The sequence below is a fragment of the Magallana gigas genome, chromosome 10, assembly GCF_963853765.1.
Source record: "Magallana gigas chromosome 10, xbMagGiga1.1, whole genome shotgun sequence".
In the NCBI taxonomy this organism is placed as follows: domain Eukaryota; kingdom Metazoa; phylum Mollusca; class Bivalvia; order Ostreida; family Ostreidae; genus Magallana; species Magallana gigas.
The window spans coordinates 29645064-29703149 of record NC_088862.1 but is presented as its reverse complement, the minus strand read 5'-3'; the positions used below and the strand labels follow the sequence as shown (position 1 = coordinate 29703149).

At 33.9% G+C, this 58086-nt stretch overlaps 1 protein-coding gene and 3 long non-coding RNA genes across 8 annotated transcripts in view; 2 read left to right on the top strand and 2 right to left on the bottom strand.

Annotated features, from left to right (window-relative positions):
• LOC105337292 (uncharacterized) overlaps positions 1 to 9790 on the bottom strand; it is an 11081-nt gene extending 1291 nt beyond the window's left edge. The window contains exons 1-3 of one of the 5 annotated variants that reach the window (XM_011441967.4): positions 4403 to 4668; positions 3901 to 3983; positions 1 to 1117 (exon numbers count right to left, since the gene is read on the bottom strand). The exon at positions 1 to 1117 is cut by the window's left edge and continues 1291 nt beyond it. In XM_011441967.4, coding sequence (XP_011440269.3) covers positions 1 to 1058 — 1058 coding nt within the window. In that variant the 5' untranslated portion in view covers positions 1059 to 1117; positions 3901 to 3983; positions 4403 to 4668. Of the gene's footprint in view, positions 1118 to 1989; positions 2086 to 3900; positions 4342 to 4402; positions 4669 to 9467 lie in introns of those variants that run through there. The other 4 variants (XM_066073028.1, XM_034461743.2, XM_011441959.4 and 1 more) reach the window with 4 other exon arrangements.
• Positions 9791 to 18784: 8994 nt separating this feature from the next.
• Positions 18785 to 21670, bottom strand: LOC117686461 (uncharacterized). The gene is made up of 2 exons (XR_010710474.1): positions 21531 to 21670; positions 18785 to 21258 (listed from the first exon to the last, which is right to left on the bottom strand). It is a non-coding gene; the product is annotated as an uncharacterized lncRNA (long non-coding RNA).
• Positions 21671 to 25221: 3551 nt separating this feature from the next.
• On the top strand, positions 25222 to 28989 carry LOC136272407 (uncharacterized). The gene is made up of 2 exons (XR_010710406.1): positions 25222 to 26444; positions 28693 to 28989. It is a non-coding gene; the product is annotated as an uncharacterized lncRNA (long non-coding RNA).
• A 3841-nt stretch (positions 28990 to 32830) lies between these two features.
• Positions 32831 to 36655, top strand: LOC136272349 (uncharacterized). Its single transcript, XR_010710333.1, has 2 exons — positions 32831 to 34154; positions 36359 to 36655. It is a non-coding gene; the product is annotated as an uncharacterized lncRNA (long non-coding RNA).
• Positions 36656 to 58086: the final 21431 nt, after the last annotated feature.

Sequence of the window (58086 nt, the reverse complement as noted above, 5' to 3'; positions counted from 1 at the left end):
AACTTCTCTCCATAACGTTCAATAAATTGTTTATAGTAATCAATGATAATTTTAAACTTTGGCTTGTTACCGAAACATAAACCCCCGTGACTGTTGATTCGAATGCCCTTGTCGGCTAGAAACATGTGAGCTTGGTCTAATTTATTCTTATAAAACGACACTTTGTCAAAAGACAAAAACAAGGGTCTGATGTAATGGTCCACGGGTTGTTCCGAAAAGCCTTTAAGGTTAGAGTTAAATGTGGAAATTTCCGGCCAATCCTCGCCATGGAAAGTCGCGTAGCCAAGGTTTGAAAAGTTTTTCCAAAGAAATGGAAAGTCGTCCAAAAAACCATCTGTTTTGGGTAACTCTCTAATAGCCTTCCCGGTCAGAAGTGGGGCTATATTAGGAAAAGTGTTCCCTCCAATTTTTGTATACCCCTCAAACACATAGGCACCGATTTCACTCTTTAGATACTCCATTGTTTTCTGCAATTTTCTCTCAGCATGTAATCGCGAAACAGCGTCAATTCCGTAAATGAAAACGTTAAAATGGTCACCTTCAGCTTCCTTTAGTTTCCCACTTTCTAAAACTTTCTTGTTATTAATACTATGATGCATATTGTTGTATATTTCTTTACCATCAGCAGTTTCACACACAACGTGAAAAAAATCGGACGGAACTAAAACCCCGGATGTGAACGTCACTCTTGGTCCTAACGAAACCTCCATATCCCCCTTTTTGCGAATCACAGTTTGATACGTACACGTTAAATTACTGGTTTCTGCGTAATGTAACATGGCAGTTTTATTTTTCTGCAACAATCCCTGAGAATCGACGTAGACGAGCGAGGGCCAATCCGCGCATTTGATCGGCGGGACGCTCCATATAAACTTCATGGCAGCGGTGTCGAATGGATTAAGTCCTTCCGGTAAAGTACACGCGAGATGAGATTTGGTGTTGTGGAACGTGATTTCGACGTTATCGTTGTAATATTTCATAACAATGTAGCATGATAATCCAATGGAAAAACACAGTAGATAAAAGAGACGTTTGATTTTCGGTGTGTAGAATGCCATCGAGTTTTTTCCCTTTTTTCTTCTTTTCCTTCTTCAATTCTCACAAGGTTATTCTGTAACTAAAATATAGTGAGGAATTGTTACACGATTTGACATCTTTAAAGTTTGTGATGTTAATCTAGTGTTCTTTAAATTTTCTTTCAATAAAATTTTAGCAAGGTCGTGTGCACGTGTCAATTGTATTGTGATATATATTATTTACACATCACCGACTTTTGCGCCAAAAATACAGTACTGTAAGTCTTGTGTTTTAAAGGAATTGACATATTTGAGTGAAAATCAAACACAATACAATGATTTGTATGTGTTAGTACATAGACCAACTCCCCCCCCCCCCTCCCCATCTCCCCCCGATCCGCGCGTGACGGGAGACCCATGCAGGTACATGCATGACATAAGTGAAAAAAAATAAAAATAAAAAATTTAATCACAGGTGTTACTTCTTAACCTCATGAATTATGTAAAACAGAGAGAGAGAGAGAGAGAGAGAGAGAGAGAGAGGGAGAGAGAGAGAGAGAGAGAGAATACAACAATTGACATTATCATGGAGTACATGTCTTTAAGAAATAAACTAGTAATTTTAATTGTTTAAAGAATATAGAATAGTTCCCTGTGCTTGTTTTTTTTTTTGTTTACTCTCACAACATCTTTGCGTGATGTCCTGCTTTTACAATCTTATCCTTACGCATATAACTATTTTTTGAAAGATCCGGAACTATACAGGGATATGGTGAGAAGTAGCTTCTACATGTGTCTGTGGTTCTTTCTGAACAAGTGAAAGTCAACCAAAACGATCAAGGAAAGGAAGAGTGTAAAAAAAGGAAAAAATTATACAAAAAAGGGCAATAAAAAATAGAAAAACCGGTACTAAACTCTACCGTAAGATATTTATGCAACACATTTTCTTAAATTATTCCATAGTTTTAAATACCTCAGGGTTCAAATTATGTTCATTCAATAGTATGAAATAAGCCAAAGATTTCTTTCTTGAAATGCCCTCACTAGCTTGTCAGATTTCAATACATGGCTACAAATAAAACAACTATGAGAATTTTGCATTGCAATAGGCATGAAAGTACCCGGATGGTAACGTTGAACAATTATGTGAAGTATTCCGAGCGACTTCAGAATGAGAAAAGATGTCAACATTTCCCATCATAAACGTCCAAAGGAAATCTGTTTTCTTTCCTGTGAACTTTTACAAGTGAAAAATGAATATGTGTTTTTCAATTGCAATTCTTTCAGGGGTGCATTTTTTTTTTAAATTAAAAGTAGATATCTCTTGGGACAGACTATAGTTCAGTGGGAAGGGTTGGGGGTTAAAATTTTATTCCTTTTTCTTCAGATATAGAAATTAATATTCATAATCGTTTTCAATGATTTTAGCAAATATCTGACGAGAATGACATCGACGTGAATTTGAATGACGCCCTCTGGCGATCCCTAGGTGTGAAGAGAAGATAATTCTGCGAGCGTGAATGCGTCCGCTTTGGTGACTCTATGTGTGTGTGAAAAGTCAAATGATAGTTTTGTAATTACAAAAAAGCAATATATATATATATATATATATATATATATATATATATATATATATATATATATATATATATATATATATATATATATATATATATACTTGTGTGGATTAAATTTACTCATTTTTGGATTTTTTATATACATGTATATATATATATATATATATATTGCCCTAGATATTTGACTGATTTATACTTTGCGTGCAAACGTATCGACACAGTGTCAACTATTTCTTAACAATTTGGTAATATTGATCACTGTTCAAACAAACGTGCTTTTATTCTTATTTTCGTTTTCTTGCATAAAAAAGAACCAAAGAACAAAGTTAGACCAGCGCGGTGTGCAAAGACCAGACTGGAATTCATAAGTGTAGTGAAATATCGAATTGATGTGTACCTTTGCGCAATAACAATGGTTTATTGGTTTCTGAATTTGCCTTTCAAACTGTGTTCCTGGTAAAGCAAATATACGTTATCTTTAGACGTTAGGTTTCTGTTGTTACTGTGGGGTTAGAAACATGCTGAGGTGTACCAAAGAAAGCAGTCCCAAAGCACTGCGTGGCGTGTTTAGCATAAAACTACTGCTAGCAAATAACTACAGTAGTCGCCACCAAAAACAGCAGTTAGGGGGAAAATGATCTTATAAATTAAAAAAAAAAACCCCAAAACCCACAGATTTTATCAAGGACATGCTATACTTTGTAATTTTGAATTTCCGCATTCGTTAATGATTTTATCGTTTTTTATGTTTTGGTGTTTAACGAGTAAAGTGTTGCGGAAGAATTTTTTATTTCTCAAAGTGGTGAAAATCATAATGATATACAATTAGTATAGGATTTGCAATTGCGTGTACATGTGTTGCCATGAGTCGGGGATTGACACGCGTATTGTTTTACATGTGCCGAGATCGAATGGCTTAGAGTGATTATATATAGCAACACCATCCGCATGGCTAATATTTGTCAAAATGTAAACATTATAAGAGTTACAATTCAGTATGTGCTGTTATGAAGATCTTTAGGTCACAGCACACATATAGTCAACGATAGTCTGTATTGTATTTAATCTTATCTTCAGGTTAAAGTGGAACATATAAGATAAAGGCCAGCTAAACCTCTGCCTAAATTAAAAGTCTACACATTTCTTGTACAGTTTTTCTATATACATTTACATGGTAATCTATCGTCATATGCGTGCGTCTGTGGAGAGAGAGAGAGAGAGAGAGAGAGAGAGAGAGAGAGAGAGAGAGAGAGAGAGAGAGAGGCGGCGGCAGCGGAAACGAATGAAATAAACTAATGAGGACTTACATCTTAAGGTTCCATACAGGAAAAGAAACATTCAAACTGTACCGCTGACGACGGGCGCAATTTAAGTTGGTTGGATTTGCTGGCTTTTACATGAAATATATAATTAATAGGGCCAAGTACTCCAAGTTCAACTCACGTGACCCTTATTTTGGACTTTGGATGTAGTGGTTGGCCAACACCGTTCATTAAAAAAATAGAAATAAATATTTCGAACCAAAAAGAATTGCATAAAAGTTGATCTTTTCTTAAGCATACCGCTTCACTACGCGTGTAGCTAGGGATGTGCAGCTGCATGTATACACACATACATTACACGGTGTGCACGTGTATGCATTTTCACCAAGAAACCGGTACAATGATAGCGGTAGTGCCGACACCTTAATATTACAAAGCTTGCAACTTGAAAGATATAAAAGTAGAAAAAATAAAGTAAATCGAATATAATATGTAACTTTAATTAAAATAAAGAGAAAACGAGAATAAAAGGCAAATCTGAACTTACATCGCATTTTCTCTAGACATTTGTATCATGCGGGGATGCCATTCCAAACGTAATTAAAAACCAATGTAAAAGAAGGACGTACTGTACATAACTTTTCCCCTTAGAAACTATGGTTCAAATCATTGTCCTTTCCACCTGTTGCTAGTGAAAAAAACTTGTCACCATGTATCGATTATCTTTATCGAATTTCCTCGACTAAACAAACGTCTGGCGATAACGCTACTACACATGTATACGGGATCTTTCCTTGTTTGTCAATCGAGCGACTCCAAAACATTTTTTTGTCGTTAGGTCAAGTGGGGTCATTAAGATACCGTTATAGATCATATTTTATTTCCCTTCTTTGCGCACGCGCGCTCTTATGCTTTATATTGTACATCAAAGGTAATCAAAATAAGGCAATAATTCATATTACTTTTCTCTTTTTTTTCCAGTGCGCGTTAGTGTTCATCAAGAGTAAAGAAAATAAGGTAATAGTTCATATTTAATTTTTTTTTTGCTCACGCACGCACGCTCGTTTGCTTTACATTCCCCTGAATTTTGAAAAATCAGCTATGATATTACACGTCCGTATATATACGGGTTTTTTCACAATGGCAATGTGACCCTAGCTGTTAAAACCAACTTTAAGCTTAAGGCTGGGAACTTTATGAAATTACGCTATCATATTTGAATATGTAAATTATGAAACTTATATTGCAGTTTTATACCCGCCAGGTACTCAAGAAAATAAAACCCAACAATTTTGCCCTTTATGGGGATAAGACAGTTTAGTTTACAACACGGCAGTTACTCCAAACTTCCAAAAAAAGAAAGGATTCTTTTACCAATAAATAGACATTTAAAAACACATTTCACAAACTCAAAAGTGTTCTTCAATAAATTTATTCCATGTCTTGTTGACTAATTTGCACTAATGGCAGTTTGGTGCGTTGAAGCCTTCAAGGGCTTTGGGGCAGAGAATGATGAAAGGTTTATTTTGAATATTTAGTATGTTCCTTTAAAGGGGATGTGCGGCCATCTTTTAAATGTAAACATTTCTTGAACTGGCTTGTTTCTGTCCAAAGTTTACTAAAACTGTTGTCAAAAGATACAAAAGCAATAAATAAGAAGTTCAACGTGTTGTGTTGTATGTAAATTACGCATACAAGGGCAGAACAATGCATTTTTAAATCACTTTGAACTGCGCAGGTACAGACTTATTTTTTTTATATTTAGAAATCTGAAAAAATATGAAAGGAGGACATTAGTGTCTACTTTACAACCATTTGTTGAGAAAAACGTCAAAGCTTGCTTATTTAAGCTGTAACTTTGTCTCGAAAGAGGGTACCCTATTCTTAAATTAAGTCTCAAAAACCATCAATTTGCATCTAACAGTGGAATACTTCACAATACTTAAAGCAATATGAGCTGCATTTTTCATGTTGATTTTTTTTTTTACTAAAATGTTCTTTTCTACTAAAATGACAAAAATATCATTGTTTTTAAAACTTCTGTTAGCCATATTTTTCAAGAAAAGGCCGTTAAGAAGCCATATTTGGAGCAAAATTGAATTATTGTCGTCCTGAACAAAATTGATTTGCTATTTATTTCTTAGAAGAGAAATATTTCCTTTGACAAAAATTAATGAATTTTTCAAATCTTATTTATCATAAAAGTTTAAGTTATATGCAGAATTATCATTCTAGCATGGTTTTGCAGCAAAATAAAATTCTAAAAAATACAGCTCATATTGCTTTAACTAACCCATGCATATTTTTAATCTAAATATTCCTACTTTGTTCTCACCACCACCCCGTCTTATCCCTTCATTTCTCACTTCTCTTTTTTTCACTACTGTAACTTATACACATTGTCCTACCATTGAGAATAATTGATAAATGTAAAATTTACTGACGTATTACCCGTCAATGTTGGAGGGGGTAGTAACAAGTTAAAAAGATTGGGGGGGGGGCGGTCATGGGTGATGATTTATCAAAGCTGGGGGTGGGGGGAGTAACAAGCCAACAAGAGTGGGGGAGGGGTTTCCGAGTGTTGATTCGTCTACGTTGGGGGGGGGGGGGGGTAGTAAAAAGCTAACAACGGGGGGGGGGGTCCAAGTGATGTTTCCTCAGTGTTGGGGTGGGGTAATAACAAGCCAACAAGAATGGGGGAGGGGTTCAAAGTGATGATTCGTCAACGTTGGGGGGGGGGGGGGGTTAGTAACAAGCTAACAAGTGGGGGGGGGGGGGGGTCCGAGTGATGATTCGTCAACGTTGGAGTGGGGGGGGGGGGGGGGAAATGTAGATACCAAGAGGAGGAGGTTCTAAATGATGATTCGTCAACATTTGGGAAGGTTGGGGTTAGTAACAAGATAACAATGAGGGTCAAAATGATGATTCTTCAAAGTGGGGGGGGGGGGGGTTGTAACAAGTTAACAAGGGGAGGAGTCCGGGTGATGAATCGTCAACGTCGGTTGGAGGGGGTAGTAACAAGTTAACAAGGGGGGGGGGCGAGAGTAATGATTTGTCAAAGTTTGTAGGGGGGATGTTAGTAACAAGCCAATGTGCACACTAAAAAAATCCACTACATCCTTAAAAATCCTTAAATTTTATTATCTATTATTATGTTAATTTTGTAATGTTTGACATAAGTTTTCACATGCACCCCCCCCCAAAAAAAAAAAATAGGGGGGGGGGAGGGGCAGGGGGGGCTACATCTGATGATTAATTTGTTAACCACCTACTCCCTTATAAGTTCTTTAATCTTCAATCTTCACAAATTATATCAATGAATTATACTTTTGATTGCGCATGTTTTGGGACAGTCTAGTTAAATACAGCGTATTTCTACCTTTAAAGAAATGTTTATCGATATCATTTAATTACGAAATTTAATATAATAAACACAATCCAGATAAAAATATTTAGATATTTAAAGAAAAAAATACTTTGGAGGGAGTTTTCCGTTGTAGGGGTATTTTCCGTTGTGCTTTTATGATAAAATGAAACTTTTTAGGAGTACGTTTTAAAAAATAGCATAAAAAGAAAAAGAAAAAATTGCACGCCGTTGAAATTTTACACACAGAACTATGCTTTTCTCGTGGTTATTTTTCATTTGATTTTTAAATGAATCCGCTGTACAAATCTTTAGAATCTATTAGCTGTTTTCTTTTTTGTTCTGTATTGTTTTTTTGTAATGTACAGGTTACATTTTGTACATTCACAAGCAGGAGACCATGCATTTATCAATTCATAAATAAAAGTGTGGACTTTATCATACGTATATCCTTGAGGGATCAAACTGCAACTTAGTTTTACTTGAATAGAAACCTCATAGTTATATTATTCTTTTCATTATTAATGTGTTTTCCCCATAGTTTTCAAAGAATTATATGCGCCCCTCTCACTTCCCATTGTATCTTAGCTTTTATCATTGGATTGATTATTTCTTAAAGTTTGTCGATGGTTTAGAAAATGCCTATTATATTTTTCATTTTCTTTTTTTACTGCAAATTCTATTCCATCCTTTCAAGGGATAGGCGGCTCCGAATGAGCTTTGGAAAGACCTGACAGCGCCATTTAAAAAGTATATGAATGCATAAAACCAGCTGTATCTAGTCTCGATTTTTCACACGTTATACATTTCTAAAAAAAAAATACAGATACCTCCCTGTTAAACTTGATAGAACGAAAGTCAACAAAATTATTTAAAAAAACAAACCTCAAACAATGTTTTGTCCAGTGAATGTTATATGAAGAACTCTGATGCTTGAATTGGGCCGAGGAATTGTGTTTGAAACAGCTATAAAAATCGTTTAATTGCTTGGATATAATAGATACTGTGTGTTTTTGAACAGCAGCACCAAAGACATATTTTCAATGACAACAGTTTGATTTGAAAATAATAAAAGAAGATATTCATCAACCACCCCCCTTCCTCCCCCCAAAGAAAAATAATTATATATTAAATAAAGGAATTTACAGAAGATCAAATGCTTTGCTTATAAAAAGATGATTCTCCGGAAAAAGGGATAACATACGGGATTTGTGATTTTTCAATATAAATTTTCCAGTACGTGGTTAGCATATCTGTTTGTAGAACTTTGAATAAGTCTTGCATGGCGTGTCTTTGGCTTGTTTTAACAAAAATATATTTTGTTTCTGTATGATTAATTAAAATTGCTAATTAAAAAAAACAACCTTATAACGCACTAATGTTTGTAATAGCACCCACCTAAAAAAATCAAAATAGACAAGAAAAAAAAGAGCATGCATAGTTTACAGGTAATTTGTACTTATATTAAGTGTACTTTTCTGAAATGCACTGTGCGCCGCCTATACATATTTAACTGACGATCCTGTTGATTCTTTCATATAAACAAGGTTAAAATAGAATACAAAACACGAGGATAAAAGTACAAATTACGAGTGCAAACAGTCTCCTTAATTTAATTCATTTTAACAAATATTTTTCTCAAACTCTAAATGATATTTTTAATATAATAGTATATACCAATTTTTTTTTTTTTTTTTACATTCAGTTATCGTCATTGACCAACTCAAAAACGAAGGTTGTGCTTTCCTAATATAAACCCTACAATATATGCATTGTTATGATTCTGCACAAATAATATCAGTTGGACAGGTGCTTGTGTAAATTTATAGGGGGTCTGTGTGCATCCAGCCATGCGTGTCAAGCCCGACTGCCTCTGGCAAGAGAGAAAAAAAAATAATGCCAGAAACAAGCTTAAAATGGAACGAGTTGCCACGTGTGAAACACAATAATAAATACTATCAAACAGGTACAGTCTGTTTTGGTTTTTTGTTTTTGTTTTTGGTATATTGGGACTTTAAAAAAAACCTGTCGTACATATATATATATAATTATATATTTTCACTTTTGTAACCTGCTGTAGTGTGCACGGAATGTGGTGCTCTGTATAATTATACCTGGTTGTGATTAAATAACAAAACAGATTGTTTAACTCTAAAGCAGCACCTACAATTCTATATAGTGATAGAATGAATAATATTCGGTATAAAAAATACTATTATCATTGAAAAATAAATAAATTCATTCTTACCTTTAGGATATTGTTCGGTTTAAACCTGTCATTCGCTGCATTCGTTCATCATATATGCTAGTGTATATAGGTCTCTGTATGGCAATGCGTGGATGCACCTCTAGTGGGGAAAAAGGCGGTGCTTACCAATTGTTGTCAATGTCTCTCTCTCTCTCTCTCTCTCTCTCTCTCTCTCTCTCTCTCTCTCTCTCTCTCTCTCTCTCTCTCTCTCTCTCTCTCTCTCTCTCTCTCTCTCTCTCGTAGTTTAACAGAATCACATTTTGTTTTTATAAATCCATAAAATCTGTCTCTTAAGAGGGCTGGATGGTCCTGGCCATTTTGGGACTATATTGATCTCCTTAAAAAAGATCTCTGCATGTAAAAATTGAGTGCGTTTTACTTTTAAAAATGTTATTTATCTGTTCAAAATTCAAAAGTAACGTCAGGCGGTTTAGTACGGTTTTGACAATAGTGTATTATGACGTATCCTGTGACGGGCAGACCAGGTTATACAAATTTAACTGAATTTTTCTATCCAATCCAATGCCGCGATACAACCAGAACTAAATTATAGGAAAATAAATTGTAAAGCTGTTTTTCTCGACTAAATACTAATTCATAGCTTAAAAAGTAATATATAAGAAACTTAAAAAAAAAGATCTTATAGCTAAGAGAGAGAGAGAGAGAGAGAGAGAGAGAGAGAGAGAGAGAGAGAGAGAGAGAGAGAGAGAGACAGACAGACTGTCCTGCTCTTTCATCTTTCATTTAGCAAACAACATCTGGCGGCGAACATGCGCATGGACGCAACCACTGACATCCCCCCCCCCCAAAAAAAGAACTCAACTTCTAACACAATTGCACCTTCTCGGGCCATTCCGGCAGAGCTCGGAAAAACACCTCGAATGTATCAACATTACCGGATGTAAGAATTTTTATACAAAATGGAGTCTCTCCCCATTGAAATAAGTATCGGCTAGACAGTCTTGTATGTTGCTTCTGTAGTATATTTTAGGGTATAATCGACTTTAATGAAGTGTAACTCACTTCTCAACAGATCGTAAAATGTGTTGAATTTATATCAAGTTTTATATATAAAAAAAAAAGGTGGGAGGTTGACATGGACGTCTAGGTAATACATTCGAGGTGTTTTACCGAGCTCTGCCGGAAAGACCCGAGAAATTGCGATTGCTTCTTCAATAGAAATCTGGCGTTTTTCTGCCGACTCAGACCTGAAACTTTCAGTCACTCTTGAACCAAAATTATATGCGACACCGGCCAGACGTAGATCTGCAGTGCCCTCTTTTGCCACACCTGTCTTCATGGTCTATAGCTTGAATCCCTACACAATCGACAGTTTTGGCAAGCTTCATGTTTGGAAGGTACCTAGCCTTTTGAGCGCCTAAGATTTGTTTGAGGCATCAACAAAGCTTTACTGTTGCATATTTAAACTGCGGCAACCGATCTGCAAGGACCTTTGTGGACTTGACGGCAGCGCAGGGCAGACTTTAGTTTGTGTGACAAACAATGGGATTTTGTAGCCAGCACCTTACTTATTTTGTTGAAAATGATGCATACAAAATTAGCCCAGATTTCCTCTGAAATGTTTTACTGTCTCAAAACAGGGACCCAATTATAATACATTGTAGATCCGCCCATCTAAACTCTCTAGAACAATACTAGCAGATCAAATACAATTAATTTTATCGTCGAAAGCAAACTATTTATCTACGAGATGTTAATTTCAAATAAAATCAGTTTTTAAGGCCTCTATGTTACATAAAGAAATGCATAGTTTACATTGTATGTCCAAAATCAGGAAATATTGATATAGAACCATTTTAACAAGAACATGGACTTTTGGTAGTTGTGTCAAACAGCATTGTGACGTAGGCCTGTCTATTTCATTGCTGGCATTTCCGCTATCATGGCTCTTTGAAATCAACAAGGTGTATCTGCTAAGACTGCGCAATCGGTGTGAATTTCGTTTGAAGACGCATCATTTTTAACTTGTAATGACGCAAGAAATGGATAGTTACACCCTACTGAAATCCAAGGCCATGGCAAAATGGTTCTAAAAGCGGAAGAAAGCCGAGATGTAACTCTCATACAAGTATATTTACATTATCCAGTGTCTTTGCCTGTGATAACACTACGTATCGATTTTGTACTATATAACTCATAATACAAACGACGCCAAATCGAGGCGCCAGCGGGGTTTGTTTATTTATATTTAAATATTTAATCGTACGATGGCCTAAGATTATATAAATATAAGTAATAAGGAATCATTCTTTGAATATTATGAGGTGATAATTTCGGTCGGGGCGTGATCAAATCTATCATAAAGCCCTTCGGGCTTTATTGGATTTGATCACGCCCCGACCAAAATTATCACCTCATAATACTCAAAGAATGATTCCTTATTCCTTATTTAACTAGAACCTGCAGACAATGTTATTTTGAGTGAAAATGCTGTATGAAATATATATCTTCAATTTTTTTTAACCTCACTTCCGGAACGCATTGGCACCGAAACTTTTGCACTGATATTTTCTGGGGTCAGCAAGTTAAGATTTCAATTTTGCGTAATTTTTTACATCGAAAGACATCGCTTTTTAATTTAAAACCAAATAACAAATGAATGTGAAAACAAAGTTATAATGCATACATATGAAGTATAAGTTTGATCATCTTTCATAAATCGGTGGCCAACACTCACAGACACCATGCACACCGTGGCGTTTAATAATCGCTCATAACTTTCTGAAATCAGCACATATCTTCATAAAATCTTTTTTTTGTCACATAACATAATGATTTAATCAAATTACAAAACTTATTTTTGCGATGACAATTAATAGTCCCGGTAGAAAAACATTGTGCGGGAGAAGGGGGTGGGGGTTATGTCGATGAGACGGAGGGCTTTCCCTGGGCGGGGTCAATGAGTTATTTTGCCGATGTCGACCGCGACAGTGGCTGATTTTTAAATGAAATGAAAATCAACTGGTACGATGTGTGACCGTCCCCCTTTTGTAATAATGCGAAGTCAGTGGCAACGCACTTTGAACAAATTACGCACTTTGAATTTTTTTTTTTCCAAGTGCGTAATTTTTTAAAGTGCCTTGTAACAGGGGTCATTTTATTTTTTGATGCATGTTAAAATTATTTCCAGAGGGTATGAAAAGGCCGGGCGTGATTTTCAATTGCACATTCATTTTCTGGTAAAGTTTCACTTGATTTCATTGTTAAAATGTGCTATCATTATATAAGTGAACATGAACACTTTGACGTATACAAACTCTCTTGCCTTGTTGTATGGCCCTGTGGTTTTTCTACAATGCCATTGATACAGGAGACATTTTAGTTATTAACAGTCACCGAAATAAAATCTAACTGGTAGCTTTAGGTAATTTCTGATGTAATATAATGTAATGTAAAAAGCACGTGTAAATCATCTTTCAAGACGAAAATTTGCAACACTTAACGGTCTCAAAATAGGGATTGCATGTTTCAAATTTGAATAAAGTTTAACAGTATGATTGTCATAATACCGTAATTAAAACAATGAAAATTTGACGGTAGGCTTAAGATTAATTTAAGTTTAAGTATATTTCACGGAGCGAAAATTGATCAAAATCCTAAACGACATCATTATATTTGACTTTTGACCTTGAAATTTGATCGGCATAAATTCTGAACATTGCTGATGGTTGTGATCAAATTTCAGGTCAAAAGAGAACACAAGTAACACATTTTAAAAGATATAAGGCAAAATTGAACAAAAATTATATGAACACAGGCACGTAGCATCATTTGAAATTAATAACATTCCAAATGCCTAAAATTGAATAAGGGGTTTCTATTTTGAAAGAGCAGATTTTATTGGAACAGAAATTTAAAAACAACCCCAACAATTATATCACAGTTTATTCAATACTTGTACTTGATTAATATTTATTTTCTTAAGCCATTGAAATACAATGGTACATGAGGTACACAATTGTGTACAAAATTTGCGTTAAAGGTCTAATAAATTATATGTACAATGTAATTATATTGTAATACAACATAGTAATACATGACTGTGTCAATAAGCATAGGTAAGAAAAAATGTAATACATGTAATACAATTATAAAAAGTGTATAAAAATACAAAAAAGTGGACGATCATGTAGAATACAGAATTTGATTGGCATTTAGTACGTGAATAATAATGATAAATACTAATATGAGTTAGGCTGGATGTTTGAAATAATTTTTTTTCAGATAAAAAAAGATAACTCTTGCAGATTGAAGCAGTAATGTATGTTCAACAAAGTGCTTAACCACAGGGGCATCGTATCTGCTCTACACTCTATGACATACGTGTGTATTCTTTATATATATCATAGAGTGTAGAGCGGATACGATGCCCCTGTGGTTAAGCACTTTGTTGTACATACATTACTGCTTCAATCTGCAAGAGTTATCTTTCTGATGCCCCTGTGACTAAACTGGACAAAAAAGCACCGCTTCATTATGTTTTGTAATAAGAATTTGCAATGTATATAACTATATATTATTTTCATATGCATTAGATATTTTCAATTTTACGCTGCGATAGTAATTTTGCTTTTTTAAATTTTCTTTTTATCATGATTGGACATATTCTCAAATTAAAAAAAAAATATCTAGCAGCGCTTCATCCAACTTTGCTTCATTTGAATCTAATGATAAAAAATATTGGATGAAAATCGTTATAAAGAATTTTTTTTTTAGTTTTAGAAAATACGAGTATATGGTAAATTAAAAACAGAGAGCCATTACATCTGATATACCCATCATATCTAAATATACAGACAGAACCTAATGGACGACTAAACATTCACACACAAAGTGGCCAAAATACAAAAGATCATTTTATCTGTATGAGCATTATTTATCGAGCGCGGCAACGGCCAATCAGTCTTTATATAAATACAGTTAAAAGCGGGAATCCTGAACATTTTCCCAGGGGGTTCCGATGAATAATTTTGGGAGGGGGGAGGTCCGATGCCTTTTTCGGTAATTTTTCTACGTAGAATTTTTAGCCCCCCTCCAACTCCCGATAAAAAGTTACTTAATGTATTTCGATGTAAAAAAAATCAAATTGAATTCTTCTTGTAAAAGTGGTTTAAATATTCAATGGAACTGCATAAATTAATCCGAGTCTGACTCTTCAAAATCGTTACTTTGGGTTTGATCTTAATTGTTATTTAAGAATAATTGCGTATTTGAATATCATTCGGTTAAGCTCGTGGAACAAACTTATCCGTATATATGTGTATTTTCATCTACCTTTTGCCTCATCGCTCATTCATACCTTTTGTACGACTTAGGATTTTAACGATGTCGACTGGTACATATATTTATGAAAAAAGAATATTTTTCAAAACGAAATACACCAACTTTATTGATTGATGCGTTACTTTGTTTTGAAAGCCCCCGTCAAGCAGAAGATGTTTAAAACGTCATGTGAACAGACTCCGTTATGCTAAAAAAAAATTAAACACATATTCCGACATTTATCTTTTTATCAAAAATCAAGTATTCGAAATACCGTCAACTAAAAATAAGTAATAAAAAATACCAACCAGTTAGTCTCGGCGGGTATTCGTTCATCATGCGTAAGCGTATAAAAAAATTACAATATTCAAGAAATTGTATGGCTCTTATTGACCATATCAAATTAATTTTTGTTTCAAGTAGGCAGTTGTTCACAACAGCAAGAATTCCCCTCTTAGATAAAGCAAGTAGTCGGTCACATTTTTCAGTTTAATCATTTTAGTTATGATTCATTTAATTGTCAAATAAAATTTGGTATGAAGTTTCAACATACAACTCTTCATTGCTTTATAAATACAAAACGTTGCATGGAAAAAATTAAAAGATTTACAGCGCATTCTTTTAATTTTGTTTTTATCTGTGACGGCTTTATTAAAAAAAATGTTAAAAGTTGCGAAGGCAAAAGTGCAAAGGTACGAAGGCGAAGCAGCAAAGTGCGGTTTATAGTTTTAAATACTCTGAATTTTGAAACTTTAATGTAATTCATTTATATCTGTTGTAAAACGTTTTAAATACACTAGTAAATCCTAACGCACAAATTCGTCTTGAAAAAACCCACACTTAAGTCGCTAATAAACATAACAATCTACTACAAGACTCCAGCCAATAATAACTATCTTTGGAAAGTGGTTTGTTTATTTGTGTCAAAGTCCGGATGCTTTGCCTCTATTTTCCCCCTAATTTCAAGAGTTTGATAAGATTGCACAGCTGTGAAGGGGTTTACAACAAAGTAATTTTTTTTCTCTTCAAATTCTTAGAAAGTGTCTCATAGAAAAAGAACCAGCGTTTAAATGTGTGATAATTACATTTAGACAATTTTCGACAAAATGAAAATTCAGTCCAGGAATAATCGCAATCAATAATAATTTAACCACTACATGGTGCACTGCAATTTACTTATTTAAAATTCTTATGTTTATAATTTTAAAATATATCATTATTACTTCCATTTTCAATATTTTGTTTAGAAATTATAAACTGACATTTAAGGTATGTTGTTTCAAATAAACAAACAAATGTTTTTGTTATCTCTTTGTCGTCATCAATGTCATTTTTATAAGAATCATTTCAACAGGAGTTTGGACTTTCGGTATTCGTGTCAAACAGCAATGTGACGTAGGCCTGTCTAATTCTTTGCTGGCCACTCATCCATGACTCTTTGAAATCAGCAAGATTTATCTTGCTTTTAAGCTAAGACCACGCAATCGGTGGATATTTCGCTAGAAAACAGAGTCATTTATAAATTGTTTTGACGCAAGAAATAGATAGTTACGTCCAATTGAAAGGTCTTGTTAAAATGGTTCTAATTATTAGAAAAACTGTCAAAAGGAATCCCTAACATAGAAGAATGTGTACAATGTAATTGATCAGGCAATAGATTGGTATGGTATTTCGTGTAAAACATAGGGAAACGATACTGTATACCTACATGTTAATGTATACTGTGGAACATTTAATTTCGTGGGGGCCATTTTTCGTGGATTGTGGGTTTCTTGCTTATTCGTGGGGATGATATTTCGTGGATGAGTCAGATTGCAGTTTCCTTTATAACCTTTTATAATTAGTTTTCGTTTAGGATGTGAATTCATTGGCGAGGGTTACCCGCGAATACCTCGAGAATTGGGCCATCACGAATTGTAATGATTCCACAGTCAAAAACTTATTTTTAAAAATATTTCAGATGAAAGATGTTTTCTGTAATCCTTTAGCCATTAAGTGAGCGTATAAAATAGTTTAGCAGCCAATTATAAAAAGGAAGCAACTGGATTGTGCGAATGAAAGTCTTATCTTTCAATTGTTTATGTTTTCGTGGTGCAAACCTTAGAAAAAACCCTTAATATTCAAATTTTCTTTTAAATCACCTATTTATAAACTTTAACTTTTCAAATTAAGGTTTTTGAAAGAGTTCTAATTTTTTACTAGTTGTGTTTTTCATTAAATAAGTAAAATATAGAAATAAGACTATAAAGCTATGAGAGGTAGAAATGATAAGATAAACATATTTGCACATACATACGATTTATTAATTACATAGCAGTCTTTACAATGGTGGAATAGGTCGCGTAATGTATAAAACTTTTTTTGCAGGGCACTGGGGATGAAACCAATCTCGGAGACTCTCTGAGAGTTTCAGTTGAGCATGGGTGTCCGGATACTGAACGACTCACTGCGTTGAACTAGATAAAATGATAACTCTTTTTTTTACCCCATTGTTTTGTTAAATTATCAAAAAATCGGTAGGGATTTAAAACGGGATTAATAAATAATCTAATATTTTTAAAGATAGTTACTGAAAACTTAATATTTTTTTTCTATTTAGTGCCTCTACCATTCATAAATTGTTTTTCATTTTTAAAAAGTTTAAAAATTTCATTGTAAAATATTTACAATGAAGAAAATTTCAATCATAGTGTAAAATTTTTCTTAATTTTACAAAACAAAATTCAATGGCCATTAACTCAAATAGTAGGTCATTGATGTACTTCTTTGAAAGTGAAAAGTGAAAACACCCACTACAATCAAAGGTCTATAACATACAATAGATTTTTTTTTATTAACTTTAGTGGATTTTTTTTTCAATTTTAGAAAACGTCATCCTTAAGAATATCAGAAAAAAACCATGCTATAGAGATTTCTCATGCTTAACTTTGATTTTCCATGAAAAATAAGAAATATCAAATCTAAGCGACAAACGTCTTTTTTCAAAAAAAAAATCATGTGTTTATTAAATAAAGTAAACACGAAACTAGAAACATTGAGTTTCACTATCAATGCCGTCACGGGAAAAAAGATTCAAAACCCAAGATCTCAATATGAATTCGCATCGTTAAACCCTTCATAACCAACAAAATCTCCATTTACAAAGAGGTTGAGATTATTTGTTTATCTTTTTTATTTTAATATTTTTTTTACAATATATTTACACATTTATTCATATTTTGGTTTCAAACATTGTACAAAGAGCGACAACAAGACCAGATAATGGTTTCAGGAAATTGTATCACTTGACCGACCCGTATTAATTCTCCCATCCTAGTAAATTATTATCTGATTAGTCTTTGATTTAGTAAACTGTCGTCATAAAATCACTATCAACTCAACAAAAGACACAGTTGACATTCATCAACATCAGCATCAAACGGCATGTTTTATCACCTCGATTGTTACAAATATTCTTCACTTGCCTTTTAATCCCAATTCATACAAACACATTTTTAAAAATAAATAGATATCATGAATCATTTTTGACACAAATTCTTTGTCAATTTTACATCCATGACAAATTAATCAAACAGAAGAGTAACTGTTGTTATTTCAACTATAAAACGGCAATTGTGATTTTGTAAGGCTCAGAGAGTCTTCCATCATAGATGCGTTATAATTACGTCATAATTTGTTGGATATATAAACACGGATCAAATGTTGATAAACAGCAACCATTAACGGATTTTATTGAGTGCAATATAAAAATATCATGCATATATTTTATATGTTGATTTTGAGGAAACTCGGCATTCTAGATTAATTTCATACATCATAAAGTTGAGAAATCCCCACAACACCTCAAAATTTGCAGCTGATATCCTTCATATTTCATTGACAAAGACAGTCATCAACACGAATTTTCACGATGTTTTCTTAAAATTAAGTCATGGTACTCCGTATTAAAACTTTTAAAACTATTGTTATAAAGCACTACTAGAGCAATTCATACCCTAAATTTGAAAAAAACAAACAAACAACAAACAACCCAAAACGGTAAGCCACTTTTATTTACATGTACTAAATCTTCTCCTCAACTTTAATCTTTTAAATACTTAAAGCAATATAAGCTGTATTTTTTATAATTTTATTTTGCTGCAAAACCTTGCTAGTATGAGAAGTCTGCATGTAACTTAAACTCTTTTGATAAAAAAAATTGAAAGAATCATTAATTTCGTCAGAAGAAATATTTCTCTTCTAAGGAATATATAGCAGATCAAGTTTTGTACAGAACGACAATAATTCAATTTTGTTTCAATTAAGGCTTCCTTACGGCTTTCCCAATAAAAATATGGCTACCAGAACTCTGAAAACCGTAATATTTTTGTCAATTTAGTAGAAAATAACATCTTTGTAAAAAAAAAATTCTGCATAAAATTGCAGCTCATATTGCCTTAATTACAATTCAATCATCATGATTTTTCGCAATCAGTGCACTGCTGAATGTCATTACAATGCATTAATTCGTTGTCTGGTGGCAAGTTTTATTTCACACAATGAATTTTGTTTAAGTGATTGTTGAAACGAAAACCGGGCAGCCTCGATGTTGCCTGTGATCTGTTGACAGATTCCCAGGATCTCCCAAGTAATATCCAAAGTAAACTTAGATACATAGACACATTCTTCGCAAGTTACTAGGGCCTGGATATTATCAAGAGCCGCCTGTGATCTCAATGTGTCATTCTGTCTACAACTCAAAAACTCTAACATACTTAAAAGAATAAAAGGCGGAATTTTAATCCAAGGTCCTTTGCCCAAGTAACTAGACTGCTGTTCCAGCAGCAGTTCCGTAATATAACAAATCTCATTGTCAAGAAAAACATTGTTTGTTATTGCATGTCTCATTTTTATAGACCAAGGCCGGCCACCTACAGCTTCAGTATACGCCCAACGTTGTGCCTCACCCTTAAACATGACATATGGCTGTGACATCTTGACCTTTAATATATCTATTATAGATAAAGCTTCCTTGTATCTGAATGTTTTGTAATAAAACATTGCAATGTACAGCATGTCCGACAAATATCCAAATTTCATTGATAATCTAAGCAAGTGACATGCCTTTTTGTCTCTGATATATGTATTTTTATTGTCATTTTTATCGATGTATTTGTCATGCAGTACAAAAGCAGTACTTTGAAGAACTGTGGCTGTAATCTTCTGTAACATGATAACCTGATTATAACTTGTCAGAGGTAAACAAATCAACTGTTCTATTGTGAGAAAGGTTTTTGCACAGTCCTGTAGGTTGTTCGTCGTCCAAATATCGTAAGTAATTATATCTTGAGATAAACGAAAATCAAACTCAAACTCAGAACCCAAATTGCAATTCTGAACATCTATAAGCCTGCCGGGAAAAATAAGGCCTACAGAAATGTAGTCCCTAATCGACGTAATTTGTAGCAGCAGAGAAAAACCTTTCTCATACAAATGATAGAGCCTGCTGAATAGATTTCGTTGGTTTTCACCATATATACGGCTTAAGAATAAGTTATTCTGAGGGATAAAAAAATTAGGGCAAACCCCCTCATAAACCCATTTCAAAACAAGTTTAAAGCAGATCCAGAAACCAGCTAACATATTTTTTGGACTCCACTGAGTTAGCATGTTTTGTTGTATGGCCCACAAAATGGCTGTTTTCATGTGATATGAACACAGCAGTTTCTCTTCATCGCTTAATCCAGCATTTATCACTTCATTTAAGAACAATTTTAGCAAGCCATAAGTTAAAAATTGCGTATGATTCATTGAATAGACAAGTTTGTTTTCTGCCTGAGAAAAAGATATCCTCCACTCGATATCTGCGTGGTTTCCAACTTTGTGTCCTATCGCAACAAAATGACAACCATTTCTGACAATTTCGTCAGTAACATGCTGTTGTGGCCATGAGTGGCATCTGTTTATCCATGAGGAGGCAGCGGGAGGCCAAAAATCACTGACAAAACAATGGGCATAGTCGTACATCATTTCACCAAAACGCCTACTTCTACATGGTCCATGTATTGTAGAATTGGGTGTTGCACAGGCACATTTCATTTCTCTGAATTTAGAACTTGATATACATGTATACAACTCTCCGTTCATTCTTACACAAGCAGAATTAACTGGTTCGAATGTGTTTACCAATGGCAACCAAAGTAAGGCAAATCCAAGTGGACTCCCAGAAGTGTTACATAAAATCAGAGTTTGTTCCTGTGTATTGTACAACTCGGAGTGGGACATATCCCAGATAACACGGTGCCTAGGAATTATGAACATTACGTCTCGGTCCGATTCTTTTAATCGGAATCCTTCTTTTCTACTACCACTTCGCATTTTTTTGCAAGCTTGCCTTCTTTTCAGTTGATTTTGTAGGAACTCGCTCATGTCCCCTATGTCCCTCCTATAGCTAACGTCCTCTGGAGTCCCTATCTTGTGACACATCCCGTGATACGCAAACTCAGAAATAAACTGAACAGCCATATTCCTAAAACATATTTTTGAGTGGTTCATTTTTTGGTTATTTTAAAATTTCTGTATCAGTAACATCTTGTTAAATTCAAACAAATGTACACATACATGTACTTTCGTTTGTGATATTGGCCTAAAGAACATTTTGTTATCAAAGAGATAATGCTGAGAAACATTTTAATTCTCATAATGTTGTTATTCAATGTACCAACTTGTTAAGATCTTTAACAAAATATTGATTATTTCTTTTAATAAATGATTTTACAAAACATATATCTCTATACTCACTATATTCTTCCCTGAAACAGTCGTGGATTCTTACTGACAGCAAAATTGTTTTCAGTTCAAGACGTCAATCGTTTACAGCTGCGTTTGTGAGAAAGTTTGTAGTTATATTGATATATTCGATGGGTTTTTTCCTCCTGAAGTTTCCGAGTTTGATAAGATATCTTAGAGATGTGGAGTGGTTAACAATATTCTATGGTATTCCAATTTTTGAAGAGAGAGAGAGAGGGAGAGAGAGAGAGAGAGATAAAGAGATAAAGAGATAAAGAGAGAGAGAGATAGAGCGGGCGGGGGAGAGAAAGAGAAAAGAGAGAGAGAGAGAGCGGGCGGGGGAGAAAAAGAGAGGATAGAGAGAGTTATTAACCGTTTATAAATACTACAAAAATTGAAACCTATTCCAAGAATTCCATCATCATCATCATCATCATCATCAACAACAACTTCAATATTATCTTGTCAGTAGATAAGCGAACATGCTCATTGAGATATTCATAACTTTGTGTAAAAGTGTAATGAGAGACGATTTATATTTGTTTATTGTTCCGCTTTGTAAATGGGTACGCGTGAGTGCATGGTTTCGTGATTGTTAATGCATGTTGATTATTGAATCCAAAAACAAAGACAGGTTTTTACTTTAGACGAAAAATTAGATCACCCGAATGGATGAATTATCATCTGAAATCATAGATGATTTTTTGTCATTCATTCAATGGAAGGTGTTTGAAAGGTAACTGAATGACATAGCAATGTCTTTCAGTCACAGTTTGAGTCAGTTTACTAGTGCTATTTAAATGCACAGGTTCAAGCATCATTTGACTAATTTAACAGCTAAGTATGCGTATCAAAAAAGTAATGCAACCTACTATGAAGAAAAATAAAAGACAGTTCTTCAAAATATATTTAGGGTCTTCCGTCTTCAGCGGAAGACCCTTCTATTATTGTAATGTTTCTTTTTCACTTTTCTTATTATTATTAGGGTCTTCCGTCTTCAGCGGAAGACCCTTCTATTATTGTAATGTTTCTTTTTCACTTTTCTTATTATTAGGGTCTTCCGTCTTCAGCGGAAGACCCTTCTATTATTCTATTGTTTCTTTTTCACTTTTCTTATTATTATTATTCATTTTTTGTCTTACAAATTTTGTGCAGGCGATTTCTCCGAGATGACACGTTCGATTTCCTTTAAATTATCAGGGCTGATGCCTAGTCATATGAATTTTATACCGCCGGAACAATTTTTAAAAATTCACTTCCGGTCGGAAGTTATCGTCGTTTTACGATTTTAAAAAATCGATTTTGTCGGCGATGTTTCTCAAAAACGAGGAAAGATAGAGAACTGAAATTTTCAGAGATGATAGATCTAGCAATATCCTCGTGCACCTCGGTCAAGAGAATGGTGACCGTCGCTTCCGGTCGTCACCGGAAGCAAATTTAAAAAATGAAAATTTTCAACTTTTTGTTTTAATATATTTTTTCCAATTAGATGATAGTGACCCTTTCACTGATTCAGAATATGTAATTTGTTTTAAAATCGATCAAGGCATTCTCGAGAAACTAAGCATCAAAGTTCTGAAGCGAGAGTCTGAGTAGCTCAGTCGATAGAGTCGTGGACATGGCCCAGGCGACCCGGGTTCAAGCCCCGAGTGCCGCAATTTTTTTTTAACTTCTTTTTGCTTAGATTTGATTTTTTTTATCTTTAAAATGATGGATTCTGTTCTTTTCCGTTTTGATTTTGTAAAGAAATCACAATAATAGCGCTTTTCCCCGTATTTGTGTATTGAGATCCATAGCTATGTATTCATACTGAAATAAAGTTAACATGTTGAAAAAAATCAATAGTTACATCTTTAAAACAACGCTTATACATTGTTCTTACATATGTATTTTATATAGAAATTGCATAATATGTGATATTTAGAATTTAATATTCTCCGTTTCATATAGAAGTCACTGACCGACCCCCCCCCCCCCCCCATTCATAAAATCATTTAGTTTTTCTGACCCGATTTTACTTGATCTTTGATCTTGGACCTTTAATTTCAACTTAGTACCATTCTAGATTACTGTACTAAATACCAGAACAATTCGTTCATTATTAACAGAGTTATGAACTTTTTGGCATTTGAGTTTCAATCGTCGTGTTTGACGTGTACTGTACAAAAAAATTCTAACTCCCGAGCCCTTCACTCAATTCTAATGAAATTTTGTGTAAATGTACCTCGGACCCCATTCTTATTGTCTGTCAAATATGCAGCGGATTGAACAATTAAAAAGAATCAAACGGCGCTTATAGCCTATACGCGGAAATAAAATTTACACACTACACGCACCGACAGCCCCCCCCCCCACCCCATTTCACAAAATCATTAAGTTTTTCTGGACTGATTTTACTGAATCTTTCATCTTGAACCTTTATTTTCAACCTAGTACCATTCTAGATTACTGTACTAATTACCAGACCGATTCGTTATGAATTTTTTGGCATTTGAGTTTCGTTTGGCGTGCTTGACATGTACTGTAGAAAAAAATTCTAACTCCCGAGCCCTTCACTCAATCCTAATGAAATTTTGTGTAAATGTACCTCGGACCCCATTCTTATTATCTGCCAAATATGCAGCGGATTGATCAACTCACTAAAAATTCCTGAGATCAAGCGGCAAGTATAGCCTGTACGAGGACTTAAAATTTACACAGTAGAAGGGATGTAAGCAGCCGCGTAATATTTCTGTTGCATGTATATTTCTTGTTTTCCGTTTAGTCTGTATCTACGATAGCGTGTGAACTACTTATGAATGTTAGAACTGTGGAAGTTACTGTCATCAATTTTTTACGGAATAAAATTACGTGTTACTGATTTCGTTATTTCTACATTTATAATGATTTTATCAATCCTGTTGAAATAAAACAGTCAAACACAATAATAAACGACACGAAAAAAAATCTCAACACTGAAATACATGTGTAAAATGCATCAGTCATTGTTTTAGGACTTTACTTCCCCCAATTGTCGTTAACCGAATCCGAGATCCACACCTCAAAATTCTACTTTCGATTTATTTACGACGAAAATCAAGCTCGGGTCTTTTCACCCCCCTCCAGACAAAAACACGCATCAAAATTTCAAAAGACATCGCACTGTTACCAAACCTGTGTAGTCAGACATCTCACACATCGTTTTTCATCTCATACAAAAATTCAGCTCCTCTCCCGGGCGGAAACGCCCAAAAAATTCAAAGAGAAATTCGGGAATTATTTCGTGTCAGCCATGTTTTGACGTGAACCTTTGCTGAAATACTGTTATGATACCTGCAAAGGCCTCGCCGGAGCCAAGATTTCTTCTTTCCCTCTCTTTCTTTCTCTCCATTTTTTTTTTTGGATTTTCTAACCGAAATATTCAATTTAAAGGGGTTGTTTGACTTTAGTACAAGTTGAAAACACTCTTTCATTACGATTTTGACAAAAACAGCCTAAAATTATTAGGGTCTTCCGTCTTCAGCGGAAGACCCTTCTATTATTCTATTGTTTCTTTTTCACTTTTCTTATTATTAGGGTCTTCCGTCTTCAGCGGAAGACCCTTCTATTATTCTTCGGTTTCTTTTTCACTTTTCTTATTATTATTATTATTATTATTATTAGGGTTTTCCGTTTTTCAACGGAAAACCCTTCTGTTATTCTACTGTTTCTTATTATTATTAGGGTTTTCCGTTTTTCAACGGAAAACCCTTCTGTTATTCTACTGTTTCTTATTATTATTTTTTTTTTTTTCCCGCAAATTTTGTGCACGAGATTTCTCGAACATTTTTTGTCTGATTGCTATGAAACTTTCAGGGTATGTAGATGATATTAATATCTCTAGACGTTTTTTTCAAATTTTTAAAATTCACTTCCGGTTATGAGTTATTGCCCTTTAATTAAAAATTGGGGGGTCTTTTGTCCAGAGTTGATCTCGGGAACTACAGATGATAGATGCATGAAATTTGGCGAAATTGTCGGTAACATTTTATAATTTTGCTGGCATGAAAATTTTGGTAATTTCTTTGTTAGTTTTTGAGCTATTTGTCGCCAAAATTTAAGATTTTTTCGGGGCTGAAATTTTGTTGCTTTTTGTATTATAACCTTTAAACTAAAAATATTTTGTTAATACATATAGAACAAAAGTTGTTTAGAATAACGAGAGCTTTCATTTAAAATTAAGAAAAAAGGGCTGGCCCCTATAATTAGGGGTCAGCAGCTCATACACGTATTTTTCTGATAGCAAAAATCGTTATCATTTTATGAAAAAAAAATAATTTAGTTATTGTTAATATATTAAATAATGTCATTTGGTATCAAATTAAACAAGTTCTGTCCTATATTTTTTTTCAAATTTCATAAAACAAATATGTGAGAATCGTACATGAACGAGTTAATATGTCTACATAGACACACAAGCGAACAAATGCCACATTAAGGCCCAGGCATTTACTGCATTACGTTGTGTTGCGTCTTAGATAAATTGTTGTGATTCAATTTCATTTTTTTCATCTATATCATTTATGAATTCAATGAACACACATTATTTAAACGTTCTATGTGCAACTATTTGTCGGGGCGCCCCTGTTTGTGACCCCCGCGCGCGCGCGCCGAATGTAAACAGTAACGAACGGCATTGTAGAAAAGAGAGAGCCGTAATGCAGAAGAGAAGTTGTGTATTCTTTCGGTGTACACATGCATTTTCAATTTGCTGTGAAACATATGAACATGCACAGGGAACAATACTACATATTTGTTTAAGGAGGATATTTTTCTCGTGTGAATCGTTTATGAGGAAATTTTGACAGCCACACTTCTGTCGACGATCAGCCGTTGATAAGCTACGAGTAATAAAGGAGAAAAGATGGACATTAAAGTGTGTGATTTATGTGGATGTTACTGAAGAAGGTGAGGCTTTTACTCCTTTTAAAGTTTCTTGTTAACTGGTTAAAATTTAGTATATAGTATAGATGTACATGTAAGTACGTGCACACTGTTAGATGTTTTTGTTATGGTGTGGGTGTTTGTTTACTAACGTGTAATTTTTACATGTTTCATGGGTGTTTAGACTGGCTCGAGGTTCATGGGGGACTGGAAAGGGTAACTGAATTTATCTATTTAAAAAAATAACAGATTGTGAATTTTCAACTCAAAATTCAAAGCAGGGTCTAATTAGAAACATATCATATATTCTTGTGCAGAGGACTCCAAATGTAGTCATGAATACCCTGTAGACATAACTTCAAGTAAATAAAATTGTATACTTCAGACTTCAGAGTTAAAACATGACTTTAATATCTTTATGATGCCGATCATTGTATCATAAAAGAGGTATAGCAGACCAACGGGTACCCGGTACATGTACTTGTACATGTAGGTTACAAGTTAGAACTATGCCTACCATTCTACCAGTTCACATAATTTTTCTTGTTTAGCAGTTATGATGTGTACTTAAATTGTCCTTGTTAATGTTTTAAATGTAATTTTTTATTCTCTTTTTTTAATCTGACTACTGGCAGTACTGGCGTGCGAGCAGTTCTCGCCGAGGACCATTTCTCGCTGGTGCACTGTTACATCATATTTTCGTATATAATTTTATGTGTTGATAAAATGACGTAACAATGCACTGGTGAGAAATGGTACTCGGCGAGAACTAATCGCACGCCAATATTGATTAATTACAGACAAAAACTGAAGGTTGCGAGTGTTATTTTTAATTGAACAACATTGTTTAAAATAATTCTTTATATATGTGACGATCAGACCGGTTTGAATACCAGTGCCAGATAGCTCAGTTGGTAGAGCACCTGACTAGAGATTCAGGGGGCCCAGGTTCAAATCCCTTCATTATTTCTCCCATCCTGTTACAATATTGGTGTTGTGACCAACCCCTGGAACTAACAGGTTAACTCGATCCTGCCAGGGATGATCTTCGAGGGTGAGATCATTAAAGGGGGAGGAATGTGACGGTCAGACTGGTTTGAATACCGGTGCCAGATACATGTAGCTCAGTTGGTAGAGCACTTGACTAGAGATTCAGAGGGCCAGGTTCGAATCCCACTTTGTTCCGTCGTTATTTCTCCCATCTTTATATATACATGTATATCAGATATATGACAGATGATTAAGGTCATCACATGTTTTGCAAGATGCAATAAGTGTTAAAAACCTTTACTTTACAACAGAATACATTTAAGTGAATATTTATGTTTCTTGTTATTATTTGGTGTGGTTTTCTTGACAGTGTCGCATAAACAATTTACCCGCTCCTAAAACACAAACTTTCTTTTTGTGGATTCAGCTTACCGCTGATTGGCTGCTGTTGCAGCAGACAAATAAGATATGCACGCACAAAACACAATGAACTTATCAGAGAATGAGTTGAGTTTATTTAAACTGTTGGAATTTGGGTATTTTTTTTAAAAATGTATACTTGTGACAAAACATATATGTGGTACATACAGCTGTAGCTTAATGAAGAAAATTTTGGTTAGACCATATATACCTATCATGCAAGTAAATGATATTTACAAAAAACTTGCAATTTATGGCGCACGAAATATACGCTAGTTTTATAAAGATTGACATACATGTAATGTACCACATTCTTTGAAAAATAATCTATTAAAAATTCTTCATTAAGTTTACTCATACATGTTTTATGCTTATTACACGTAGTATTGTTTTTAAAACATGTAATTTATAAGAAAATAAACAAAAACCCTCGCTAAATTTATTTGCAAACAAAAAATACACAGTAGAATTGATAAAAAATGGTATACCAGAAGCTAATACCAGTACATGTACTTTGACGCTGTTCGGTGGGTAATATTCGTTTGTAATTTACGAATTGAAATATTGACTGTTGCACTACAAGTATGGTAATAAACTCTCTCTCTCTCAAACTCTCTCTCTTTCTCAATTTGATAAGTGTTTATACCTATGAAAATTTTTTAATATTATATTATGACTTGATATGCAAATTTTTGATCTTGTACTGCCTAAATGTAATGTCATGTATTGGGATATGTCATACTTATTACACTGCATGGTCAGTGTATTCTTTACAGAAATACTATGCATATGTTAATGTAAACACAGCTATTACTAGTACATGTATGTAAACACAGCTAATTATTTTTTTTATTTATTTCAGCTCAAAACAGACTCTTGTTACCACATGGCTTTTACCGGTACCTGTTGATTCTTGTGGGTCAGCTCCTGAGATTAACCTGTCACCTCTATCCACATGCATATTCCTTGTGTTCTACAGACTATTTACTGGTAATTCAAATTAAATCCGATAATGCATGAACAATAATGGAACTTGAAGAAAGCATCATGCCATGTTGTGGTTTGTGTTTGATAAGAAATTATGAAAACAAAATTAAGGCTGTTTAAAGAAATTCATAATTGCTGTGAAAATTTGTTTTTCAATAAAAGTATACAATTATGTTTCCTTTATTTTTTATTTCATAAAGATATTTAGATGTGTTTACATAATTGAAACCCCCCCCCCCCCTCTATTTAATTGTCTGCATTAAGATTACATGTAGGATATGTAAATGTACATTTGACTTTGAAATAACATCTGCTATGATAATTACTTTTGAAATGAACAAGAAACAACCTATTTCTACCTTTCTAAGGTATATATGCATAAAAAAGTAGAAAAACATGTCAAATTTGAACATTTTTCATTGAAATCAACTCTGTCTCCAGCTACCTGGGTGTGTTTGAATTTAATTCTAATTTAAGGCAGATGTCTAACTTGTAGGTTGTAACTTACTGTTTTAGCATGGTTAGAAGAAGACTAGAAATCAGAATAGATTAGATATTCACTAAATATGATTGTTAGCTTACTTTTTTCATGAAAACAAGAAATCACAAGCAGGACAGCTGTCTATTTGTTAATTAAAATGGTACAAATCATACAATAAACAAATAAAGATCACATTTTAGAATCATTGATGATTGTTTTCAAATATGTGTGAGAAATGACTCAAGGAAATTGCCACATGTTTCATAAAATTAGGTAAAACATTTCAAACCATGACTTTTTATGAAAATCAAAAGATTGGGGGGTGGGGGGTATACATGTAAGGGTATTTCTAAGTGATGTGAAGCTTTTATCATGATTATATCATGTAGGCATATGTTGTATTGAATAAGGTTTCTTTTTAAAGGTGGTTGAACAAAAGTTGACCTCTAAAAGGTCAGATAAAGATGTTTTACTATGGAGAACCCTGTAAATCTGTGTTTACTAAAGGAAATTGGAAATGGTGGGTTCACTTAAATGGCCATATTTTTATTAAACCTCAATGGAATTGGCAATATGTGGTATTCTTTTTCTCAGAATTGCATTAGCTTTTTTATTCTAAGACAAACCGTCTTTTCATAAAAATGTTAGTGTACTAAGTTAAAGATACAAGGAACAGTTTCGGATAAAGTACCGTCAATATTTTGTAAAATTGAGAGTGACTGTACTTGAAGGTTTATCATTGTTGCGTAGATTCATGAAATGAATTTTAATGATTACCAATAGTTAGAGGGATGTCTCTTGTTGGAATTGGTAAGCAATATTAAGGCCCCTAATTTTAAGTACATGAGAAGCAGAAATAAATTGTGAAACTTGCGGCTATGACAGATATGTTGACTTTACAGTGAAATTGAAGGTTACAAACGGGAGGTTATATAACATGAAATGTAGGTGGATGGGATATTATATGCCTATTTAGTATTTACTGGGTATGAGGACAATAGCAAGTTTATTGTCCCCCAAGACAGCAAATATTTAATGAGGCAAAGCCAAGGGAAATAGTAGCTGTTGAATGGGACAATAAACTTGCTATTGTCCGAATAGTCAGTTAATTGGTATTTCATTATACAGAAGAAAACTTTATTTGTCAGCGATGCAGAATTTCTTGATGATAAACAAATTAGAGTTAAATCAAACTTTGTATTTAATGCGGCGATCTTATTAGGTCAGAGGTGTTCCGAGTTTAAGGTGATATGGGACACTTCCATGTTGTGACGTATTGTTTATCGAAATAAACAATAAAATGAAGTGTAATTATATAAGTACATGTAGTTTCTTCTCAAAAATGGTCACCTAACTCCTTAGCACAGTGGGTTAGAGGGTTTACTAGGAACCTGTAAGTCATGAGTTCGAATCCCGCTGGGGTTTTTACAATTTTTACCTTTTCAAATATTTTTAAAAGCTATTTTTTGGTTAAATATTGTAAAATTTGAAAATTCTAAACCGGTGAAAAGTTTTCAATTATATAGTACTTTAATCCACATTAATATCGACAGATGTCCCATACCACCTTAAAAAGGAGGGAAATCAAATTCTGCTAATGAATGGTTTTGATGACTATTCACCATGGGCAGATAGCATGGATACTATTTTAGATAAAAAGGCATGTTTATGCGGGCGCCTTCTAGTAGGGATGGGACGATCCACCGATGCATCGGTGCATCACGATATTTATTTTGACGATATTTGGATCGATACATTTACCATTAATACAACGATACCTAAGCGAACTTTTTTTTATTTTCCAAAAATATCCGAGCTTCAAATATCGGCTATTTTTAGTCCGCGCGCCTAAATATGAAAGTACAAAGATGGCGGAAAACCTCGTGAAGTTGTCAAAACTGTTAGGAAGCTAAATCTGGAGTGTGGACAACTTTTGGATTACTTGTTTATGAAAAAGTAGAGTATATGAGACTAAAGTAATTTGTAAATTGTGCAACGCTCATTTTAAACATATCAAAATAACTTTGGACATGCGGTAATACATCGACAGATTGAATAAATTTTTAACCCTTATTCATGTTTTCATTTAGTTGCAAAGTATCGTGATATGTATCGTATCGCATATCATGTATCGTGATATGTACCGAATCGGCTAAGTACATTATCGTCCCAGCCCTACCTTCTAGTGATCAATTTGTCGGTCTGTCCATCCGAGATGGCTTGACAGGAGCATAGCTTCTCTCCCCTTGGCCCAATCTGGCTCATACCTCATCCACAGGGTTCCTTTGGTTGAAGGATGTGCAGTGACCTTGAACCATGTTTTTAGGTATAAGGTTAAGGTCATAGCAGAATTATATATATAAAATCCTTGTCTGGGGCATATCTTTTTTCCCTTTGGTCCAATCTGGCTAATACTCACAGAGTGTCTCTATGGTTAAACGATGTGCTGTGACCTTGCATGAAATTTCTAGGTAACGGGTGAAGATCATATCGGATCATGCAAAAATCCTTTTTTGAGAGCATATATAATTTCTACTAACCCCTATTTGGCTCAGACTTCACATAAGCAGAGCTTTTGAGTAAAGGGTGAAAGGGTGTGTAGTGACCTTGAACCTATTTTCAGTGAAAAGAAACTGTGAAGGTCATATCAGAATTATATTTTTAAAAATCCTTGTCCGGAGTATATCTTCTCTCCCTTTGCTCCATTCAGCCTCATACTTTACCCACATGATGCCTTTGTTCAAAATATATGCAATGACCTCGAATGATATTTGTAGATGAAGAGTCAAGGTCATATCAGATCACACAAAAATCCATATTTTAAGAGCATAGATATACTCTCCTTTTAGCCCCTATTTGGCTAATATTTTACCTTTACAGAGTTTATTGGTTAATGGCGTGCAGTGACCTTGAACCAAGTCTGTCAATGTGAAGGTCATAGCAGATCTTTTTAAAATTAGTTTTAAATAGTAGATTATTTTCCAAATCTGCTTAATCTTGGTCAGATTGAACAAAAATGCATGTATGTTAGGGGGAATGAAATTGAATTAAAAGTTCTATGCCAGCTGGAAAAATTTCAAGTTATAGGTCAAGGTCAAAGCAGAATTCTCTGAAATAACATAAGCGGGGCCCTTTGAAATGTTCACCATTTCAATGTTGTCTGGTTCATAGTAATTTTACATAGAAAATATTCACAGAAGTACAGTAGAGTAAACTTAACATCGATAAGTTTCTGACAATTAATGACGCAACGAGCACACAGTACGAAAGGTCAACCTTTTGAAAAGCAGTGAAGAGGAAAAGTTGCTCAGAATTATGTTTTAAACAAAATTGATTTTTTACATAAATTTTAATTTTGCATTCTGGGTAAAGAAAAAAGATGTTAGTTCAAGGTAAAGTAAACTTGTACCTAAAATGAAGTCAAATTTGTTAAGTCGTACTTAAACACATTGGTTTTTTTGTTAAGTCGTTTTTGAAATGGTTAAGGGTTTTTGGTTAAGTCGTACTTAAAAACATTCGGATCATTTTAAGTTGTACCAAGAATCATTCGATTTTTTTATCTTTTTGTACTTAGGTTTCTTTGTTACTAGATTAAGAACTCTGCTTCTTAGACGTACTTCTAGCGTTGCTTTCGACATTAGCGGAAAACCCACTCGTTGCTTTGCAACGAGCTTTGCTCTAGTTTTTTTTTTTTTTCCCGCAAATTTTGTGCACGAGATTTCTCGAACATTTTTTGTCTGATTGCTATGAAACTTTCAGGGTATGTAGATGATATTAATATCTCTAGACGTTTTTTTCAAATTTTTAAAATTCACTTCCGGTTATGAGTTATTGCCCTTTAATTGAAAATTGGGGGGTCTTTTGTCCAGAGTTGATCTCGGGAACTACAGATGATAGATGCATGAAATTTGGCGAAATTGTCGGTAACATTTTATAATTTTGCTGGCATGAATATTTTGGTAATTTCTTTGTTAGTTTTTGAGCTATTTGTCGCCAAAGTTTAAGATTTTTTCGGGGCTGAAATTTTGTTGCTTTTTGTATTATAACCTTTAAACTAAAAATATTTTGTTAATACATATAGAACAAAAGTTGTTTAGAATAACGAGAGCTTTCATTTAAAATTAAGAAAAAAGGGCTGGCCCCTATAATTAGGGGTCAGCAGCTCATACACGTATTTTTCTGATAGCAAAAATCGTTATCATTTTATGAAAAAAAATTGATTTAGTTATTGTTAATATATTAAATAATGTCATTTGGTATCAAATTAAACAAGTTCTGTCCTATATTTTTTTTTCAAATTTCATAAAACAAATATGTGAGAATCGTACATGAACGAGTTAATATGTCTACATAGACACACAAGCGAACAAATGCCACATTAAGGCCCAGGCATTTACTGCATTACGTTGTGTTGCGTCTTAGATAAATTGTTGTGATTCAATTTCATTTTTTTTTCATCTATATCATTTATGAATTCAATGAACACACATTATTTAAACGTTCTATGTGCAACTATTTGTCGGGGCGCCCCTGTTTGTGACCCCCGCGCGCGCGCGCGCCGAATGTAAACAGTAACGAACGGCATTGTAGAAAAGAGAGAGCCGTAATGCAGAAGAGAAGTTGTGTATTCTTTCGGTGTACACATGCATTTTAAATTTGCTGTGAAACATATGAACATGCACAGGGAACAATACTACATATTTGTTTAAGGAGGATATTTTTCTCGTGTGAATCGTTTACGAGGAAATTCTGACAGCCACACTTCTGTCGACGATCAGCCGTTGATAAGCTACGAGTAATAAAGGAGAAAAGATGGACATTAAAGTGTGTGATTTATGTGGATGTTACTGAAGAAGGTGAGGCTTTTACTCTTTTTAAAGTTTCTTGTTAACTGGTTAAAATTTAGTATATAGTATAGATGTACATGTAAGTACGTGCACACTGTTAGATGTTTTTGTTATGGTGTGGGTGTTTGTTTACTAACGTGTAATTTTTACATGTTTCATGGGTGTTTAGACTCGCTCGAGGTTCATGGGGGACTGGAAAGGGTAACTGAATTTATCTATTTAAAAAAATAACAGATTGTGAATTTTCAACTCAAAATTCAAAGCAGGGTCTAATTAGAAACATATCATATATTCTTGTGCAGAGGACTTCAAATGTAGTCATGAATACCCTGTAGACATAACTTCAAGTAAATAAAATTGTATACTTCAGACTTCAGAGTTAAAACATGACTTTAATATCTTAATGATGCCGATCATTGTATCATTAAAGAGGTATAGCAGACCAACGGGTACCCGGTACATGTACTTGTACATGTAGGTTACAAGTTAGAACTATGCCTACCATTCTACCAGTTCACATAATTTTTCTTGTTTAGCAGTTATGATGTGTACTTAAATTGTCCTTGTTAATGTTTTATTCTCTTTTTTTAATCTGACTACTGGCAGTACTGGCGTGCGAGCAGTTCTCGCCGAGGACCATTTCTCGCTGGTGCACTGTTACATCATATTTTCGTATATAATTTTATGTGTTGATAAAATGACGTAACAATGCACTGGTAAGAAATGGTACTCGGCGAGAACTGATCGCACGCCAATATTGATTAATTACAGACAAAAACTGAAGGTTGCGAGTGTTATTTTTAATTGAACAACATTGTTTAAAATAATTCTTTATATATGTGACGATCAGACCGGTTTGAATACCAGTGCCAGATAGCTCAGTTGGTAGAGCACCTGACTAGAGATTCAGGGGGCCCAGGTTCAAATCCCTTCATTATTTCTCCCATCCTGTTACAATATTGGTGTTGTGACCAACCCCTGGAACTAACAGGTTAACTCGATCCTGCCAGGGATGATCTTCGAGGGTGAAGATCATTTAAGGGGGAGGAATGTGACGGTCAGACTGGTTTGAATACCGGTGCCAGATACATGTAGCTCAGTTGGTAGAGCACTTGACTAGAGATTCAGAGGGCCAGGTTCGAATCCCACTTTGTTCCGTCGTTATTTCTCCCATCTTTTACATATACATGTATATCAGATATATGACAGATGATTAAGGTCATCACATGTTTTGCAAGATGCAATAAGTGTTAAAAACCTTTACTCTACAACAGAATACATTTAAGTGAATATTTATGTTTCTTGTTATTATTTGGTGTGGTTTTCTTGACAGTGTCGCATAAACAATTTACCCGCTCCTAAAACACAAACTTTCTTTTTGTGGATTCAGCTTACCGCTGATTGGCTGCTGTTGCAGCAGACAAATAAGATATGCACGCACAAAACACAATGAACTTATCAGAGAATGAGTTGAGTTTATTTAAACTTGTGACAAAACATATATGTGGTACATACAGCTGTAGCTTTATGAAGAAAATTTTGGTTAGACCATATATACCTATCATGCAAGTAAATGATATTTACAAAAAACTTGCAATTTATGGCGCACGAAATATACGCTAGTTTTATAAAGATTGACATACATGTAATGTACCACATTCTTTGAAAAATAATCTATTAAAAATTCTTCATTAAGTTTACTCATACATGTTTTATGCTTATTACACGTAGTATTGTTTTTAAAACATGTAATTTATAAGAAAATAAACAAAAACCCTCGCTAAATTTATTTGCAAACAAAAAATACACAGTAGAATTGATAAAAAATGGTATACCAGAAGCTAATACCAGTACATGTACTTTGACGCTGTTCGGTGGGTAATATTCGTTTGTAATTTACGAATTGAAATATTGATCGACTGTTGCACTACAAGTATGGTAATAAACTCTCTCTCTCTCAAACTCTCTCTCTTTCTCAATTTGATAAGTGTTTATACCTATGAAAATTTTTTAATATTATATTATGACTTGATATGCAAATTTTTGATCTTGTACTGCCTAAATGTTATGTCATGTATTGGGATATGTCATACTTATTACACTGCATGGTCAGTGTATTTTTTACAGAAATACTATGCATATGTTAATGTAAACACAGCTATTACTAGTACATGTATGTAAACACAGCTAATTATTTTTTTTATTTATTTCAGCTCAAAACAGACTCTTGTTACCACATGGCTTTTACCGGTACCTGTTGATTCTTGTGGGTCAGCTCCTGAGATTAACCTGTCACCTCTATCCACATGCATATTCCTTGTGTTCTACAGACTATTTACTGGTAATTCAAATTAAATCCGATAATGCATGAACAATAATGGAACTTGAAGAAAGCATCATGCCATGTTGTGGTTTGTGTTTGATAAGAAATTATGAAAACAAAATTAAGGCTGTTTAAAGAAATTCATAATTGCTGTGAAAATTTGTTTTTCAATAAAAGTATACAATTATGTTTCCTTTATTTTTTATTTCATAAAGATATTTAGATGTGTTTACATAATTGAAACCCCCCCCCCCTCTATTTAATTGTCTGCATTAAGATTACATGTAGGATATGTAAATGTACATTTGACTTTGAAATAACATCTGCTATGATAATTACTTTTGAAATGAACAAGAAACAACCTATTTCTACCTTTCTAAGGTATATATGCATAAAAAAGTAGAAAAACATGTCAAATTTGAACATTTTTCATCGAAATCAACTCTGTCTCCAGCTACCTGGGTGTGTTTGAATTTAATTCTAATTTAAGGCAGATGTCTAACTTGTAGGTTGTAACTTACTGTTTTAGCATGGTTAGAAGAAGACTAGAAATCAGAATAGATTAGATATTCACTAAATATGATTGTTAGCTTACTTTTTTCATGAAAACAAGAAATCACAAGCAGGACAGCTGTCTATTTGTTAATTAAAATGGTACAAATCATACAATAAACAAATAAAGATCACATTTTAGAATCATTGATGATTGTTTTCAAATATGTGTGAGAAATGACTCAAGGAAATTGCCACATGTTTCATAAAATTAGGTAAAACATTTCAAACCATGACTTTTTATGAAAATCAAAAGATTGGGGGTTGGGGGGTATACATCTAAGGGTATTTCTAAGTGATGTGAAGCTTTTATCATGATTATATCATGTAGGCATATGTTGTATTGAATAAGGTTTCTTTTTAAAGGTGGTTGAACAAAAGTTGACCTCTAAAAGGTCAGATAAAGATGTTTTACTATGGAGAACCCTGTAAATCTGTGTTTACTAAAGGAAATTGGAAATGGTGGGTTCACTTAAATGGCCATATTTTTATTAAACCTCAATGGAATTGGCAATATGTGGTATTCTTTTTCTCAGAATTGCATTAGCTTTCTTATTCTAAGACAAACCGTCTTTTCATAAAAATGTTAGTGTACTAAGTTAAAGATACAAGGAACAGTTGCGGATAAAGTACCGTCAATATTTTTGTAAAATTGAGAGTGACTGTACTTGAAGGTTTATCATTGTTGCGTAGATTCATGAAATGAATTTTAATGATTACCAATAGTTAGAGGGATGTCTCTTGTTGGAATTGGTAAGCAATATTAAGGCCCCTAATTTTAAGTCCATGAGAAGCAGAAATAAATTGTGAAACTTGCGGCTATGACAGATATGTTTACTTTACAGTGAAATTGAAGGTTACAAACGGGAGGTTATATAACATGAAATGTAGGTGGATGGGATATTATATGCCTATTTAGTATTTACTGGGTATGAGGACAATAGCAAGTTTATTGTCCCCCAAGACAGCAAATATTTAATGAGGCAAAGCCAAGGGAAATAGTAGCTGTTGAATGGGACAATAAACTTGCTATTGTCCGAATAGTCAGTTAATTGGTATTTCATTATACAGAAGAAAACTTTATTTGTCAGCGATGCAGAATTTCTTGATGATAAACAAATTAGAGTTAAATCAAACTTTGTATTTAATGCGGCGATCTTATTAGGTCAGAGGTGTTTCGAGTTTAAGGTGATATGGGACACTTCCATGTTGTGACGTATTGTTTATCGAAATAAACAATAAAATAAAGTGTAATTATATAAGTACATGTAGTTTCTTCTCAAAAATGGTCACCTAACTCCTTAGCACAGTGGGTTAGAGGGTTTACTAGGAACCTGTAAGTCATGAGTTCGAATCCCGCTGAGGTTTTTACAATTTTTACCTTTTCAAATATTTTTAAAAGCTATTTTTTGGTTAAATATTGTAAAATTTGAAAATTCTAAACCGGTGAAAAGTTTTCAATTATATAGTACTTTAATCCACATTAATATCGACAGATGTCCCATACCACCTTAAAAAGGAGGGAAATCAAATTCTGCTAATGAATGGTTTTGATGCCTATTCACCATGGGCAGATAGCATGGATACTATTTTAGATAAAAAGGCATGTTTATGCGGGCGCCTTCTAGTGATCAATTTGTCCGTCTGTCCATCCGAGATGGCTTGACAGGAGCATAGCTTCTCTCCCCTTGGCCCAATCTGGCTCATGCCTCATCCACAGGGTTCCTTTGGTTGAAGGATGTGCAGTGACCTTGAACCATGTTTTTAGGTATAAGGTTAACGTCATAGCAGAATTATATATATAAAATCCTTGTCTGGGGCATATCTTTTTTCCCTTTGGTCCAATCTGGCTAATACTCACAGAGTGTCTCTATGGTTAAACGATGTGCAGTAACCTTGCATGAAATTTCTAGGTAACGGGTGAAGATCATATCGGATCATGCAAAAATCCTTTTTTTGAGAGCATATATAATTTCTACTAACCCCTATTTGGCTCAGACTTCACATTAGCAGAGCTTTTGAGTAAAGGGTGAAAGGGTGTGTAGTGACCTTGAACCTATTTTCAGTGAAAAGAAACTGTGAAGGTCATATCAGTATTATATTTTTAAAAATCCTTGTCCGGAGTATATCTTCTCTCCCTTTGCTCCATTCAGCCTCATACTTTACCCACATGATGCCTTTGTTCAAAATATATGCAATGACCTCGAATGATATTTGTAGATTAAGAGTCAAGGTCATATCAGATCACACAAAATTCCATATTTTAAGAGCATAGATATACTCTCCTTTTAGCCCCTATTTGGCTAATATTTTACCTTTACAGAGTTTATTGGTTAATGGCGTGCAGTGACCTTGAACCAAGTCTGTCAATGTGAAGGTCATAGCAGATCTTTTTAAAATTAGTTTTAAATAGTAGATAATTTTCCAAATATGCTTAATCTTGGTCAGATTGAACAAAAATGCATGTATGTTAGGGGGAATGAAATTGAATTTAAAGTTCTATGCCAGCTGGAAAAATTTCAAGTTATAGGTCAAGGTCAAAGCAGAATTCTCTGAAATAACATAAGCGGGGCCCTTTGAAATGTTCACCATTTCAATGTTGTCTGGTTCATAGTAATTTTACATAGAAAATATTCACAGAAGTACAGTAAAGTAAACTTAACATCGATAAGTTTCTGACAATTAATGACGCAACGAGCACACAGTACGAAAGGTCAACCTTTTAAAAAGCAGAGAAGAGGAAAAGTTGCTCAGAATTATGTTTTAAACAAAATTGATTTTTTACATAAATTTTAATTTTGCATTCTGGGTTAAGAAAAAAGATGTTAGTTCAAGGTAAAGTAAACTTGTACCTAAAATGAAGTCAAATTTGGTAAGTCGTACTTAAACACATTGGTTTTTTTTGTTAAGTCGTTCTTGAAATGGTTAAGGGTTTTTGGTTAAGTCGTACTTAAAAAACATTCAGATCATGTTAAGTTGTACCAAGAATCACTCGATTTTTTTTTTTTATCTTTTTGTACTTAGGTTTCTTTGTTACTAGATTAAGAACTCTGCTTTTTAGACGTACTTTTAGCGTTGCTTTCGACATTAGCGGAAAACCCACTCGTTGCTTTGCAACGAGCTTTGCTCTAGTTATTATTATTATTCTTTTTTTGTCTTACAAATTTTGTGCAGGCGATTTCTCAGAGATGGGACGATCGATTTCTCTCAAATTTTCAGGACTGAAGCCTCGTTATCTGAAATTTATACCGCTGAAACAGATTTTCAAAATTCACTTCCGGTCGGAAGTTATCGTCCGTTTACGATTTTAAAAAGTCAATTTTGTCGCTCAGGTTTTTCAAAAACGAGCAAAGATAGAGAGCTGAGAATTTCAGAGATGATAGATCTATCGATTTCCTGGTGCACCTCGGTATAGAGAATGTTCGCCCTCACTTCCGGTCGTCACCGGAAGCAAAATGAAAAAATGAAAATTTTCAACTTTTTATTTTTATATATTTTTTCCAATAAGATGATAGTGACCCTTTTACTGATTCAGAATATGTAATTTGTTTCAAAATCGATCAAGGCGTTCTCGAGAAATTAAGCGTCAAAGTCCTGAAGCGGAGTCCGAGTAGCTCAGTCGTTATAGTCGTGGACATGGCCCAGGCGACCCGGGTTCAAGCCTCGACTGCCGCAAATTTTTTTTTTTATTTTTTTCGCTTAGATCAACGATTTTATCTTTGAATTGATAAGTTTAATCTTATCTATTCAAAAATTGGACGGAAGACCCACTCGTTGCTCGCAACGAGATCGAATCTAGTTATTATTCTTTTTTTGTCTTACAAATTTTGTGCAGGCGATTTCTCGGAGATGACTCGTTCGATTTCCTTCAAATTTCCAGGGCTGATGCCTAGTTATATGAATTTTATACCGCAGGAACAATTTTTTAAAATTCACTTCCGGTCGGAAGTTATCGTCGTTTTACGATTTTTAAAAGTCAATTTTGTCGGCGATGTTTCTCAGAAACGAGTAAAGATAGAGAACTGAAATTTTCAGAGATGATAGATCTAGCAATATCCTCGTGTACCTCGGTCACGAGAATGTTGGCCGTCACTTCCGGTCGTCACCGGAAGCAAAATTAAAAAATGAAAATTTTCAACTTTTTGTTTTTATATATTTTTTCCAATTAGATGATAGTGACCCTTTTACTGATTCAGAATATGTAATTTGTTTTAAAATCGATCAAGGCGTTCTTGAGAAGTTAAGCGTCAAAGTCCTGAAGCGAGAGTCCGAGTAGCTCAGTCGTTATAGTCGTGGACATGGCCCAGGCGACCCGGGTTCAAGCCTCGAGTGCCGCAAATTTTTTTTCTCTTTTTTTCGCTTAGATCTACGATTTTATCTTTGAATTGATAAGTTTAATCTTATCTATTCAAAAATTGGACGGAAGACCCACTCGTTGCTCGCAACGAGATCGAATCTAGTTATTAGGGTCTTCCGTCTTCAGCGGAAGACCCTTCTATTATTCTTCGGTTTCTTTTTCAATTCTAACGCGTTTGTATCTGAAGTTTATAGGTTTTTTTCAATTTTTGAAAATTCACTTCCGTTCGGAAGTTATCGTCGATAAACGATTTTTTAAAGCGAATTTTGTCTGCGACGTTTCTCAAAAATGAGTAAAGATATAGGGCTGACATTTTCAGAGACGATAGATCTACCGTTTTTCTGGTGCAACACACTCAAGAAAATTTCCGCCGTCACTTCCGGTCGTCATTGGAAGGAAATTTGAAAAATTTAATTTTTCGACTTTTTTATTTTTTAATATTTTTTTTTGAAACTTATACATCTTATAGTGACCCTTTCACTGATTCATAATATGTAATTTGTTTTTAAATCGACCAAGGCATTCTCGAGAAATTAAGCGTCAAAGTCCTGAGGCGAGAGTCCGAGTAGCTCAGTCGTTATAGTCGTGGACATGGCCCAGGCGACCCGGGTTCAAGCCTCGATGGCCGCAAAATTTTTTTCTCTTTTTTTCGCTTAGATCTACGATTTTATCTTTGAATTGATAGGTTTAATCTTATCTATTCAAAAATTGGACGGAAGACCCACTCGTTGCTCGCAACGAGATCGAATCTAGTTATTATTCTTTTTTTCCTTACACATTTTGTGCAGGCGATTTCTCGGAAATGGCTGATTCGATTTCCTTCAAATTTTCACTGATGATGCCTCGCCATCTGAAGTTTGTACCCCTGTGACATTTTTTCAAAATTTACTTCCGGTCGGAAGTTATCGCCATTTTACGATTTTTTAAAGTCAATTTTGTCTCTAAGGTTTCTCAAAAACGAGTAAAGATATAGGGCTGAAACTTTCAGAAATGATAGATCTATCGTTTTTCTGGTGCACCTCGGTCAAGAGAATGTCAGCCGTCACTTCCGGTCGTCACCGGAAGGAAATTTGAAAAATTGAATTTTTCGACTTTTTTATTTTTGAATATTTTTTTCGGAAATTTTTACACCTGATAGTGACCCTTTTACTGATTAAAAATATGTAATTTATTTTAAAATCGATCAAGGCATTCTTGAGAAATTAAGCGTGAAAGTTCTGAAGCGAGAGTCCGAGTAGCTCAGTCGATAGAGTCGTGGACATGGCCAAGGCGACCCGGGTTCAAGCCTCGAGTGCCGCAAATTTTTTTTTAAATATTTTTCGCTTAGATCTACGGTTTTATCTTTGAATTGATAAGTATGATCTAATCTATTCAAAAATCGTACGGAAGACCCACTCGTTGCTCGCAACGAGATCGAATCTAGTTATTATTCTTTTTTTGTCTTACAAATTTTGTGCAGGCGATTTCTCGGAGATGACTCGTTCGATTTCTTTCAAATTTTCAGGGGTGATGCCTAGTCATATGAATTTTATACCGCAGGAACAATTTTTAAAAATTCACTTCCGGTCGGAAGTTATCGTCGTTTTACGATTTTTAAAAGTCAATTTTGTCGGCGATGTTTCTCAAAAACGAGTAAAGATAGAGAACTGAAATTTTCAGAGATGATAGATCTAGCAATATCTTCGTGTACCTCTGTCAAGAGAATGTCCGCCGTCACTTCCGGTCGTCAGCGGAAGCAAATTTAAAAAATGAAAATTTTCAACTTTTTATTTTTATATATTTTTTCCAATTAGATGATAGTGACCCTTTTACTGATTCAGAATATGTAATTTGTTTTAAAATCGATCAAGGCGTACTCGAGAAATTCAGCGTCAAAGTCCTGAAGCGAGAGTCCGAGTAGCTCAGTCGATAGAGTCGTGGACATGGCCCAGGCGACCCGGGTTCAAGCCTCGAGTGCCGCACATTTTTTTTCTCTTTTTTTCGCTTAGATCTACGATTTTATCTTTGAATTGATAAGTTTAATCTTATCTATTCAAAAATTGGACGGAAGACCCACTCGTTGCTCGCAACGAGATCGAATCTAGTTAGGGTCTTCCGTCTTCAGCGGAAGACCCTTCTATTATTGTAATGTTTCTTTTTCACTTTTCTTCTTATTATTATTATTCTTTTTTTGTCTTACAAATTTTGTGCAGGCGATTTCTCAGAGATGACTCGTTCGATTTTATTCAAATTTTCAGGGCTAATGCCTAGTCATATGAATTTTATACCGCCGGAACAATTTTCAAAAATTCACTTCCGGTCGGAAGTTATCGTCGTTTTACGATTTTTAAACGTCAATTTTGTCGGCGATGATTCTGAAAAACGATCAAAGATAGAGGACTGAAATTTTCAGAGATGATAGATCTAGCAATATCCTCGTGAACCTCAGTCAAGAGAATGTTAGCCGTCACTTCCGGTCGTCACCGAAAGCAAATTTAAAAATTAAAAATTTTCAACTTTTTGTTTTGATATATTTTTTCAAATTAGATGATAGTGACCCTTTTACTGATTCAGAATATGCAATTTGTTTTAAAATCGATCAAGGCGTTCTCGAGAAATTAAGCGTCAAAGTCCTGAAGCGAGAGTCCGAGTAGCTCAGTCGATAGAGTCGTGGACATGGCCCAGGCGACCCGGGTTCAAGCCTCGAGTGCCGCAAATTTTTTTTTCTCTTTTTTTTCGCTTAGATCTACGATTTTATCTTTGAATTGATAAGTTTAATCAAATCTATTCAATAATCAGACGGAAGACCCACTCGTTGCTCGCAACGAGATCGAATCTAGTTAGGGTCTTCCGTCTTCAGCGGAAGACCCTTCTATTATTCTATTGTTTCTTTTTCACTTTTCTTATTCTTATTATTATTCTTTTTTTTTCTTACCGATTTTGTGCAGACGATTTCTCGGAGATGGCTGGGTCGATTTCGCTCAAATTTTCAATATAAACGTGTTTTCATCTAAACTTGATATAAAATTTTTATTTTTTGAAAATACACTTCCGGTCGGAAGTTATCGTCCGTTTACGATTTTAAAAAGTCAATTTTGTCTGTCGGGTTTCTCAAAAACGAGCAAAGATATAGAGCTGAAATTTTCAGAGATGATAGATCTACCGTTTTTCTAATGTACCTCGGTCAAGAGAATGTCCGCCGTCACTTCCGGTCGTCACCGGAAGGAAATTTGAAAAATTGAATTTTTCGACTTTTTTATTTTTTAATATTTTTCTTTGAAATTTTTACACCTTATAGTGACCCTTTTACTGATTAAGAATATGTAATTAGTTTTAAAATCGATCAAGGCATTCTCGAGAAATTAAGCGTCAAAGTTCTGAAGCGGAGTCCGAGTAGCTCAGTCGTTATAGTCGTGGACATGGCCCAGGCGACCCGGGTTCAAGCCTCGAGTGCCGCAAATTTTTTTTTTTTTTTCGCTTAGATCGACGATTTTATCTTTGAATTGATAAGATTAATCTTATCTATTCAAAAATTGGACGGAAGACCCACTCGTTGCTCGCAACGAGATCGAATCTAGTTATTATTATTATTCTTTTTTTGTCTTACAAATTTTGTGCAGGCGATTTCTCAGAGATGACTCGTTTGATTTCCTTCAAATTTTCAGGGCTGATGCTTAGTCATTTGAATTTTATACCGCCGGAACGATTTTTTAAAATTTACTTCCGGTCGGAAGTTATCGTCGTTTTACGATTTTTAAAAGTCAATTTTGTCGGCGATGATTCTCAAAAACGATCAAAGATAGAGAACTGAAATTTTCAGAGATGATAGATCTAGCAATATCCTCGTGAACCTCGGTCAAGAGAATGTTGGCCGTCACTTCCGGTCGTCACCGGAAGCAAATTTAAAAAATGAAAATTTTCAACTTTTTGTTTTGATATATTTTTTCAAATTAGATGATAGTGACCCTTTTACTGATTCAGAATATGCAATTTGTTTTAAAATCGATCAAGGCGTTCTCTAGAAATTAAGCGTCAAAGTCCTGAAGCGAGAGTCCGAGTAGCTCAGTCGATAGAGTCGTGGACATGGCCCAGGCGACCCGGGTTCAAGCCCCGAGTGCCGCAATTTTTTTTTTCTCTTTTTTTCGGTTAGATCTACGATTTTATCTTTAAATTGATAAGTTTAGTCTAATCTATTCAAAAATCGGACGGAAGACCCACTCGTTGCTCGCAACGAGATCGAATCTAGTTATTATTATTATTCTTTTTTTGTCTTACAAATTTTGTGCAGGCGATTTCTCGGAGATGACTCGTTCGATTTTCTTTAAATTTGCAGGGCTGATGCCTAGTCATATGAATTTTATACCGCCGGAACAATTTTTGAAAATTCACTTCCGGTCGGAAGTTATCGTCGTTTTACGATTTTTAAAAGTCAATTTTGTCGGCGATGATTCTCAAAAACGATCAAAGATAGAGAACTGAAATTTTCAGAGATGATAGATCTAGCAATATCCTCGTGAACCTCGGTCAAGAGAATGTCGGCCGTTACTTCCGGTCGTCACCGGAAGCAAATTTAAAAAATGAAAATTTTCAACTTTTTGTTTTGAAATATTTTTTCAAATTAGATGATAGTGACCCTTTTACTGATTCAGAATATGCAATTTGTTTTAAAATCGATCAAGGCGTTCTCGAGAAATTAAGCGTCAAAGTCCTGAAGCGAGAGTCCGAGTAGCTCAGTCGATAGAGTCGTGGACATGGCCCAGGCGACCCGGGTTCAAGCCTCGAGTGCCGCAAAATTTTTTTCTCTTTTTTTCGCTTAGATCTACGATTTTATCTTTGAATTGATAAGTTTAATTCTATCTATTCAAAAATTGGACGGAAGACCCACTCGTTGCTCGCAACGAGATCGAATCTAGTTATCTTGTAAAATTATCGATGGTTGTTCGATATAAACTTTGTATTTATTGTACAATATCTCTAAAGCATTTTACTCAAATAAAGAAATGAAAATAAGATCTAATTAAAGTATTATCTGCGTTTTAAAATACATAATTTAAATTCTGAATCTGTTTCTGAAATACGTTATGGTACAATTTAGGTAGACCTCTGACTAATGCCTGAGCCAAGGGCTTGCCAGGACTTGTAACGACGACCAGATAAGTGCTTTCTAAGTTTTGGAAAAAGGAAAAAGTCGCACGTGGCAAGAACTGGAGAGTATCGTGGGTGTGGCAAGACGGTAACCTCATCCTACTTTTAAAAAATGCTTAAAAAGCTCAGATGTATGTGATGAAACATTATCACGAAATAAACGAACATGTCTAAATCCTGACACATGTTGTAGTTTCTGATAATATTTCTTGAACTTTTTCGGTAATATCGACCTGTAAATTGTTGTCCTTCGGCACCAAAATTTGAAAGTTTATACAACCACATGAGAAGAGTATGCAGAAAAGAATTTTCTTTGTGTTTATGGTTCTTTTGGCAACTATAAGACTTCTACCGTGTTTAGCTAGACATATTTTCTCCCTTTTTTCTTACTGGTTCAAAATGTTGAACCCATGTTTCGTCACCAGTTACAATATTTGCAAAATGCCTTTATTTAAATGTTGGAAACAGCAGTTGCTCAAAAACGGTTTGTACTAGAACCAGTCTTTTGTTTTGTTATCTGTCAATAAATACGTTATCCACATGGCAGAAATCTTTCTTACTTTTGAAATACGCTTTAAAATGAAATACCTACAGCTTTGGTTATACCACGAATCGTGTATCTGCCAACACTTCCAATCATTTCCTCGACTTCTGAGACATTTACCTTACCTGTTACAGTCATTGGTCGGCCAGATTTTAACTTCCCTAAATTCAGTAAATATTTGCATTTATCATTTACCAAAGGATCGAACTTTTATATGAGCTCTAATTCAGTTCTTCAATATTCCCGGCCTGTTTCCCCAACCATTTTTACAACAGTGGTCAACGACTGGCTCTATTAAAATAACTATAAGTTTTAAACTATGTAGACCTGAAAACTCGTGTTTATACTTTTGAAAGGTATTAAATAGAGCTATACAATATTATCATAATGCACGAAATCCATTATTCCTCATGATAAATAATCTTTCACGAATTCTATTAATTTTTTCAGGAGCATATAGGTTGTTTTGCCTTCCAGTTCCTTTGTTTGACAACCCTACAATGAACGTAACATTGTTGGTGTAGTTATACCCGTTAAATTGAAAAACTAATCGATTTTTTTAAAATTGTCATTAACGATATTCAACACAATGCAGTTTGCTCTTTGTGCAACATTTTGGACACCTGACAATTTTTTTATTCTCTTAATTTCATTGAAAGTCTTAAAAAATTCAAAAATTAAGGAAAATGTTGTGAAGATATTGATACAAAAATGCATGGACTTTTTAAGGAGCATTAACGAAAAGTTTATGTCATAGCAAGTACTGACGTAACAGTATTTTACACATTTGATGATTTTTTGTTAATTTTGTCCCCGTGATCAGGCTAATTTTAAAAATTCTCAAAACAAAGTATCTTTACTATATCAAGCATTTACAGTGTTTTAAACGGTCTTGTCTTTTACAATCATAGTTTTGCTATGCGTTTTTATAAATAACGACATGTGTTGCCGACATGTTTACATGTATTTTCAAGATTAATAAAGGTTGACATCGACCACTTAAATAGGTGCAGTATTTCTAATTTTAAAATTAATAAAATCAATTTCTTAACAGAAAATATTGCATTTTACGAAACTGGTCTGAATTTTTTATTTTATGATTCCTGAAAAATACTATTAAGGTAATGGTCCATACCCCACTAGATAAATAAAATGCGTACAGAATTTTTCCATATTTTTCAAACATGTATCTGAGGATATGTTCTCATCAAATTTTACCCTGTTGGGTGGTCCATCGGTATTAAAAAAGCTAGGGTCGTTGCTGAAAATAGAACCGATTGCGGAAAATGGCGCTTTTTCATACATAAAGACTATAAGCTTAAGCCTGAAATTTGGATTTCACAAAATCATTTCTTGACTTATATCCTTTGTAACATAAAGGAATTATTATTTCAAAACTAAAAATTTTATGTTACACTTGCTTATTTATCAAAAATAGATAAATCTGCATACAAATGAGATAAAATGAAATAAATTTTCAAAGAGAATTTAAGCTCTTATAATTTTATTTACGTACAGAATTCTTTAAAATTTTCATATTATTTAAAGCTTATTGCCCTTAAACAATTGAAAAAAAAATTACCCAAAGGACCAGCCTTTTCAGGATCACAATGGGCGTATTTTGGGTAAAAATCATTAAAATATATATTTTGAAAAAAGATCTGTAAAAATTAAATTATGCATAGGTTTATTATTTCATCACTCTAAAAAATATGTTTATATTATTGTTAAATAGCAAACATGATTTCAACAAACTGTTGATTAATCTGTATTATTTAAAACCGCAAAAGATTGTATCTTTAGATATCGGTAAGTATTATGGATCAAGATCGGTGTTTAGAAATTGCAGTAACACGCGTGGATAATGCTAACAACCTGATATGCCTTTAAGACAAAACCGCTATTCAACCTTTTTTTACTGGTTTTAAAGACTGTTCTTAAAATGAAATAACGTTTCTTCAGCGCATTATTTTAATTCTAAAAACATTTCTTTTGTGGAAAATATATCTATGCTCGTTGCTAAGCGAATATAGGATAAAGATGAAATAAGTCAAATTATTTCCCCTTGTGTAGTTATCTCCCTTATGCACTGGAATATATATCTCGGTCAGGATTTCATTTTGGATGTTTCTGGACTTTCAGGGATTAATGTTCAAGGAATTGGATTAAGTTCAACCTTGTAATGAATTGATGTTTTTGCAGGACAAAAGTAAGCGGTCTATATTTTCAAAACGAGTACTCAGTCAATCGACACAACCCAGTCAAATTTTCATTTCGCTAAGTAATAGGCTAATTGATTGCAGTTTTCAGGATTTTTAAAAGATTTTTTTTGAATTTATTTCTAGGTCAGCTTGATTTTTTTTGTTTTGAAACAAATGTACACCTTTTAGCGTTATGTCTCGATTAGATCGGGCACGGAAAAGACGTAATAACGCGTGATTTACGTCAGACGTTGTTTTGTGACGTATGGATAATTACCTTAAATGATAAAGAAAATATCAAAATGTGATCTTCTTAACACAAAAATATAGGAGATCCACTTAAAATTGTAAATATCATTATAAACTCTAAACTATAATTTTAGTTAGATAACAGACAAAAATTCTACGCCTTTAAAGCCCCTTTCACAATTGGCACACAAGCAGAAGCGACCAAATATTCGTGCGATCGAAAAAATTTGATATGAATCGTTAATTGTTGCCGAAATAATCGCATATGTAAAAAGTATTCGTACGAATTTCGCACGATCTAAGCAAGTGTTGTGCGATGTAAACGCATTGAATCTTGTGATATATCTTGCGTCTGCATGCAATTGTTGTACAATGAAAGCAACAGTTAAAAGATAATACGATAGGAACGCGCGAGAGACTAGGTGATCGGACGATTGAACGTGCGCCAATTTGATTGGACGTGCAATTATGCGTTCCATGGTACGACTGATCGTGCGAGTCAGAGGGGGTATATACACCGCATATATTCAGTAAACAAAGTTGAAAGCGAGAAAACATGCCGCCCAAGAAGATACAGATATGCAGCAGCATTTACTATTATACCTCAATATGATTATTCTATTATATCAGATTGGTCTAGAAAGTCACGTGACAGGGCGATGTCATAGGAATGAAAAAGCCGATATTAGCATACGATGTAGACGAATATGATTAAATCAAAAATATTTAATCATTATGATTCTCTTTATATTTCAGAAACAACTTAACTATCAATGATTTATAAAAGAAAAGTGAGACAGTTACATGGGAAATCAAACAATCATGCACGACGTTAATGTTGCGACTGTTGAAAAGTCAAACATTATTAGAAATCAACGTATTTTGTGTAATCATATATTGCTTGGTATAATAAAACGTTTACTGCATTAATGTTCAGGGAATATGAAGAAACCCTCGGGAAATATGATTTTTCTTGAGGGAATAAATCATCATACATGTATTTCCCTCACCATCATGCAATAAATATATATTGTAAATTTTGTTCTGAAACAGAGATACTTATACAGGGTACATATACTAGTAGCAAAGCATGGCATATTGGGGCTGTTAAGTCGTGCGATGATAGTAAAACGTTGCAAGATTACATGAGACACGTTGAGCAACAGTCTGGCGGTCGCAAAACAGACCCATAAACACTAGCGATTTATCTTACGATCTTTATAAATCGTGTATCACTCTTGCGAATGTTGTAAAACGTTCGTACTAATATTCGTGCGTTGCACTGCGATAATTTGGATCGCGTTCGGTCGCGTCTGAATAGTGTGCATGTTCACTATTCAGAGGAGACTTGATGCGACCAGTAAAACGTATGCAACGAATGCGAGAGCTCGTGCGACGTAAGCAAGGGCTCGTGCAACGCATTCGAGAGCTCGTGCGAAGCTAAAAAAATTCGATTGCAAAGTGGTGTAAAGTGGTCGTGCGCCAATTGTGAAAGGGGCTTAAGAAATTTTGTTGTCCAAAAATTATTTATTATATCTATCTTAAATATTTGATTATGATATTTAAGAAGTAAGCTATATTTCGTGAAGAAATATTACATATTTTAAAATACCGGTATTTAAAATTTGAATATTTTCCCTTTTTACATAAAGCTCTTCTCTTCAAGGAAGTAATTAAAGTCTAAAAATGGCAACATTCATCCAGTCCTCTAAAACCTAATCTAAGTCTGAAAACTTTTTGTTCTATTTTTCATACAGAGCTCTTCATGTTTTGGAAAGTTTGAGTTGTTTAGAACAGTCCCTGACAAAACAACTGTTCTTGGTTCAAAATGTATACCATCAGATAAGAATGTCAAGTAGGACATTCTAGAATAGCAGTCAAATGCCAATATTTTTCTTATGATCAGGCATGAAGTGTACTTATGTCTATTTAAAGCGATATGAGCTGTATTTCTTAGAATTGTATTTTGCTGCAAAAACCTGCTAGTACGATATGACTGCGGATAACTTAAACTTTTATGATTAATAAGAATTGAAAAAAATCATTAATTTTTGTCAAAGGAAATAATTCTCTTCTAATGAATATATAACTAATCAATTTTTGTACAGGACGACAATAATTCAGTTTTGCTCCAAATAAGGCTTCTTAACAGCCTTTTCCACAAAAATATGGCTAACAGAAATTTAAAAACCATGATATTTTTGTGATTTTAGTACAAAAGAACATTTTAGTAAAAAAAAACTCAACATGAAAAATGCAGCTCATATAGCTTTAAATTCTAGATTCGGCTCGAGAAATATAAATTCCTAACAATTTGTTAAACTATTTTCTTTTTTCTGCTGGAAAGCTGCATTTTATGTACTTTTTTCATCTTTTGCAACTCAACTGTCCTTCAATACATACAGCTAAGCGGCATTATGATACCGCCTTTTTAAAAATAAAAATGTCAAAACTGCACACAAGCTTAAATACCCTATACTTGCAACACAAATTTTGACGAACGCTCTATCTGCAGAACACGCCTCGGGGCAGACACTAGCAAAGTGACAGATTCAACCCTTTTCTCATTGGTTGATGAATGAATATTATACTATATTATATATCATATTTTCATTTTGGCATTATACTAGTCTGTTATATTCCTTTCAAGTACCCTGTCTAAATTCCATTGTGTATAAATTTTTTGTCTGTTAGGCATTAACTTCATTGTTATAATGCATAAGGACCCCATCGGAAATAACCTTAAGTTTTTAACACCGCTTAAATTTATTGACTATCCTTACATTAGGTAATATCTATCATTTATATGTCATGTAATCTATATAATAATATAGGGGCTGCCCACCCCCACCCTACACACACTTTTTTGCGCAGCAAAGATTTTTCTTAAATTTACATACAAAAAATTGAATTAACGTGGTGTTGCCCCCCCCCCCTTTTCTGTGACCATGGAAAAATTGAATTGAAAAGAAGGAAATAAACAGTGAAATTGAAGTGAAATATATACCTGCACCCCTACACCCCCCGGACTAGGATTTTCAGGATTTTGGATAGTAACGTTTTCCATTTTTTTTTCTTGTCAAGATTTTTTGATGAATCTGCCCCCCCCCCCCCCCCTTTCAAAAACGATGATACGTGCCTGTTCAGTATCTTTTAACAACAGTCTTTGTCATAAACAAATCAGTTTAAGAAGCCGTTTACATTTTGGTCCAAATGCAATGTGTGCAATTTGGCGGTACATCCCCCATAAAATAAAAGTTAATTTACAATATTCAAATATCTCAAATTGAAGAAATTGGAAAAAATTAATCAAAAATGCTAACCTAATATGTTACAAAATAAATAGCTCCCATTCTAAAAAAAATCAAAATCGGATGGACGACGTCCGATTTTTTTCCAGACCCGGAGCTATGTACCTTCAGGTAGCCACACAAGTGCTTAGTCTAATCAAGAATTGCGACTTGTTTCACATATATGTATGTCTTATCAAGTTGTACAATTCGCGCCAAGAACCATTTCTCGCCAGTGCATCGTTACATGAACGTCCGGGATTTAATAGACACATTAATTATAATTATATACGAATAATGACGTAACATTTATGCACTGGCGAGAAATGGTACTTGGCGTGAATTCATCGCAGTCAAGCAATAGTTTAAGCAATTGGTCAACCCGTTTCTAAGCACACCGTTCTGGAAAGTTCTTTCCATTCTGGCACGTAGCATCGTTTTCGAAAGGGGGAGCAAACTCATTTATACATTTTTTATTTCCTTGTTTTCAATTCAATTTTTACATGGCCACATAAAAGTGGGGGGGGGGAGGGACTCCTTGTTTATTGTTTTTAATGTAAAGTTAAGAAAAATCTTTGCTGCCCAAAAAAGTGGGGGTTGGGGGAGCGGGAGGGGGAGGGGGAGGGAGGCCCCCTGGAGAAATTACAAGACTTTTATCAAGACATTTATCAAAAATTACAAGACATTTATCAAATTGGTCAAATTTTTATGAAGCAATATCTATACTCATCCTTTCCCCATTCCTCCAACCTCTGCCATGGATTATAATTTTGTTCAAATTAAAATGAATTGTACGGACAAGTACAATTCATTACAATATGTTTTTGATGTATAAGGGTATACGTGTTTATGGATGGAAAATTTCTCTTTCTCTCTTTAAAGCCTGTTTAAAGTGGTGAATGTACATGTAAAATAATTTGAATAGAATGACTAGGACAAATGTAAACTTTAGAATTAGTTCATTAGCATCATTTGCAATTGATGACATTTTAAATGTCTAAAATTGAATAAGGGTTTTCTATTCTGAAAGAGCAGATTTGGAATACAAATTTATAAACAACCCCAAAAATTATATCACAGTTTATTCAAAACCAGTACTTGATTAATATATCAATTTATATTTCAAATTTCAATTTGTTTATTTTCTTAAACCATCGAAATACAATGGTACATGAGGTACAATATTATACACAAAATTTGCGTTAATGGTCTAATAAATTGTATGTACAATGTAATTATATTATAATACAACATAGTAACACATGTGTCAATAAGCATATGTAAGAAAAATTGTAATGCATATAATACAAGTATAAAAAGTGTATAAAAAAAAACAAAAAAGTGGCCGATCATGTAGAATACAGAATTTGATTGGCATTTAGTACGTGAATAGTAATGATAAATACTAATATGAGTTAGGCTGGATGTTTGGAATGATTTTATTTTTGGATAAAGAAAGATAACTCTTGCTGATTGAAGCAGTAATGTATGTTCAACAAAGTGCTAAACTGGACAAAAAAGCACCGCTTCATTATTTTTTGTAATAAGAATTTACAATGTATATAACTACATGTACATTGTATATATTATTTTTATATGCATTAAATATTTTTAAATTTATGCTGCGATAGTACATATGATAATTTTCTTTTTATCATGATTGGACAATCTAGCAGCGATTCATCTCATTTGAATCTAATGATAAAAAATATTGGATGAAAATCCTTATAAAGATTTTTTTTTTTAGAAAATACGAATATATGGTAAAATTAACAATAGAGGGTCATTACATCTGATATACCCATCATATCTAAATATATAGACAGAACCTATTGGACGACTAAACATTCACACACTGGGTGGCCAAAAGACAAAAGATCATTTTACCTGTATGTGCATTTTTTATCGATCGCAGCATCGGCCAATCAGTCTTTATATAAATACAGTTAAAATTGAAATCCTGAACATACATGTTCCCAGGGGGTTCCGATGAATACTTTTGGGAGGGGGGGGGGGGGGAGTCCGATACCTTTTTTTTCGGTAATTTTTCTTTGTATAATTTTTAGCCCCCCCCCCCCCCCGATAAAAGATTACTTTATGTATTTCGAGGTAAAAAAAAACTCAAATTCAATTCTTCTTGTAAAAGTGTTTAAATATTCAATGGAACTTCATAAATAAATCCGAGTCTGACTATTCAAAAAGGTCTGGGTTTGGTCTTAATTGTTATTTAAGAAAAATTGCGTGTTTGAATATCATTAGGTTAAGCACGTGGAACAAAGTTATTCGTATATATGTGTATTTTCATCTACCTATTGCCTCATCGCTCATTCATACCTTTTGTACGACTTAGGATTTTAACGATGTCGACTGGTACATATATTTATGAAAACATCATATTTTTCAAAACGAAATACACCAAATTTATTGATTGATGCGTTACTTTGTTTTGAAAGCCCTCGTCAAGCAGAAGATGTTTAAAACGTCACGTGAACAGACTCCGTTATGCTAAAAAAAACACATATTCCGACATTTGTCTTTTTTTAAAAATCAAGTATTTGAAATACCGACAACTAAAAATAAGTAATAAAAAATACCAACCAGTTAGTCTCGGCGGGTATTCATGCGTAAGCGTAAGAAAAAATTATATAATATATATTCAAGAAATTGTATGGCTCTTATTGACCATGTCAAATTATTTTTGTTTCAAGTAGTCAGTTGTTCACAACAGCAAGGATTCCCCTCTTAGATAAAGCAAGTAGTCGGTCACATTTTTCAGTTTAATCATTTTAGTTATAATTCATTTAATTGTCAAATAAAATTTGGTATGAAGTTTCAACATACAACTCTTCATTGCTTTATAAATACAAAACGCTGCATGGAAAAAATTAAAAGATTTACAGCGCATTCTTTTAATTTTTTTTTTTTATCTGCGACGGCTTTATTAAAAAAAAATGTTAAAAGTTGCGAAGGCAAAAGTGCAAAGGTACAAAGGCGAAGCAGCAAAGTGCGGTTATAGTTTTAAATACTCTGAATTTTGAAACTTTAATGTAATTCATTTATATCCGTTGTAAAACGTTTTAAATACACTAGTAAATCCTAACGCACAAATTCGTCTTGAAAAAAAACCCACACTTAAGTCGTTAATAAACATAACAATCTACTACAAGACTCCAGCCAATAATAGCTGCCATTGGAAAGTGATTTGTTTATTTGTGTCAAAGTCCGGATGCTTTGCCTCTAAATCTCCCCTAATATCAAGATATTGAACAGATTGCACAGCTGTGAAGTGGTTTACGACAAAGTAATTTTTTTTTTCTTCAAATTCTTAAAAAGTTTCTCATAGAGAAAGAACCAGCATTTAAATGTGTGATAATTACATTTAGACAATTTTTGATAAAATGAAAATTCAGTCCAGGAATAATCACAATCTATACTAATTTAACCAATGCCTGATGCAAAGCAATTTACTTACTACATTGTATTTTAAATTTGTTATGTTTATAACTTTTAAATATATCATTATCACTTTCATTTTCAATATTTTGTTTAGAAATTATCAACTGACATTTAAGGTATGTTGTTTCAAACAAACAAACAAACAAATGTTTCCGTTATCTCTTTGTTGTAACCAACTTCATCATTTTTATTAGAACCATTTTAACAAGAGCTTGGGCTTTGGGTAGTTGTGTTAAGCAGCAATGTGACGTAGGCCTTTCTATATCATTGCTGGCCACTCAGCCATGGCTCGTTGAAATCAAAAAGATTTGTCCTGCATTTTAGCTTAGACCATGCAATCGGTGTATATTTCGCTTGACACCAACGTCATTATTCAATTGTTTTGACGCAAGAAATAGGAAGCTACGTCCTACTGAAAGTCCAAGGCCTTGATGAAATGGTTCTAATTATTAGAAAAACGGTCAAAAGGAATCCCTAACATTGAAGAATGTGTACAATGTAATTGATCAGTGAGCGCAATAGATTGGTATGGTATTTCGTGTAAAACACAGGGAAACGACACTGTACACCTACATGTAAATGTACATGTATATGTGTCTATCGGTATACATGTCTCTTGATGATCAAAACCGAGTCAAAAACTTATATTATTTTTTATGATAATTCAGATGAAAGATTATTATACCAGACTGTTTTCTGTAATCCTTTAGCCGTTAAGTAAACGTATAAAAATAGTTTAGCAACCAATTATAAAAAAGAAAACAATGGGATTGTGCGAGGGATAGTCTTATCTTTTAACTGTTTATGCGTTTTCGTTGTGTAAAGTTTAAAATAAAAACCTCTTAATATTCAAATTTACTTTAAAAATCATTTATTTTAAAAACTTTAACTTTTTAAATTAAGGTTTTTGAAAGAATTATCATTTCATAGAAGTTGTGGCTTTCATTAAAAAAATAAAATATAGAAATAAGACTCTAAATAAACTAGTAAACTAATTAAACAGACTTAATATCTAAAGTGAATAATTTATATTTTTTCTTCTCAGTAATGGCACCTACCCAATAAGTTATTTAACGTTGCATAACATTTCCAGTTACTATCGTCGAAGTACACCTTTATGGTTTTATTAACCTGAGAGCTATTTATAAGACTATCATTAATGTGATTGAATTGATTTCAAATTTTAAGTAGTAAATAAATTTGATCTTTTAAGACTCCTGTAAAGCTATGGGAGGTGGAAACACATTTGCACATACTACAGACAATCTCTGCACATACATACAATTCATTAATCACAGAGCAGACCTTAAAAATGGACCCTAAAGTTTACAATAGAGGATAAGGTCATGTTATAAAAAAAACTTTTTTTACAGGAAACTGGGGAAAAAACCAATCTTTGAGACTCACTGAGAGTTTCAGTTGAGCATGGGTGTCCGGAGACTGAACGAGTCACTGCTTTAAACTAGATAAAATGATAACTCTTTTTTTTAAAACTTAGTTTTTTCTTAAATTGAATGAAAAATCGGTCGGGATTTGAAAACTGATGATTAAAGCCGGACTGGAATATTTTCAAATAAAAGGTTACTAAAAAACTTAAAAACTGCATACTGTTTTTTTCAATTTATTGCCTCTGCCATTCATAAAATGTATTTCATTTTTTAAAGAGTTTAATTATTTAAATGGACAGTTTTTTACAATGAGGAGAATTTAAATCATAGCAAAACATTTTTCTTCATTTACCCCCTCCCCCCCCCCCCCAAAAAAAAAAATCAATGGCCATAAACTCACAAAAGTAGGCCATTGATCTTCTTCCTTGAACGTGAAATTAAACCCACTACAATCAAA